The sequence below is a fragment of the Tauraco erythrolophus genome, chromosome 15 (assembly GCF_009769465.1).
Source record: "Tauraco erythrolophus isolate bTauEry1 chromosome 15, bTauEry1.pri, whole genome shotgun sequence".
Classification (NCBI taxonomy): Eukaryota; Metazoa; Chordata; class Aves; order Musophagiformes; family Musophagidae; genus Tauraco; species Tauraco erythrolophus.
In genome coordinates this window covers 8,715,976-8,787,209 of record NC_141479.1, presented here as the reverse complement: position 1 = coordinate 8,787,209, position 71,234 = coordinate 8,715,976, and the positions used below count along the sequence as shown (strand labels likewise).

Sequence of the window (71,234 nt, the reverse complement as noted above, 5' to 3'; positions counted from 1 at the left end):
AGGTCTTTACAAGTTTGCCAATGTCCACTGAAACAAACACGAGTACAGAACCACAATTGCCTGCTCAATTTTACCGGACACACAGAAGAACCAAGTTCCAGCGTCCTACTGGCTAGGAAAAAAATGCCAAATTAGTACATGAAACTGTAAAGGAGAACTTACCTGCTACTCAGAATAAACAAATTATTTTCCTTTCTGTAGCACATCTTAACTCCCGTATTTCATCCTATAAAGAGCTTACAGATAGACTTTTGATACAGGTTTTACGTAACTAGAGACTTTTTAATTCCCTTTATGGAGACACTGACATAATAAAAACAATTCTAATCAAGTTTTACTGAACCTTAAAGCTCAGAACTTAGCAGACTTGTGTGTACACTTATCTTCTTGCTCGTAAGTCATCAGAATACTAGAAACCACTATCTAGCAGACAGTTTGTATTGTTAAGGTGATAAAGGAGTTCCCTTTAAGCACATTTTTGAACACCTGGGTCTCTCCAATAACTATGTTTCCAGGCTCAGCCTAAAAAAAAACATGGGGAAAACCACCCAAGGGGATTGGAGCAGACCCAATGTTTTAAAATGAACTTAACTGTGTTTAACAGAACAATATTGTTCTGGTGTTACAGGTTTGGCATGTAGGTGTGTGTCATTTGCAGGAGGTGAGGTGAGGTAGGGATTAGGTGGGAAGGGGCTTATTTGCTGAAAGGTATCAGTTATCCTTCAAAGACCTACACTGATAACATCCTGTAACACAATTATTAGTGCAACATAGCCCTACAAACACTATTTTACTCTATTTAACATTTTCCTAAACAAAAAGAAGCAGAATTTCTTACAGAACAAAGTTTACCTGAGGCTCAATTAAGAAGTGGTAATTATTTATTCTGATTGACTGCAAGTATTTCAGGCTCCCTAGTTTAATGGGGCCATACTCTGGTTGTGAAAATATCGTCAAAATTCCTTTTTTTTTTATATTTTAAAAAAGTCTAAATCGCAATGACATATCATTTAAATTACAACAAAAAAAAAGTTTAAAAGCTTAAGAAATGTTACTCAATATTGGCTCCAATATTTGTGGCTGGCTGAATGTTTCCATGCATGCCACTTGTAGTGAAGAAACTACAAACAAATGCAAAGCCCTTGTTTATAGAAGAATTTAAGAAATGCTAGTACAGGACACAACCACTTAAGAGTCACACAAAAGCTTCCCCACACTCTGCAAAGGGCTGACTTTTTAGTTTCTTGTCCTCTCAAACATTTGGCACTGGAAAACCAGGTCCTGTGAGCAATGATTATGCTGGGGCAGGACACATACGCACGTTAATTCCATGTTAGCCACAGAAGAGTTGCTAACAGAAAAGCTACATTGACATGCATACCGTGTTTTAGTTTTCAAGCACAGAACAAAGCAAGAGTTTCAGCATCAGCTTAAAAAACCTATAATGTTGGCTCACTTGCTCTTCCTATTGTTGGTGGTTTGACATTCACTACATTTATTAAAAAAAAAACAACACATCAACCCAAAAAAAAAAACCAAGAAAAAACCCCCAACACCCACCACCACTCTCATACTCATCTTCTCACTCAGTTTAATTTCTTCTTTCACCAACTGAATAACCAGAACTTGGCACGCAATTTTTTCTCAGAAATAGTACTTCAGTGACGTGCTTAACGTGTGAGTATTTGCAGTGGTTCATCTATTGCTTAAAACATGAAAGGATGCCTCACACACAGCTTAACATTCCAAACTGTTCCTGGGTAAGTAGAAACACCATAAAAACTATGCAAGTCAGAACAAACAAGATTACTTATAAAGATTAAAAAAAAAAAAGAAAGAAAGAAAAATTGTATGAGATTATTTTTTGAAGTATAGCTAAAATAGCGTATACCAGTCAAGTTTCAGGATCAAATAACAAACACATTTCCCATGATGACACGTAAAAGCCTCTCCCCCTGCCCTGAGCCCCACAGCAGCCTTCTGCAGCGCTGTGCTATTGTTCCAGCAGAGGAGCGCTGCTGTAACAAACCGGCCTATTTTTAATAGTAACATCAACACCAGTCAAAAGCATAAATGAAGACAAGCTCGTAACATAGTAACAGTTCAAATCCGCTGCTGTTAATGTTTAAGTGCAAATAACTCCAAATGGTATATATAACAAATCTGCAGTGAGACGTAAACAACAGTTGACACATACATTTGGACTACATGATAGAAATCGCAGTGAAGGTCTCGATTTTGCTGTATCTAAATTATTCCATGAGAAAACAACACAACTGAACGCTCTCCCGACTGGCCTCGGGCACATTAGTCATCCAAAGGTCAAACTGCATTGTGTGAATTGCAAAGTTCATTATATTTTTAATAAATTACATAGTTACCAAACAACGCTAGCACATAAACAATTCTGCACATCGCTTCAGCGTAACTCTCACACCGCCCTGCAAGGGGAGCACCGTATTTCATCCCCGTTCCAAGCGGAGGCTGCAAAGGCAACAATCAGTTCCCACAAACGCTGCTTCACAGCGGCACCGACCGAGTTCAAGGTTTTCCCCCCTCCAAACCAAACACACCGGCCGACAGCTTCTGGCGTTGCTACTGCAAAGGCACCGTCCGCAGCGGCGGGTGCCGAGCGGCGGCCACAGCCGGCACACGGCGGAGCGCAAACAGGAAGCGGGGCTGTGCGTGCGAGCGCGGGGCACGGCACACGGCCGGGGCACGGCGGGCGGCCCGGCGCCCCGCGAGGGGGAGGGCGGCTGCCGGCGGCCTCTCCGCTCCGCCCGGCTCGGCGGAAGGTCAGGGCGGGACTGCGCGCACCGCCCGTGCCGTAGAAGGACAAGCCGAAGCGGGGCCGGCAGCGGCGCTCGCCCCGGAGGTGCTGCCGGGGAGGGACGGCGGCGAACACCGGGGCTGCGCCGAGGCAACGGGTCCCGCAGCCCCGCCACCGACCGCAGCCGAGGGGCTCGGACCCCACCGACAGCCACGAGCCGCCGGCGGGGGCTGAAGCCCACCATCCCCCAGTTCCGCCCACGGTTCCCGCCCCGCCTTTAAGCCAGAGCCCCCGCTGCAGGAGCACCTGTCCTCGCCGAGGTGGCCGGCGAGCCCCACCGCCCCGGGGCACCTCGCCGGCCTGTGCGGGCCAACCAGCCCCAGCCCCGGGCCGCCGGCCGGCGGGGCGGGCGCTGCGCCCTGCCCCGGGATGGGCAGAGGCGGCGGGGCCGGCGCCTCTGCCACTCATGGGGACGCCGTTTTAGCCCCCCGGGCCACTCATCTCTCAAGGGGAGCGGGCCCGGCAAACGCCTCACCTGCTGGTCGCACTCCGGGCAGGACTTGGTGGCCATCTTCACTTTCTTGGCCCTGCTCGAGGACATGCTCGCCGCCGCCGCTGCTGCTGCTGCTGCTGCTACCACCACCGGAGCGCCGGCCGCCCCGCTCCGCCCCGGGGAGGGCAGAGGCAGGAGCCTGCACAGCCTCCACGGGCCCCGCCCGCCCCCGGCGCAGCCCTCCGACAAAGGAGCCGCTCCCCCGCGCCGCCGCCGCCGCCGCCGGAGAAGCCCCGCCCACCCGGCAACGGCAGAGCCAGGGCGGGGCGCGTGCGCCAGGAGCTGGCTCCGCCGCCGGATTGGCTGCGCGCCTCGCGCCGCCGGGGCTGCGCGCGGCGGGGGCTCGGGGCTGCGCAACGGGCGCCGCCAGTAACGGGGCTGTCGCGCGCCAGTAACGGCTCCTCGCGGCCCGGCCCCGGGGCTGAGGTGCCCGGCTGAGGAGAAACCGGGGAGAGCCGGCGGCAGCCGGCGGCGGGGGCACCGCGGGGCGTGGTGCCCGCCCCGAGCCTGACCTCTCGCTGTCAACTCCCGGTCCGTTCGGCGCGGCGGAAGGCCGGGCGGTGTTCCACCGGAGCCGGGTGCTTCGTGGTTTTCATGTTTCCGCGGTCTTCTGTCTAATTGGAGGTAGCGAGTGACCGGGCAGCTGCCTTACCGCCTGCCCGGCTACCGGTGCCCCGTCAGCGGCACCGGCCGGCTGGAGTTGCGCTGCAGCGCGCAAGCAGGCAGGAGGTGTCAGATGCTCTTTCTCTGGTCTTCAGCTCAGTGCAGGGGAAGACGGAGGGGAGGGGGAGGGTTATCTGCTGCTGTCCCTTTATCTTTGGGATCCTGGTGGTTCAACAGTCAGGGGATTCAGTTGTGCCTCCAAAAGTTGTACGCGTGCAAATCGGATGTTCTTTCACTCGAATGTTAATTTTCCTGTCACTCACACCTACAAATGTTACTAGCATAATGTAAAGTAACTGCACTTTTATGTTTTTTGTAAAATACATTTTTAAAAGAAATATAGCAGCTGGGAATACTTCAAAATTCATTCAAGATACAGCTCTTAAACTGAAACTTCTCATCAGCAAGTAAAAGCTGCATAGTCCTACAAAATGTTTATATCTAAATCATTTACCTCCGGAGTTAAAGAGAAAAGTGATAATGGCAATACTGTTATTAACATAAGTTTGGATTACTTTTCCTTGTACTACAAATTTCTACGGGAGAAAAGTGCAGCAAAGTCTCAACAGAAGACTCTTTTTGAAGAGCACTGTTTAAAATAGCCTGAAGTACAGCTGCCAACGAGAATTAAAGAACTGTACTGGAACTGTAGTGCTTTCACATGGTAGCAATGAGCGCATCTGTGAGGCTGGCTCTGGGCCCAACATAACAATTTTTATTTTATGTTTGCAGTTTAGTCTTAAACTCAGTTTGCTGCATCTTGTTATTGAGAGAAAACTCTGGAGGAGAGGCAGTTTTCATAAGACCTTTGTCTATAATTTTCTTTCAGGGAAATTAACCTAAAAGCAGTTTGGAGGGAACTTTTTAAAAATGAACTTTTACAGCTATTTAAATGTTGATACCATCATACTAGCTCATTACTGAGTCACTCTGATGCATTTGGTCGGTTCTTGGTGGACAGGAATCTAGAGAGAGTATTTATTCATCTGCCAGAACAGCCCAAATAATTTTCCCCTTCCAAGCAAATTAAAAAGACACTTCTTCCTTCAGGCACAAAAAGACGAGCACTTGTCATAGTTTCTTACAGAGTAAAATTCTCCCTACAGCTGGATGTCCAGTGGTCTTATCTTCCTGCAGCTTGTTGACCTTCCCTGCAGATCAGATCGCTCACAGCATGGTGCTTGCTGAGTAATCTTTGTCTAGAGTCTCACTAGTGTTTGATTTATTCAGCTAATTGTTCAGGCTAATTTATTACAGGTTCGGTGAACCTTGAAAATGGAGTTCCAGATTCATAAAAGACAACACATACTCTAGATAAGCAATATGTTTTTATTACTAATTTCTACGTGACACGATTGCTGTGCATAGCTTAAATGTAGACTAAAAATGGAAACATCTTCCGAAGGGCCACATAGAATAACAAATTACATATATCTACTCTGAGGAAAATATGAACATTTAAGTGATAACAGAGGGAAGTCATGTGATATAAAAAACAACTGTAAAGAGATACATCCTCATCTTAATAATTTGAAATGTGGTTCCTCTTAGTACTCAATGGTTAATCTTCTCATATGGAAAAGTCCACAGGTGTCAATCTTAGGATAAGATTTTCCTTTTCTAAATTTTAAAAACAAATCTCTTTCACTTCATAATAACCATGATCTCCCCAGAGTAGATTTCTTATATTTACCATTTGAAGCAGGAGGCTGCAGTTCTGGCTCCAAGTATGATCATTCCAACTCATTTACTGTCTTCTCTTGTTGATGACTTATCTCTATAACTATCATGGGCAGATGTCCAATGAGAGCTCCTGGATAAAATATAGTAACAGAACTCTGGACTATGCTATTTTTTACATGCAAACTGAGGAAATGCAAGAGTTTCAATCACTTCTAATCTGTTCAAGCTTCACTTTTCCCACCTGGCCCAGGAGAACATTTTCCCACCCTTCCTTTAGCAGTCACTCTGAAGAGGGAGAAGCCATCTCAAAGCATCCTAGCAGAGAGGGGCGTACCTTGTAATGGACAGAGACTCCATGAATGAGCCCCTAAATGAAGAAGATTATTATCTATATTTGTACAAAATACTTTACTTCTCACTGTACTTGATTTCACAAGTCTTTCATATAAATATTTATATCTTTATGTATTCACTAATGTACACGAGTTAATTAAAGACACTGAAAAATCTGTTCTGGTAATGGACCACCTGTACTGTTTCTTTGTTGTTGTTTTGCACTCTTTTTGAATGAATTGATTTAATGTAAAACTGTTGTGAGATTTAAATGACCAGAAGGATCTTTTTGGTAAACGGGTTTTCTACCTGTTTTCCACTGGAAGCCCTACATGTCACAACTGGCTGCAGTGGAAGCTTTGCCATTATTGCAACACAAAATATTTTTATTTCAGATGATAAAACAAATGCTGATAGAGATAATTGCTCCAGATGTCTTTATATTTCTGCTGGGGGAAAAAATAAAGACAATGAAATTACTTCAATATTTTGATTCTAAAATACTCACACAAAGCAAAAGAGGATGGACACTTATTAAACTATTTTACAACTAGGACTTCCATTCTACAACTAGGATTTCCACCACTGGAACACATAGTAATTAGACTTTCAGTACAATGCTTGTTTCACACACACTATCATGACACAAAAGCAATGCTGGAATGGATATATGAATTGTAGACAAACAAAAATAAGTTCATACATAAAGTACATATGGTCAAAATATAATTAGAAGTGTCTTAAATCCTAAATATTGATAGTGGGGGAACATCACTGAACTCTGGTTATCATCCCTCTGCACAAATATACTCTGAAAGGTTTTCTAGATGCTGTGGGTATGCAGATGCTGTAAGTTACAATGAGCATATCTAAGTAATAACTTTGTATCCTGTGGGTAAATGTACGATATACAGGTCTACAGTTTTGTTTGACTTAGTTTTACTGATTCTATGCCCAATGCCTCAACTATAAAACCATCCTTACTGCAATCTCACACAGATTTCTCTTCCTGAAGACCACGGTCAGAGTTTTCAGACAGCAGTGTGCTACCACCGTACCACCACCAGGCCCAAAGCAACAGCAACAGCACTACCACTGCTGTCTCAGCCGGGCAGGTAAATCACATTTATGCCCTACTAAGTATCCTCCAGATTCTCAGTTTGTCATGCCAGCCCTCTCCATCCTTACTACCAAAACCGTATGATGAATAAAGAATCAAACATCTTATCATTTGCAGTATCCTTTCCTCTGACAGTACAACCTTTTTTTTTTTTTTTTTTCTATCCTTCCTTCTCTTTGAGTATCTTATGGCCAGTTCCCACGCAGGGCATGAGAACATACATTTCCGTACTTGTGAGCATCTTGGGCTCCCCCAAGTGTGTGTTGTGGTTTCTGCACGAGTACCGAGCTATGGAATTGGCTGATGTGCCCTTTTCCCGTTCTTCTTAGTATTTAAGTCATGTCTCAGAGGGTGGGGTTTCTTTCCCTCCTCTCTCTGCGTATTGTTTTCAGCCTACAGCAATCCATGACCAGCAGGGGTCTTTCTCTAGAGACACACAAAGACAAGACAGGTTTATTTTTTATAAAAACTGTGACTGTTGCCAAAAGCACAAATGTGTTCCGTGTAGGCAGGACATTCAGATTTAATTCCTGAATCAAGACCAAATCCACACAACCAGGACCTTGAGACTACTTTTGCTTTTTTTTTTTTTTCTTAGCTGAGAAGGTCCAGACATAGCAAAACAGAAGATTTCTTTGGTATTTCAGAGGGTCTTCACAACAGCAGGGGCTCTGCTGTGTACAGTTAACAGTATTAAGAGGAAATTAATGAATACGCAAGAGAAATTAAAATCTATTACAATACTCTGCCTGTCTTTACAGAGAGAATAAACTAGTCAGTGACAGCTGTTCAACTATTCTAACACAAACATAAATATTTTCCTTACTGAATGCAAACAAGATGGTATTCGTAGCTAAACAACTGATTAAGATTTACCACACAGACGTATTTTTTAATTATAATTTATTAACACATTAGTTTTGAGTTCTGAAAGTCCAAGACTGTTTCTTTTGCATGATTTCAGAAGTTCAATCCAGCACTGAGAAAAAATAACAACAAATACCTTTCTAAGAATAAAAGTACTTCCTGTTTCAGAGAGTCAATGAGTGGCACTTAGCAAGACCAAGCCTCGTTTAAAATGTGCTTTACATTAATTTAAAATAGAAAATAAGAAAGCTATGCCATCTCTCTATTTTATGAGAAGCTACACCCGACTTTTTAAGTGTCTGTTCCTGATTGCTTCTTTTCTTTGCTGTTGTCACAACACAGTCCAGCTGATCGGAAGGGTCTGAGATCTCAGGGTTCTTTCCCCCTTCGCTGGAATGCAACGTGGACACCTGCCACACCGACTTCTTGCACACTACAGTGTTTTGGCATGCAACTATGATTGTACAAGAAAAAAATCCCAAAGCAGGTACTATTCACATATCTAATCCACATTAGATTTGGAAAAGAAGGACTTCCTAAGTTTCATTTCTGCTTATCAGTACAGACAATTTGGAAGCATTCTGCTCTCCTGCAGCAGGGTTTCCTACGAGCAATCCTGTGAGGGCTGACAGGATTTGCCTAAGAGCCAACAACATGCAGCAAATTGAACAACTCCTTAAATGCCCTGCAACTTTGTTTCAGAAAATGCATATAAAATGCATCCTGATTAAGTAACAACCTCCTAATTAGTCAGGTATTAGTGGAGGTTTTTTTCTTTCCACAGGTAAAGTACTATCTAGGGAATTATTATGTTATATCTAAAATACATGGGTATTCACATCAAGAACAGAATGTACCAGAGAAAAATTACAAATAACAAGTACAACTACACAACAATATTTGCAGTGTTACCATGAATTAATTGAAATTGTAATGGTACAGTATACAACTGGTTATGAGGAAAGTACTACAGATAAGCTTTAATCCTATTTTCTATGATTCTGGTTTTGGCAATTTCAGTAACCACAACAGTTTGCAATACTTAAAAATATTACTATGCTTCTCATCAGTAGATTTCAGGGTAGCTGTAATCTGAGTACCCTCCAAAGTCCTTTCCTAAGAAGTCAAAGTTGTGCCTAACAAGTCCTTTGAGATGGCATTACTCTGAACTTGGGCAAGAACAACATTTAAGCAGTACAAATGTTGGCTTTGTTCTCCAAGTACAGCTAAATATTGAGGGCTTCCCAATTACAAACCGTTTTATTCTTCAAAATGTTGTTACACATTAATGTCTTTTGGTTTCAGGAAGCTCGTATTCAGGTTGACTCCCTGTCTCAAGTTTAGGTTTTGCACACTAGAGCTTGCCTGAAAAAAAAGACCATGCCACCAGTGTAAGTTAAAGTGTGCCAGCCTCTACTAACGCAACGTAATCGCCATCTATTTCAGACAACTATGACATAGTTATGAGCCAGCTCAAAGTGTTACCGCATCACCAAGCTTCCCAGGTAATCAAGGCCCACGCTTGTTTAGACACTGAAGCACTTCCCCACATCTGCAACTGCAAGTCAGCATCACCTGTCCACCACAATCCGGGGCAGTAAGAGTCTAATCAAAGTGAAGCCTGCTTCAGTAAACAACATTTTACATTTTTTTAAGAAGTCATGCCTTTTCTATACCTTTACTGTGCTTCTTTTCATAATCAGAAAGAAACATTTTAATTTCTAGCTCCTGTATTTTAGTAAGTTTCTGTATTAGTAATGGAAAAAAAAAAATCTTTGAACTTTTCCAATCAACTGCTTGATTCTACTTGATTCTTAAAGCAAATGTGTCCAATACAGTGACCTTGTCCATGTAATTTACGAAAATGAGTTAGTTATGTGTTGCTGAAACCCTCTAGGGGGAAAAACTTGGTGGGAAGAACCCTCTAATCAAGCTGAAGTATAACCTACAAAATGAGTCTCATGGCCCATGTCGACAGTGTTTTTTAAAAAAGATTTATTTGCTTTGTGAAGCGAGTCAGCTTCAGATGCGATTTTGAAAAGAAGCTTTTATTAAAATATTAATAAATTATTAAATGCCAGTAGCAGCTACCATTCCATAAAAAATGCTTCCAACATTTTATTCTCACGTATCAGTCTTTTTTCATGGGAAACTTTATTAAAATCTACTTTGTTGAGAACATATTGATTTCAACAAAATAATCATTTTTCACCAAAATCTTCTGAGCAGTTTTATTTTAAATGTAGTGTGTATAAAAAATGCTTCCCAAAATAAAATTCTTTTCATAATTAATTCTTATGAAAAGAATTCAATAGACTATTTCACACGTTTCATTTTGAGTTGGGTTTTTGGGTAGGGGGTTGGGCTTTTTTTTTTTTTTTTGCTTCTCTTGAGAGAATGACAGCTGATAAACATTAAGATGTGAAGTCACTGAACTGGCACATTTTCCACTGACTGCACTGAGCTTTGGACCAGATCTTAAAGATTTATGTTCAGTTTGAAGAACAGTAGGAACAGTAATTTCCCTGAAGGTGCTTCTTATATTCTGAACTGCTACCACCAGCAGTATTCCACAGGAAACAACCATCCTCCATACTTGTGCAACACAGAATACAGAAAGGGTTTGCTCTTTTTGCCTAAAAACCCCCATAGTTTCTGTAATGTGGTTTCCATTTACTTACTGTCCTCAGAGATTCCTAAATATCATTAACAACACTTTGACATTTCAAGCTGTTAAGAGTAGCTTTATGTCCAGTGCCTTTATTGAAATGAAACAGCAGGAAAAAAAATGAATGCTTAGTCACCATGTGTCATTACTGTAATTATGGGGTTTAAACCATGCAACTATTCCTGACAAAGACGCTTGCTGAAGATCTGTCAAAATGGAAATGGGATGTTACTCTTGTTTATCAAGGGTTTTATTCCAACTCTCTATCTACCTTTCAATGTATATATGCATTTTCTGTTCTTTGTTCTCTCCAACTCGTCACCATCAACATGAAATTCGTTATTCTAGCCTCTTATGCCTGCAAGAAAACCATCCTGTCTTTATGGCTAAAGATGGAATACAACACGGGATCAAGGAACTGCCCTCGGTAAGCAGTACTTGTCTGGCCTGTCTGAAACTTGTGTTCATATGATTTGTATAGCATACATATACTGTTGATCAGGCCAGTAGAGCACCACATGCCAACTAGAAAAAGTTTGTCTTCTCTGAAGGGTATAGCATGAGCCTCTAATTAGGCGCGCTATCTGCAGTTCAACTCAGGGGGCAGGGAGGAGAGAGAAAGGAAGATTTCCGTAAGTAAATACAAAAAGATACTTCATCCTTAATAGGTCATTGCACAAGATTTTTACAAACATTCCTTAACTAATTTCACAGCTCATGAGGTAAGTTTTCTTTTCTTCATACTATACACAGATACACCAAGCCACAATAAGTCTAAGTGGCCTGCAGAAAAACACAGTCACACTGACACTGGAGTGGAATGCTGACTCTCCTGAAGTCATCAGGAGCTCTGCTGCTAACTTCGAAAAGCAAGAAGATAGGCACAACTTTGCCTCAACACTGCAAGTTCATCATACGCTATTTGCTTTCCTGAAAGTATTTGTATTAAAATAAACCCAAAAAACGTTTGGAGAGACATTGATCATAATGAAAGCAACAGATACTTTTTCTATAACACAAACACTTCATATTACATTGAACATGGAAAGGCTTTTCTTCATCCTATTTATTTCCTGTGTGCACATCTAAATTTAGGAAATTAATCAGACTATTGAATTTCAAATTTGCATGTATTCATTCAAACGTTTTACTAAAAATGTATGCTTTGGCTTGTCCAACATGTATTTTATGATCATGAGCCTTATTCCAGTGCTGCCATGCTACATTATGTGCTAACAAGCAGCATTACAGAATTTTCAAACAAGGTCTGAGGTCTTGCTTGGATTGCCAGCTGAGGCAGAAATGGAGATGTCAGGCAAGCTGTACCTCCTTCCTGGGGGACCAATCGGAGATACCACGGCGGTGCTGGCTGGAAACGTTCTGCTACACCAGCTGTTTCTGGGAGGTGCACTGGGGGTGGAATAGTAGTGAGCGGACCAAGAGCAAAGGTTAATTTGTCTTCCTCCCCTAGCAAAATTAGTGGTTCCTAATCCGTTGGACTACAATTTTTAATAGACTGGGTAGCATTTCAACCTTGATTTCTAATGAACCCTGAAACACACTCAAATCAAGATGTCAGGAAAGTCTACTTGTACACACTGAATGTAAATATTAGAATTTAATTTCATTTCAGGTGATCTGATTAAAGCTTACTGCACAATCAGTTCTGGTTTTGTTTTTCTGGTAAATTTGACCTTGACAAGTCTTACCACCCCTTGAAATCTTTACTTCTGAACTACATTTTATCAAACCTGGAAAAAAAGCACCATGACACTGTTTGTTAATTATCAGTCAAAAAGCCAGATTCAGGTAACAGCTTTCCACTGATAACAACTTTAAAGGAAAAGTGTCGAAATATACAGGCTCCAAAACTTGACATTTCATAAGTTAAAAAGGTTTAGAATTTGGAAAAAAAAATCAGTCTGAAGGAGATACAGACGGCAATGTCCTGAAACAGTTATTGAAGCTGCAGATAAACAAAAATGTCCTTCTTGGAACTTGGGATTTCTAATTGAACAGTGCTCTACTGGGTCATTTTGTGAGCAGAAGTTTGGAGGGAGAATAAGCAGGGCCAGACACGCTCCACTCAACCTTCACAAGCTGAGCAGTAAACAAGAAAAAGCTTTTAGAACAAACAGTACAATGACTGGAAATACATAAAACTTAATTCCCGAGTAAAACAAATGAGTTTTCTGCACCACCTCAAGATGGTCCTTCAGCACAAAAAAAATCCTATTTCTGTTATTTTGTTAACTATGAATTGACTAAAACTCTCAAGTAGCAATTATTTTTAAATTAGCACAGAGCAAGAGCAAAAATATGGCACTTAAATAGAAAAAGGACTGGAACTAATTACTTATGAAACCAAACGCTATGGCAAGCAGAAGCTTGTTAGAAAGAAGAAATAGTAAAGACAGAAAAAAGACTCAAGATATAATTTTATGGGACAAAATAAAATCAAACGCAGCAAAGGCAGCTTACGTGCTCTTCATCAACCAAGGAAAGACACCAAAACACACAGAACAGAACCCAAGTCTCAAACCATCTAATTTAGGCATCTAAAATAGGAAGCTGGTTTTCTATATTCTCTCTAAGTCAGCGAAGGAAGAGAAAGTAAAAAGAAGGTTCTACAAAAACAATTCACAAAGAAGCCTGATTTACAGCCTAGGCTCTTACTCAGGGAGGTAACATTAGGTCATAGGAATATTCCTGAGTGAATGATCTCTTATTCCACTCTCTGAGGACAAACAAGGAGACTCTTCTGGGCACCCAGGACGGGTAGAACGGGCCTTCTCCTTCCCAGGAGCAGCAAGGACGAGAGCTCATTTACCTCTCTCTCCCCCCGAATTCTGCTGCTCTTGTATTTCAAGGCAGATCTCCAGCCATTTACTACGAAAGCTGAACTGAACCCGAGAGATAAACACATTTTCATCATCTGGAAACAATGAGGAAACTGTGCAAGAGGATCGTCTTGTTCCTGCGGGAGGGAAAGATCAGGAAAAAACGCGCCTCTGGCAGAGTGACAGCGGGAGCGATGGGGCTGCTGGCGCCCAGCCCCGCTGCCCGAGCTCTCCCCTTGACTCGCTCTCCAGCAGCCCGGCAACAGGTGACCCACCGCAGCCCCACCGCTGCACACTAAACCTCCCGCTGCATTTCCATCGCAACCGCCAAGCTGGGAAACGAGAGCGGGAGCCTTGGCTGCGCACGGACAGAGGAGAATCAGCGGGGGCAATACTGCACTCTCAAGCCGCAGAGCAGGAAAACAACTCCAGACAAAGGGAGCGCTCTGTGCGCGGGCAGGCAGCGGCGTGCGGCGGCACGGCGGAACCCGCCGCCGCCCGCGCAGCGGGAGCGGCAGCGGCGCGGTCCCCGCCCGCCGCGGCTGCGGCCCCGGCCCCCACCGCCCCCAGCCCCGCTTTGGGGCTTGCACCGACACCACTGGGCTTCGCCATTCCCTCAGGAAACGCCCCTGGCTTTGCCCCCTCCCCGGTTCCGCCGGCACCTCCCGCAGCGGGGGCGCGCCCCGCCCGCAGGCGGCGGCAGACAATGCGGGACCCCGGCCGGGCCGGGCCGGGAGGCCTGTGGGTGCGGTAGTTCCCTGCCCACCACCTGATGCTGTGGGCAGGCGCAGCCCAGGGCTGCACGAACTACAAAACCCGCCAGGCAGCGCGCCTGGCAGTGTCGCTGGTGCAATCCACACCTTAGCACGCCTCGGGGCCGCGGTGGGCGCTGGCAGGGGCGGCCGCTGGCGCCGGCTGAAGGGAAGGATGGTTTTACCCGGGACTCTTCCGGAGCACTAGCGCGGGCGCTTCTGCTGGGGAGAGCGCTCCGCTCCGCTGTTCTGATGCAATGGTGGGATCTATTGCTCCTCTGGTGGCATCGCAACACTGCAAGATCAGTTGTGTCCATTGCAGTTAAGTTTGCGGGATCTGGACATGGGAGGATCGAGCACGTACGCGTAACTGTGCCAGCTCTTTTTCATTTCTTCTGACTGCATCTCGCTCGTGTGAATCTTACCAGCTCCCGGATCGGATTACAAAATACCCCGATCCTCACCACTAGTATCCTTAATCTTGCTTTGGGAACTACCTGAAAGACCATGCATCGATTTGCCTTGGTTGCCAAGCAGACCGCAGCAAGCCTGGGCTGCCAAGGGCCGGGGCGCTGCCGAAGCGGACAGAAAGACATGGCTTTGCGCTGCGCCGCTTCGCTGGCGGCGGGGCGGCAGCCGCGGCGTCCCCGGCTCCCGCGGCCGGCGCGGGAGGGGACGGTGCGCTGGAGCAGCGCTGCCAAGGCCTCCGCGGTGAAGATCAACGAGAAGGCGAGCAGGGAGAAGATCCTGACCCTGGAGTCCATGAACCCGCAAGTGAAGGCGGTGGAATATGCAGTGCGGGGCCCCATCGTCCTTAAAGCCGGCGAGATCGAGAAGGAGCTGCGGAAGGTGAGGCAGGGGAGGGCAGGGCAGGGTGGTCACCCCGCCGCTCCGCTCCGCGCCGCCCGGTCCCGCGGCGTGCCCGCCGCCGCCGCCCGCACTGGCCCTGCCCCCGGGGCACTCCTCCGCCGCTGCCGCTCCTGATTGGGGCGTCGAGGGGCTCGGCACGGCCGCGACCGGCAGTGGGACCGACGTGGCAGGCGGTGGGGGCGGCGGGGCCGCTGACACCCGGCGGGGCTGAGGCGCGACCCTGTAGAAGCCTCGGGAAAGCGGGCGGCGGGGGAAGGCACGGGGGCGGCGGCACGGCGAGTGCCAGCGCACTGCCTCGTACCAACTTAAAACTCGCAGACCACGAACTGCTTTTCCTTCCATCCCGGCTGCTGCCCGAAGCCGTGGCCGGACGCGCTCTCCCCGCGGCGGGATGCGGGAGCGGCCGGGGCCAGGCCGGAGCGCGCAGCCGCCTCCCCGCCCTGCCGTGCCCGCCGCGGCCCCGCTCCGCTCCGCTCCGCCGCGGGGCACCTCCTCACTCGCGCCCCTTCACCGGGCAGGCGGGAGAGGCACAAAACAAAGAAACCCGCCCTCCGGCTACTGTTTATCTCGTGTCACTGATTGCCCAAGGCAAATACAGTATACCCCCATAAAGCAGCGTTTACATTTCCTCAGCCGCTTTGACCCTTTGCTGCAATCCCATGCCCTTTGCGTTATACAAGAGGGTGACTGACCAGCTTTCGTCATACTGATAGAGCGTTTAAAACGTTCACGAGGGTTTAGGAGATACTGCCTTCTCCGGGGCAGGGAGGTGCCTTTGAAACCGGCGGTCTCCTGGCGCGTGAGGGGGACCCACCTCTGCCCACCACCGCTCCGCAGGCTCGTCCAGCGCTCCCCTGCCTCTGGGTTTCCCTAAGCCGGGGACAGGAATGCCTTCTGAGGAGACCACTGATACTGTGCGTCTCTTTTTTCAGTTGCACAAGTCGAGGTCCTTAAGGACAACAAGCCTCCAGAGCACAAACGCTCGGTAACGCTGCCCAAAGTTTTCGGTGATTATCGCTTTTAGGGGCATCGGGCAATAAAGCTTGACACAAGATACTCCTGAGCGTCTGGGCCAAAATGTACTAAATACAGCATCCACACCAGTCAGTGCTTACATTTTGTTCATATTTTTCTCTCATTCCTTATCTTAATATTAAAACTAAGCATTGAAAAAAAACCCAACACCCTTAGCAATTCAGGCACAGCTTTTTGCTTGTACTGTTCACATCACACCTCCCCTGCCAGCACGAGGATTCACTTATTTTTATTTTGAATAAAGCATCTGACATAGTTACTTTTCTGTTACTTCGAATATTACTCCTTGCCTTCACTGCTTTAGAAAGTCTTGCTAATATGTTATTACAGGGACTGCAAGACCAATTTGATTAGCAAAGTGCTTTGAACAAAACCAGTGCCATAGCAATGCTAACAAGAAGAGATTATTTTAATTCTTTCATCTCTTTGTTACTTGCTTCCCCTTGTTTTAGAAGGCGAAGCATGTTTTCAGCTCACACTGTATTATATACATCAGTTATTCATGTCTAACTCTGTTAAAAACAGCTTCTGTTTTAGAATTCTGCTTAAAAACTTCAGAGTGGTGATGGAGATTTCATTTCAGAATATCTGCTTTGATTTTTGCCTTAAAACCTGTTTATAAAGGTGTCATTGATGTTATGCAACTAGGGTCTCTAATGAGTACATTTTTCAGATTATGAAATCTTCCAGTGTTCTCATTGTATATTTATTTTCAAGTTAACATCACAAGGCAGGAGACACTACTTGACAAAACAAATGTAAGACGATCTTCACTAACTCCTCCCAACTCCCTTGCTTAGTTCAATTACCAGCTGAGTCACTGGCAGAGAGAATAATCTTCTATGCACTTTTAAAAAAATGCAAGTGCAAGTCATTGCCAATTGCTTTATTAAAAGATTGTTATGGCAGTTGTGTGCTCGCTTACGTGGCATTTTCCATGTAAAAGTTTTTTTTCTTGAACCAGTCTCATGGAACATTATCAATGGCTACCAGCATTCAGAGACATGTGACTGTGCTCTAAGATGACTAAAGCAAACAAAACCTCCCTGTTGGCAGCCAAGAAGGACAGTATTACTGCAAAAGTTGAGACAGTGTATCTGCAGAGAACACTAATCAACTTAAGGAAGCAGCTGAAAGACTTTATTTTCTTCCACACTGCTGAAGTTACTCACTCCTCTTTGCCTTTCTGATAAAACTGTTATTCCTTCTATTGTTTAATCAAACTATCTGGTAAAGTATACAGCCTTGAGTAGTACCTAGGCTCCTTATAACTGAAATAATATAGGTTATCTAAATGTCTATTTTTTTGTCTAAAATTGACTTCTGTGTGATCACAGGCCAATGGCACTTTTTTGTTTACTTTTAATTAAAACAGGACAACTGCTTTTTTCATGCCTTAGCTGACAGAGTCAGGTCAATTGCTGTTGGCAGAATTAACACTGCCTGATAAAGAGAAGAGGCTGAAGCGGTTGTCAGAGAAAGGTGATGCCCCACAGCATCTCTAGATCCATGACTACTCTTCATTGACTGCGAAAGGGTTGCCCCATAGCAACTATGTCTGATGAGGAAGAAGCTTTGCAGAGGTATGAAGGCATGGACTCCGTAGTATGACATGGAAGCGCTGCACAGGCTGGTGGTAGCACGAGCAGGCAGAGGTGAAGCGATGATAGACCCACTACTAGATTTGCACTTGTCCTGGTCTATTGAGATACCTTTGGTCATTTGTTTCTAAACTAAAAGCATCTTAAATGCAGACGTTGTCTGATCGGATACAATAGAGGCTCTCCCTGTTTAAACTTGGTTCAATTCAGTTAGACTTCATGCTTGTGTAACTTATACAGCTTGTTATGTAAACTATAAAATAGCTACTTGAAGCTGTTTGCACAGTGTAAGCTTTCCTCTTCCTTGAGTTTTGTTCTGCTGTCTTGGATTCTGAATAGCAATTCCTCTGTTATCCTATCTGGCAGTTGCTTCTTTTGTGTATTAACTGCAAATGATTACAACTGGAGCTGTAACTCCACAGTGCACGCAGACATAAAGACTAAAATGTTACTTGAGAAGTCTCCAACTCGGCAACTGAAAGGAAAGTTCTTAAAAAAAAGTAAACAAAAATGAGGCATTAATTTCGGCGAATGTGCTCAGGATTAAGCCAATGTGAGTGACAAATTAGAATACTCTATTAAAGCAGAGTAAGATTGATTGCTCACGAGTACAGATGGGACATGCTGTGCTTGGACTTGGTAAGTTTTCTTGGTCTGTGACCTGTATTCACCTAGGTGGAAAATCAAGGTTTTGATCTACATTAAGCCTTTTCACCTAGAAATCTTTATGCAAAATCACTTACTTGAATCACTTCTCTGAATATTTTTTTTATAATTTTGAAATTGCGTCATGCTTCAAAAGTGAAAACCTGATTTCTCTTCTCCTTTGCTAATGGTAATAATGAGCTGATTCAGGCTTACTTAGGTCATATGGGGAGGAAGCACTGACTTCAGCCATTTTCCTTGGTGTTTCTGGAAACTTTTTAAAGCAAGCTAGAGCACAGGCATATTTTAATAAACGATTATACTCTCAATAGAACTCAAACAAGTAAGATCTTTTTTCTATCCCCCTTTTTTTAGACTTGCTAACAGATGGCCACTGTATCAAGTATTGAATTTAATTACATTTCAGACTAGAAATTTTAGCCTGAACATGAGTTCAATGCAAGAATAATGTAATCTCTGGACACAGCCCTTCTCTATACTTAATCAGTAATAACTAGCTAGCTTTATCTTTGCACAGGCAGCACACATACCTGATTTGTTACTTTGCATTCATGCTAATTTTAACTGACCTTGTTACGGAAAGTCCCTTCATATCTGTTACTCTGACATCTCTCTCCACTTACACTCTCCTTTTTTCCCCCTGTCCTGCTTAGGTTTTACATAATGTCAAGTTCTTTGTCAGGTTAAGTTGGCTTACACATACTTGCAAAACATATTAAACAGCATTTTAGGATCGACCAGTCAACTCGTGTAATATTGGAATCTGTGCCTGGCTTAGTGTAAGTCACACAACATTAGGGCCCTGTTCAAAACTTCCAAGTTACTGAAACAGAATTGTAGGGCAGAAAGGGGTGGAGGGATGGTATGCAGAGATACACTGGTAGCATGTAGAAAGTTCCTTCAGACCAGCACGGGTGGTTAACATATTCCACCACAGAGTCTGGAACTACGTGCCTTTAATGGCAATAAACAGACTCTACATATTGAGGCTCATTTTTTTCTGAATAGCCACTGTAGTCTGACTTTTACAGTAAAATAGTTGTACACTCATCTCCAGTGTGCAAGTTTTTCATTTGCGTAGCTATTGCAAATAGGTTCCTGTTGCTTGTTTATTCTTCAAGTCACTGGTTCACTCCTTACATTTCTGTTTCGGTAAGAAAACTACCAAAATCCCTTTTGCTTATGTAGCTATAATCTCATGTGGCTTCTGCTAAAGTATTTTGGTTAAAAGACTGTAGAGATTTTCTTTTTTTCACTAATTCTCCAGGCTTTTAAATTGAACAGAAAAAAATCTGACTTAGAAACCAGACTTAATTGTAAATGTGAGTTGACTGTGTCCCTGGGAGTTGTGGAAAGATAAAACACAGTTTAGACAATGACATGCAGAAATATAATTTGACATGCCAAGAAAAAGATACAAGATTGACTGGTACACCCAGTAATGAAAGATGTTAAGCCTAAATTACCATCCTATAATTTTCTGCTTTGAATACGTGACTGTGTGCACACTAAGAAAGTCTCTTCCAGGCAAGAGCATTTGACCTCATTAAGACAGAACTGTTGTTCCTCAGTTGCCTGTACACGTTGCATATGGAAGCCGATCTGTAGTAAAACCCATGTTTTTTTAACAGAGTGAAAACTACTGCAGATGAAAATGAAAGAAAATCAGTTTTAAGAGTACAATTATCAAAATCATATGTTCAGAAGCACACAGTCCACAAGATCCAGTTATTTGATGTCTTCTTGTTGAATACAGTAGCAAAACCTATTCCAAAATAGCCCTTTTCCAATAGGTCTTCAAGTTAAGAGGGTCTTAATGTGGAATCTCCTACTAGTGAGCATTATTTTAATTCTGTCATTTATAGCCACATTAAAATCTAGGGCTTTATTCATATAGGCAAAATTTCTGAATGCAAATGCACTTCGAACCATGTATAAGGCAGAAGTAACTTCAGGACAACTCTCATTCTGTAATCCCTGAATCAGATGTGCCAATTAATGGTCAGCCCCACTGATTTTCTCATCAGATATTAGGGAGCATGCAAGTCATCGCTGCCATTTCAAGTCAAAATTCAGAATTCAACTTCTCCTTCCTTCCTTCCAACAACAGTTCATGTCAGCCTGAATTACATATGCATAACACGAACTCAAAGCCTTACTCTGTGGTAAGCAGGTCAGGTTTATTTTTCTGCTATGAACTGTTTTAATAAAAAGATTGGAATGCTAATTCAGGCCTTCAGGTCCCTATTAGTTAAGGGCCTCTGGGTAGTGCTTTCTTGGCCCTTTAAGAGAGGGGGGTGAGGGGGAGCAAGTAAGAAACTTGGCTACTACAGCGTAGATCTCAGCTACGCTGAAATGTCTGGGTTTGCCAGCTCTTATTATACAGCTTGTTTGTGCAAGTCACAGCAGAACAGACTTGGTTTGTGCTAAGGAAATAGCACAGTGTTTCATGGTGTGATGTTATTGCCTGATAACCATCAAGAGGAGGCACAAAGCAATGGCAATGAAAATGAAACAATGAGGAGCAGCCAAGAGTGGACAACTTTTTAAATTCAGAAATAGTAGAAATACCATGTTGCTCTTCTGGGATTAAAAGTACCTCATGTTTTCATGGCCTTGTCAAGGGAATTCTTTTCAATTCTTTCCTATCACAATTACCAAATCCAAATCACACAAACCTCTCTATGGACTGAGGGTTTTCCTTTGAAATTTGCTGAAGGCATTAGCAAAGACGGCTTTAGGTCAGTTTGCACCCTTCTTTATTCTTTCTGAGCACAGTGTTATTTTGCAATTTGCCAGCATTCTTAGATGGCACCGTCGTAAAGGGAACCTCCAGGCATACTAAAACTCTTAAAAGACAAACCAGCTCCTGGCCGTGCATTGCCTTCATGTTAGTTCTTCGGGATAGTGTATGTTCAAGCATCATATCATTTCTTTGATCAGATAGTTCTCCCAACACATCTTGCATGGTGACTCTCTCCTTGAGAGACAGCTCATCATTTCATACTGTACTCCCTACCCGCTGGGTTTCTCGAGGCCTGGGGATGTGTATGGTTCACATATGAAAATCACTTTTCCCAAATTTTTGTGATACTTAGAACACTGATGTTGTTATTAGAATAACCCTGTCTGACCTGCTTCAGATTTCAGAGGCTTTTCATCTGGTCTCTTAAAAGACTGCATTTCCCCTGGGACAAGAAGAGTGATAGAAGTAACTGCTGAAGGAACTCATTTCCAAAGAGCTTATTCCAAATCTGGGAAGATTCCTTTATTCCATTAAAATCCTTTCATTATCAAGAAGACAGCAACTGAAAAAAAAGGCCACATTTTTATATTTTCTGCTTTACATCTGAATTTGAAAGTGCAAGGTGGCTTCTTCGGCTTTAAAAATGGCTACTACAATTAGTCCCTTTGCTAACAATGTCAGAAGAATGGCAGAAGATTGGCTTTGTTCCCAAAATGAAGATGAATCATGTTGTTAGGACAGTATGAGGTGCCACCAAAGGCAGAAAGCTGTAGCAGTGGCTGTTTTGTAGGGCTAGGGATTGGTTTTCCTCTTTGATATGGTTCATACCCTCCTCAGTAGACATGAGGATCAATCTGGTACTTGCTGCTCCTGAGTTTGTTATTAAAGCTCCTATTCTGCAAGCTTCACTTTTCCAAAGTGAAAACTGGCAGAGGCCAGTTACAACCCAGTCAGACTGCGTCTAGAACACTCCATGAAAGCTGGCTCAGTCTGAGAGAGAGAGAGGGAATATGAGAGTGAATGTGAGAGTGAATATGAGAGCGAGAATATGAGAGGGAGGGAGAAAGAATATCAGAGAGAAAGAGTATGAGAGAGAGAGAATATTGTCGGGGAGGGCAGCTCTCTATCACTAGAAGAAAGCAAAACAATTCCAATGGCCTAGTTTCTACTCTCACTGGATGTTCCTTGGCTTGCCAGAGACTTAAATTGTCTCAGCACAGGCATGTTGCTGACATGGTCAAAGACTGCTTAGCTTTCTGCACTGACATAAATCTTGCCCTAACAAGCTATGTCCTGTTGCAGCACTTTTCCTGCTGTTCTACAACCTGATGTTATCCACATCACATTCATGCTTCCTCCTTTCATACAGATGTTTTCATAGACCTTCCAAAAAGTATTTGATGTTAATTTTCCCTTGGATACCCATGCACAGCAGTGCCATCACCATAGGAGAAACCTTGCTTGACACAAGTAAGCAGTGACTAACACTGCTCTGTCTTAGAGGATTTAAGTAGAATTCCATCTAGAACTCATCTGCAGAGTCATTGCCACTGTCTAGACTTGCCTTGATGCCAGCTTCTGATATTCTTATTTTGAAAGTTTGACTCATTAGTATTTGACACTTGTTCTTGCTCGTTACTGTTTCCTGTTCCTTCTTTCTGAAGTGGTAAGATGGGACTTTTTGTTCTGGAGGAATCAAAACTAAATCTGAACAACTTCTGATATTCCTTCTTTCCATAGAAAGACTCAAAATCAAGTAACAGAGAAAGATGAGAAAAAAAAAAAATTAGTCATCACTTTTTTTTTTCTAGATTTCACTAGGAGGGGATATAGTGAATCTCATTAAGACAGTCCTAAACAATTGCTGACATTAACTCAGTGCCAGGGAAGGTAAAGGCCCCAGTTATTTAAAATCATCTCTCTTTGAAAAGACAAAAAAGGGCAACAGCTCTTGTAGCTGAGACCCAGAAATACAAGTTAGTCAAGAGGTATGTGAGAACAGTGTGTACAACACACAAAGCCTAATTGTTCCTTCTCTTCCATGATTTTACAGTAAGATAACTGTTATGTATGTTTTGCTATTTTCTCCAGATGAACCATTTTAGTAGCAAAGGTAGTGTGGAGTTTATGGAGTAAGTGATGATTATGTACTTGCAGTTGATGCCCAAAGGCAGTGATGGCATAAACACTGAGTTTGGCGCTGGCAGAAATCTGCATGGTATCAATGCTAATAAGCTACTACATTATTTACAATAAACCTGACACAGACACCAAAAAGGTCTGTTACTTTTGTTGTAAAGGTTCTACCACTATAAAAACTCCAAAGGTACATTATGAAATGCAGGGTATCTTTCAGCATTTCCGTAATCAAAGAAGCAACTATTTTTTATTGCATCTCTCAATAGTATTTGTGTGCAAAAAACCCATCTCATTTGTCTCACATAATATATTTATGTTGTTAGGGGTTTTGTTCATTCTGGTTTTAATCTGGTAAGACAAGGTATTTCTGTTCCATTTTATTGCTGAGAACTGCTATGTTTTCTTAGACTGCCTAACTTAAGGCACCCCTTATTCTTTAACAAATTCGTATTACTGTGTGAATCTAGTGAGATTGATTCAGTTTGCTGTAAGAAGGACCAAATGCAACCAAAATCTGTGGGAATGTTTCTTAATTTCACGAAAACTGAACTTGTTTTCCTCCTACATATTATCTTTCTTTTCCCGTGTATTTATAAATTAGAATGAAACAATGTTGTGCAATTAGTGAACCCCAGATAGTTTGAAGAGAACCTATTTCTAGCTGTTTGCATTTCTCATAAATTTCTAAACTTAAGTCTCAGATACCTGTAATCCTTATCTGGCATCCCCATTTCTAATTCTTTATTTAAGGTTGAAATACAGCTCTTATTTAGGCACTCACTTAGATCAGCAAACATAAAAGCAAATGACTTGATGGAGCCAGTGTGTCACTTTCAATTATTTTAAGTGAACATTTTTTTAAATTCCTGCTAAATTTAAGGCCATATAAAATTGACCCTTTTGAGTCAGGATCACGTAAGTCCAATTGTCTTGTTTTATTCCCGTTTCTAACTACCTATTTAATTTCAAAAGAAAAACCTAGATGCTATCAGTTATATGATGGACTGGATCTGCAGTGGGGATTTGAATCACATTTTCACATAACCTCTCAGCCACATTACACAGCTGTAAACCTCCAAATCTTGGCATACCTGGGAATTTGTATTCCTACTAATACTTTGGTCATTGTTATCTTTGCACATTTGTGTTCCGGTCTGTCACTGAAGTCCAGTGCATACTCCGTAGTAGAAAAGCAAAAATTAGTCAAGGCTTGCCAGCCACATATTCTGTATCTAGAGCCAATAACTTGCTCTAAATACATGGGGCAAGAAGAGGCTTTGTGAGTTCAGTCCGCAGCCAGAGCAGGTTGTTATATGTAATTTTGTCCAGAAGATTAATAGGTCTAAGTTTGCAGTTTATTAGTCCACATGAAACTTCTGTCTCTGTTAGAATGTCTCCCTACTATCTCTCATACTTAAATATACATTAGAAAAGCTATAATTTTGTTCTTGCTTACCTCATTTATTCTTCTTGTAATGTTGGCCTTTACTTTCAGTTAATCTTTTTTATTTAAATCAATGGTGTTTTTTCCTACCAGTCAGTTCCTTGCCTTTTTTCACATTTTATTATTCTTTTTAAAGAGCTGTGATTGCTAATCAACATTCATCAACTGTGTTCCCTCTGCTTTCATGATGTATTCAGTTCCTGACAGGAAAAATGGCTGTCTGTTCAGATTTTAGAGATTAGGAAGCTTTTAAATATTCATGGTGATTATTTAGCACTTCTGCTGTTTATCATATAGAGCCTTACTATGATATACTTTGTAAAACATCTGTATATGGAAAAGTGTGGTCATCGCATACTGAATATTTAGTCTAAATAGAAAACATATAAGCAAGCAGTATCTTTACTCTTTTTACTCTAAAAAGTACTAAAGGTCTTGAGGTTTCTTTTATTGGTGGATTTCTCAAATGTCCTCAAATCTTTTTAGCTTCTTGACTGATCCATCCCTCCCTTAGGTATATCAAACAAGTTGCTCTGATACTGACAATTCAAAATGCCTCTTTTTCATTTTTCTACTTCAATGTGTTGTTTCCAGGCAAGTCAATCTCTTACTTGTAGCTAGCAGAAAAAAAAAGCCAGCATATAATTTAAAAATGTGTCACAGTCAGCATAATTTCTGTAAAGCGTTTAAGATTTACTGGCAGTATTGTATCAGAAATGCATTAAGCTTTACATTAAACACTCAATCTGTTCTGAGATTAGGCACTGTTTAGTTACAGCCATATGACAGATACCAAAAAAGAGAAATTCTTTATTATCTACTTCAGCCTTAACAATACATTGTGAATTATCTCTTTTTAGGGAATCAAAAAACCTTTTACTGAAGTAATTAAAGCCAACATTGGAGATGCACATGCAATGGGACAGAGGCCAATCACCTTCCTCCGTCAGGTAAGAATATTTAAAAATATTATTCTTGATTTTTTATTGGATTACCAAGAGTGCCTTAAAATCTGATACGTGTATTAGTATAAATGATTCCCTAGATACACTTAGACTTAAAATAGTTCTTTCAGAAAGAATTACAAATTTTGATTTCTGAGACGAAGTCCAATACCTTGCTTGCTGAGTGTCCTCTTTCAAGACAGTACCTTTCCTTACTTTTCAGATCATTCCCCATCCATACTTTCTCCTGCCACTTCTCCTATTTATCCGTCAGCACATTCATTATCAATAATGCACTTCAAAGAAGAAAGCGGTTGTCTTCAAAGAAAAAAGCAAATGCCTTTCTTCATCTGACAGTATACTTCAAGATCTGCACACAGTTGGGTGCAACTAGTTGTACTGTTGCTGATTTTGCACATTTTACCTCTGGGTAAACTAATCGGTGGGTTAACTTTTAGGAAAGACTACAACAGAATCCATGTTTTTATATTATTCCTAAAACACAAGCAAGGTTAAAACTAGTATTATGCTATTTACTAAGCATCCCTTACACACACATGTAAAATCCTCAGTCTATAATAACGTAAATTCAGAGAGTTCCAGGACAAACTGAAGCTGTATCAAACTAGAGGTCCAGGTGATGAGATTATAAAACTGAGCTATACAGGAAACTGTCAGCAAACTAGGAAGACCAGAACTTCTTACAAATTATTCAGATCCAATGTTACTAAAGAAAACACTGGGTAAATGGGAAATCCTTTCTTATCATGACCGTGTGTGCACATGTTAATTCTTTAGTCATTGTCCCACAAGATGAGAACAGCCTATCCACGTTACACCATATAAGCATGAAAATGAGAGAGAGACTGCAACAAATTAAGCTGATCTCAACCAAGACCTCTAGATTCTTTATGTTTTACATTCCTTCATAAACTTAATTCTGCTAGGTCATGTTTCTACTTCTACTATGTTCTATATCACCACTTCTCTTTTAATTAAATATGTTGCACAAATTCAAATTAGTAATAACTATAAGTTATTTTTGGGAAGGATTATTAGAACATGCAACTGGGACTTCAAAATTTGATCATATTTCTTTGTTCTGCTCCATATTTAAATTCTTGATTTCTTGTCAATAAAGTGGTCTAGTAATACACAAAGAGTGGAGGATAGAGCTGTTTAGAGATAACATAGGAATAATTAACTGTGTTTTACTGTGTTTGCACAATGCATACCTCACTTGGACTCCAATCTTCACTGTCAGTAATACAAATAGTTAATAATTCTATAACTGTTTTTATCAGGAGAACTTGGAACCCGATGAGATTTCTTCACTTCTGTAAGCACTACCCTTAAAAAAACATCTGTAAACTTTTCGTTTTACATTAGCTAGTATTTGTCATCTTCATTTCCAAGGAAAGTTAACAGTAATATTACCAACTTAAAATAACTATTGAGAAGTGGCCAATTTACATTTTCTTGGCACTCTAGGTAGTGGCACTGTGTACATACCCAAACCTGCTGGACAGCCCAAGTTTTCCAGAAGATGCTAAAGAGCGAGCCAGACGGATCTTGCAGGGTTGTGGAGGAAACAGCTTAGGTAAGCGTCCCTTTCAGTTGCTCCTGTTGGTATGAGAATCAACAATGAGTTTCAGTATCTGCAGTGATGAAATTTCTTAATCGTGTTTTCTATGATTACAAGTCAAACGGGAGATGGCTTAGGGCAAAATGATATGGGGAGAGTTCATGGGGTGGCCTGCTGATAAGCAGTGCAAATTTTTGGTGACACTTGCCACAGAAGAGGACAAGGTGAGGATTATACAGTTATGGAGCCCTCAGCACAGTAACGTCTAACTATAACCCTAAGCAGAAAGCGGAGCTTTTTTTTGTATTAGGAAAGTAAGTGGCAGAGAGTACTAGTGAAGCTTTGTTACTGTTCTTATGACTTTTGTTAATCCTGGGATCTGACAGCTATGTCTCCTGCTAAGTTTACGTGGAGCTGGTTACAATTTTATCATCTCTAGATGTTTCTCTGCCTAGGATTCTACTGTTGCTGTAATGATGGTATCAACAAACAATAGATGTCCATCTCAACTGATCCAGTCCTGTATCTTTATTTTGTACCACCAGTCCAAGCATGTTTGTCAGGATATGAACTGGGGTGTCAGAAACTCAGGTACCAATGAGATAATGGTCTGCAAAGGGAAAGCTACACAGCTGAAAGGTGGTAGTTTTTTACTTAGCTGAGATCTAGCTGAAGATGTCAAAGCCCTATTTCTCCAAGGTAAAATAACCCTTGAAAGAACAAAAGAACTCTGTCCTCCAACCACTGTTCCTGCAAGAGTATACGTATAATATACACATAAATAAGTACAAACTTTGGATATTCAGTAGAGAGGAAATGGAAGAGATAAATTCTTTATCATGTAGCACCTGTACTGCCTACTTGTACCTGGGAAACGCCACTAGAATTTCTGTTCTGTGGATAGTTTTACAGCTGCTGGGTACAGCAAAGAATCTGGCACACTTAATTACCTTCTTTCATTTTGGTGAAATTTCATATTAGAGTAATTGGCATATTTCTTAATCTCTGTGATTGCAGTGCCTATTTGCACTGTCATCTTTTGAGAGTAGGTGCTGTGAAACCTAATAAAATAAACAAAAACTAAATACTGGTTAGCTTATAAGTATTTCAGCCTTGGACTATGCCTAACAATACAGCCTAATACAGAATGTGTTTTATCTTCACCTTTTTTGCATTGGTTTTGTTTCTATATGTAGAACATTAAAAATACATTTATCAAAACTGAGAAGTTTCTCTAGCTCCATGAATTCTTTTCCTGGCTTACTTTGGAACAATTAATCCACATAGTAATAGTTGTCATGTAAGAGTTACTAGGGATACATTTGAATTTTGCCTCAATCTTTCTTTATAGTGATTTTCAAATTCAGGGACATGGTTAAGAGTTCTCAAAATGCTGAGTCTTGGCCCCACGCTGGAGTGAAAAGAAAGGAATTCATCTTTGCATGATATTTCAGCAATACGTTGACTCTGTACAAAATCTGCTGCTGAAACGCAGATCTCATATTTCAAGTAATTTGTGTTAGCTCAGTAGATGCTGAGGAAGTAGGCCTGAAACAGTTGCAATGTTCAAATAAGATAATCATTCTGAATACACCCTTTTAATTTCAGTGGATAAATTGAAGTTCTGTAAGTAACTGGAGTCTAAACGACTTTTTTCCTGATATGATATGTACCAAGAACAACTGTCCCTCGAAATTCCCGAAACCTAAAACCACTGTAGACGTTACTGATCTGCTGTGCTGGTTTATCCTTCTCTCCACCCTCCCTGTCTCCAGTATCATATATCAGCCCCTTCTCTTGGCCTCAGTTGCTCATCAGCCTCTGTACAGCGCTCCATAAACACGCAGTCTGAGGCAAGTGGTATGAATGTGTTGACCTCTGGATATGAACTAGAATAACCTCATTTCCAATGAACGTTCATCTGGCAAAACCCTTCTCGTAGTATTGAGCCTTGCTACTCCCAGACCATGTATGAAGGCTCAGATATGTCCTCAACTTCTGTTGTGTTCAAATACTCCAGGATTCCTTTGACATCCTTTACTTCGCATGTGGGATAACTGTCATCTCTTTCCATGCGGTTGAGAAATTTACCCCTCTCCTATATATATAATATATGCACATGCAGCTTTTTGGGTGGGATTTAATTATTTGCATCCCACAGTGCAAACAGATAGGTTCTAGTCAAAGCTATCAATTGAGTACCATTAAGTGTAGAAGACCTGAAAATTGAATTCAGGTCTTCTTTATATCCCCACTGAGTCATGGGACTCAGCCCTCAAGGGAGCACAAGACACAACGACAGCTTAGGTTTGTTCTCCTACTTTAACAGCAGCTCCCTAGGTGTGGTCAAAGACCCATATATAGACCCAATAAAGCTTTTAGTCCTGTAAAAGTAAATTTTTAAGACATCAGGGAACTTCATACCCTGAATTACCATTTTGTCCCATGCAATTGTGCAGTACTTGCAAAGGTTCTTTCTCTTTATAAATCATGCTTTCACAGAATTATTATCAGGCAGACTCCTAGCATATAACTGAGCGATGAGAGTTAAGTCAGGCACAATTATTCCACTCCACCCAACAAGCAAAGAAGATTCTGCAGCTTCATGACAGTGTTCTGAATTAGATGTACACTTGTCACTTCATTGTCCATCAGTCCGGCTTCATAGCTTGAATCCATTCCTCACTTTGGCTTAGGTTATTTTTACTCTTTATTTGTTGCACATGCTCAGCAGTGATGCACACAGGCATCTAATACCTTACTTTATTTAAGATTATTAGTTGTGCTCTGTAAACTGCACAAGGGTTATAGGTTTGGGTTATCCTAGATGTTTCTGCTACAAGTAACTGAAAAGTGGTTGTGGGAGATGCTGTGGGGGGAAAGAGAAGCCGTTTAGGATTTTTTGGGTTTCAGACTGTGGGAGAAAATGGTATTATATTATTTTCATATTGCAAATAGAAATCTTATTTTTGTCATGGATTTGAAGAAGTTATTTTCCTTTCTATGGCACATGCTACCTCTCTTCCTTGTTCCTATTACTTAAATAGGTGTTGATTGACATTCTGAAGTGATTTTCAACATAAAGCAAGCAACTGGGAGTAAAAATGCAATTGCTGTCCCAGTTTGCAAAGTAGTCTTTAAATCCTACTTTTTACCAATCCAGTATATTATTTTTGTATTTTAGTGGTACTTATTGTATTTGTCTAATTCCAAATGAATTCTTTTGCTCTATGAACAAACCAGCTCCCTTTCTTACTCCTTGGAAAAAATAACCCAACGCAATCCTGGAGATCCACAGCCCTCATATATACATATTCATACATTATTAGCTCAGGAGTTTTGCTAGCAAACAGAAAATCTGATGTTCATTGTACTCAATTCTCTTCTCATTCTCTATTTTTCTCAGGATCTTATAGTGCCAGTCAAGGTATAAATTGCATCCGTGAAGATGTTGCTTCATATATTGAAAGAAGAGACGGAGGGGTTCCTGCAGATCCAGATAATATATATCTTACTACTGGGGCAAGTGATGGTATTGCTGTAAGTGTTAAAATTCAACCTGTCTCTTCTTGGTATAATTTATCAGTTACCTTTGGAAACACAGATCTCTGTTTAACATCTGGTCTTACAAACTCCTGTGAGTTTGATCTAATAGAAAACAAAGTCACGTAAGTGGATATCCAATACACCCAATTATGTGGATGTAAGATGCCAGCTAAGAAACAGGTACATGGAGCCAAAGTTGGTCCGCAGTTAAGACAGGAATAACTGTCTCTATTAGATTTTTCCTTTACACAGGCACATTTACTCACATTACAAAACCAGCAGTTCTTTGCTTTTATTAAGGCAGCCTTATAGCTTGTTTGTAAAAGGGTTTTTTTAAATGACATCTAGTGGCAGAGTTCAGAAGACAATGTTCTGACATGAACAGTTCTCCAGATGTCTTTAGTGAATTGGCTTTCCAGAGTTTATGATGCCGAGTATTATACTGGCAGCTTATCAGGAATGGCAGCGTAGCATATCAAATCTGTACCATGCTTATTTGATTTCACCAGTGATGAAAAGTCAGCAGTACAATGAGTCTCATTATTTGGCACTTCCAAGAATAAAACAACTATTGTTTCATAACTTGGGGGACAGAGGGTGTTAAAGAGTTTTTAAATTTACATTTGGTCCTGATTATGCATTTTGGATGCTTGGTATTTTTGAACTAGTGGTGGGTACAAAATTATGCTGATTATAAATTATCTTAGCAGCTGAGTTAATATGTGATGAGAGGCACAGAAAGGCAGATTTTGTTCTAGAACCAATGAGAAGCTTAAAGGATACTGCTGTTACATCTGAAGAGATATTTTTGTTTTCACACTATCAATTACACGTTGGTAAGAATGCCTGCATTGATTGCACCTGTACTTCAGAGTTCTCCCTTGATTATGAAGGCAAGAAATCTCTCCACTTCCTGCACCCAATGCATGCTTTTATTTAATTCACATGTAAGAAGTGTACACATAGACACACACACACACACACAGCCGTTGTGCACAGGCAAATCCCCTGACCTGAGCACAAGCATTACATTTCTCTCTGTATCTTCTGGGCCTAAAATACATACGATACATTAAATTTCCATCTCAAGACTAGCAGACTTTTGTTCTCTTCTATTACTTGAAAATGAAACCATAATGCAAGTCTCTAGCTTTGTTCCCACCTGGCCACAGTTGCTTCTGATCTAAACCAGGTCTCCCTGTTCCGAAGGAGAACCTCCACAGGCCTCAGTTCTCATTCCTGGTTTTATTTATTTGCCTCTTGTGTTCAGTGAGATAAAATGAGTGGAAGGCAACAGGAAACAACTAGCTGAGGCTTCTTTGCTTACAACAGGGCACAGTAGAAAAATCCTGATCTTGATATTCCTGTTTCCAGCTTTCCCTCTAGCCTTGTGCTCCGAATGTATTTCCTAAATTTTGCAGTTGATCAGACATGATCTTTAGAAGCCGTGACATGCAGAGGAATTCCATTAAGCTGAGTTAGGCCACCCTCACTCAGCCAGTAACTTAACTTGAAATAAATAAATGCCCTTTGGTAAGAGAAAATGACAGGATGCTTCCAGAATAGAAATCTACCTTAATGCTAGATTTTTTAAGAAGGAAGATCAGTAACTTATTCTAGAGTATACTATTCTGATGTGTGACCTTTTTTTTTTTAACTCTCACTTTTTCCCCAGACAATTTTAAAGATCCTGGTCTCAGGAGGTGGAAAATCCCGAACAGGAGTGATGATCCCTATACCACAATATCCCTTATATTCTGCAGCCATATCTGAACTAGATGCTATCCAGGTGAACTACTATTTGGATGAAGAAAATTGCTGGGCTCTAGATGTGAATGAACTTCGCCGTTCCTTGAATGAAGCTAAGGCATATTGCAATCCAAAAGTCCTCTGCATCATCAACCCTGGAAATCCCACAGGTCTATAGCGCTTTTGTTTAATAGATGGGGTTTAAGACCAATTTTTTTTCCCTCTTTCATTCATTTGACATTGCAGGCAAATCCTGAATCCATATCAAATATGTAAAGCTGAATTCTAGAGATCAGTGCTCTAAGTAGGAAAGTATGTCATGCTTTTAGAAACAATTTTCAGTATCGTGGAACTCCAGGGATTTGGGAAGAGAGGAGAAAGCAGGTTCATTCACTGGATCTCACTTGAAGCCACTGCTTCCAGTGAACTTTTGCAGGCTTGTGGAATGACTTTCAGTTACTTTTGGTCTTTCTCAAAGATCTTGTCTCTGACATGGCCTATAGCCTCTTGCCTCTGAGAGGCAATGACTACAGATACACTCTGAATTCAGTGGCAACCATTGCTTCCCTCAGAAGAATTTAGTTCTTTGAGTAGTTGAGGTTGATTAGTGAGAAATGAGCTCCCACTTAACCATCATGCGTGTGAGTATTTCCAATGATCAGTTATACACAGAGTACTCTCAATAAGTTATTGTTTGATTACTATATCTCACGTTTCCTTTTCTTGAGTCGGACCAAGTTACCGTGAACCGTAATTCCTACAAAAATGTTCCTTAATTTCACACTTAGTGAATTGAATTCTGAAGTTCAATAGCACTTTTCCAAGAAAGAGGGTTATCTTTTCTAACTAGGTCTGGGCGAAAAGATTTGTATATATATGCTCCACTAACTTTCTTCTTGCTTTACAAATCAAACTATAGGACAGGTGCAAAACAGAAAGTGCATTGAAGATGTGATACACTTTGCTTGGGAAGAGAAACTTTTTCTTCTGGCTGATGAGGTAACGGAATATTCTGTTCTCTCAAAAGCAGAGCTAAGAGTACGCATATGAGGTGTAATTTTGTTCCATGTGTGGTATTAGTATTTTTTAAGTACAGGGAACAGATTCCCTGTTATCATATTAAGACATGAAGAAACATGATAGATTCTTATTTTCAGAGGATTAATATGAGAGGTGGCTTGATCTGGATTTGAACTAGAGAGAAAGCGTAGGGGACACAAGCAAGGAGACACAAGGAGGAACTTGGTTGGAGCTGACCTAAAAACCTATGTGATACTCAGACCACTTCAAATGAAAGAAACAGAAGGAAAATCAATGTAAACATACAAGTAAAGGTTAAATTATACAAAGAAGCTCACTGTTCTTCCAAAGGCTAAACGATTAAGTATGGCCACAGGAGATAAAATGTATCATTACAGTAACTACTACTTAAAAGAGAGCCTTGTGTCTTCTAAGGGCTTTAAGTTTTGAGTGTTACCACTGTTTCTTCAGTTCAGATCTGGCTCTCTAGAAGGCCATCTTTTATTCTTAGTTGGGGGAACAGAGCACATTAATGTCTTCTGACTGTTCAGGTTTACCAGGACAATGTGTACTCTGAAGGATGCCAGTTTCATTCTTTCAAAAAGATTCTGTATGAGATGGGACCCGAGTACTATAACAATGTTGAGCTGGCCTCTTTTCACTCCACCTCTAAGGGATACATGGGCGAGTAAGTCTGCTTGAGTCTTTTTTTATTTCGTTTTCCTCATTAATCTGGTGGGACAGCCGTTTCATGTCAGTGACCTGAAGGTAATCCACTGTCTTCTATTAATTTTAACTAAAAACTATTAAGAAAAGGAAAACAAGCATTTAAAGCACAGAGTAACAGATTAGCTCATTGGTTTTCAAAGTACCGAATAATAAGTGTATTTATTTCAGACACCTAATGCCTCAGTTCCACAAAGGTGAAATCCTGCAGTCCTAGACTGGATCTGTGATAAAGGAAAATACGGTCTCCAACATTCAAGGGAACAGCTCAAGAATCACTGAGATGTTTGATATTACAAATGTTTGGGTTTGGTTGTTTTGGGACGGAAGAGATGGAAGAAAAAGAATTTTCTGCTTAAATGAACACTGCTACAGCTATATGCTTTTGTTCTGAAGAGCAAACAATCCAAGTTAATCATTAACTTGCCTAACAGGGAAGCTGCATGTACACAATTTTCTCTGTATGGGATGCTAGGGTTTAATGACATAGCATTTTAGTTCCATCTTAAAACGTTATCAATATAGCAGCTCTTTCAACAATCTGTATGTTGCATATTTTAAGATCTTCATTAATTGTCTTTCCACTTCTGCAGTTATTTTCATTGCTTTTCCAGTATTTATACACTGGAGGTTAACCAATCTTTTCTGTTCACTTTAATCACAGATGTGGCTACAGAGGAGGTTACATGGAGGTCATTAACTTGCACCCAGAAATTAAAGGACAGCTTGTTAAGCTGCTTTCTGTTCGCCTTTGTCCTCCAGTCTCAGGACAAGCAGCAATGGATATTGTAGTGAATCCTCCAATACCTGGAGAAGAATCTTATTCACAGTTCATAAAGGTCAGCAATAACATGCTTGATCTTCTGTGCATTTCCTAAACCTATCCTAGGTATTGTGAACTGAAAATACGCACAGAGACCAGACTTCTTTCTTCTCAGACAATCCTGTAATAACACCCAGTTTCAGACCTATGCAGGGTATTTTAAATGAACTCAATATGAGTACCTTTAAAATATTTTTTATTCTTTTTATGTTTCTTTCGTTTAGGAGCCAAAAAAAGCTAAGAAGGCATTATCAAATGCTTTCTTAAACTTTTCTCCTGGGTTTAGCCTGACAAAAGAATTACTATATAAGATTTGCTTTTAGTAAAATCTAAACAGGAAAGTGAGTTCAAATACAGTTATAAAATCAGCCTGTTCTTAGGTATCCAGTGCCTCTATATACTAAACATGGTATTCTGTATTAAAATATACATATAGTTTCTCACTTGTAAAAATGAAACTGAATCTGGCTTAAGAAATTACAGTATTGAGTCAGATCAAAGGTTCAGCCAACAAGGTCTCTAGAAGTAACCAAGAGTGGATGCTTAGAAGGAAGAATGTAAGAAGAGGGCACGCAGCTAGAGACTTGTGCAGGTTACTGTCTTATCTGTAACATTTTGCAGTTGCATCCTGCTAATGCCTTTTGCATTGCTGTCTTTAAGAGTATGACTGGAATTTGGAACATCATTTGCTCCAATAGCTCAGCAAAGCCCTACAAGTGCTTAATTCAGGGAAGGCTTCTTGAAGCATCATAGTTTTCTCTGGCATTTTTATTGCCAGTTCAAATATGTCAAACTGAACACCTTCATTTTAAACAGGAGAAGGAGTCCGTTTTGAACAATCTTGCCAAAAAAGCCAAACTAACAGAAGACATGTTTAACAAAGTACCAGGAATTCACTGCAATCCACTTCAAGGAGCTATGTATGCTTTCCCACGGATCTTTATTCCTTCCAAAGCCATTGAGGAAGCAAAGGTCAGTCAGTCACTTTTACCCCAATTCATTTTAACCTTCACACGCTTGTGCCTGCCTCTTCTAATGATGAATTTTTATTCCAGAAATAGAGTAAGCTCATGTAGTAAAAAGGCAGTACTTCACTGACTACATGATCTTAAATATAACATAACTTTTATTTTAAGAGAGGAAAACAAAACAAAGCATTTCATCACAGTGGTAAGGCTTCCAGGTTGAGAACGCTGCCCAAGGACGTCAGTGTTAAATAAAGTCATAGGGTGGGCCGGTAGCTGGACCTGTGCACATGCCAAATTGCTGCCCGTGCCTGGGTTAGGTAGGCCAGCAGGTGGGACGGGGATCGTGAACGGCACTGTGCTACTGACCCTGCAAAAGCAGCCCCGTTCAGCAAGCGCAGGAAAAAGCGAGGGAGGTTTCTTTACAAATTCTACTTCTGTATAATACCGTTGTGTGTTTGGGTCAGTAAGACAGATTGCTAAATGACAAGTCGTTTTGTTCCTAACTAGAGCTCTGTTACCTAATGTGTAATATTCATTTATTTAAAGGGAATTTTATCAGTATAGCTGAGGACAAAAATAGGGCTGTTTTCAGCTAATTATTTGATTAGGTGTACGACCTGCATGTATTTAAGAACTTCCATAGTTATTAATCAGGGGACTTTCCAGTCAGCAGATAATTCAGAGGAAAAAAATAGTAACTGCTAACAGAACTGGAACACCCAGCTGTCAAATTAATTTCATCTTGTCAAATGTCAGTGGCTTAGATTTTTGTAAGTACAATTTTGAGATTTTTGACAAAAAGTTACAGAAAGTCAAGGAGAAAAAACAAAATATATAAATCCTTTCTTTTGAAGTGAGTGTTTTGTGTAGGTTCTTCAGACTTGTTCCTTCTTGAAAAACTGTTATTTAATTCACAGTGTGAACTGTCCCATTAGCAATTGTTCTTCATCTTCTTTATTAAATAGAAACTAATAGTGTAAGGTAAGGTTTCAGGAAGAAAAGCAGTCATGAAATTCTACATATTTGGAATCTTTTTACTGCAATAATTCCAAAGCATCCATTCCCTTAGGCTCATAAAATGGCACCTGATATGTTCTATTGCATGAAACTTCTGGAAGAGACCGGAATATGTGTTGTACCTGGAAGTGGATTCGGCCAAAGAGAAGGAACCTACCACTTCAGGTACAGTTTCTGTTTCTTTAAAATCAAATGAACTACAGTAACCTATAATAAGTACCATCTCAGTACTTGATCTTCTGATTAAATGTAAGGATTTTTATTTCAGTTTATGTTGTCCCAATTTCTACTGGACATTTTCTGTGGACTGAAAGCTAGGTGGAAGACCTGAGTCTGCTAGATAAGCTATTCAGATTTTTACGGTGTTTTCACTGCTTGCTGACATAGTTTGATTCTATTTTTATACACTGACATTTGAAATGCCTTCTCCACGAATACAAACAATAATAATAGCTTATACTCTAATCTTAAAGTTGGCTAAGGCATTATAAAAATTGCCCTGCTTTCTTCTAGGGAGAGGGGGGATTAAACAGTGTTTCTATATGGAGAAACTGCAAGAAAGATACAGTATCTTCCCTATAAATCTGCTCCTTAACACGCTGAATAACTCTTCACTTTACCAAAACAAGATGTTGGACTAAATCTTCTAATACCTAAACTGTAAACATAAACTCTATTGATTTTGCTTCTGCTTCCAGTAAACAGCACTTTACTGCAGCCAAGCCACTGATCACTCGAATTTATCAAGAAATTTAGTCTTGATTGGTCTGAAGCAACATAACAGAGGGTACCTTTAGCCATGATAGTTCTGCAGCACAGATATCTGTGTTAGATATCCTGGTACATGCAGCTCCAGGAAAAATCTAGTGCGAGTTCATTCCTGTACCAGTGTGGGAAAAACACTTTGTTCTGTAGGTCTTGCATACAGTCTTGCATACATACTCAACGTGATTTTCAGATTATGCAGAAGAAGGAAAAAAGGGACTAAAAATTGCAGTGTGGTATGTTGCATTGTTTTAATGCTTCTGAATTAAGTTTTCAATTCAAAAAGAAATGTACATTTACTCATAACTGCCCACCCTCAAACTCAAAAAACTGGGTGTAATTTGGCATAACTGCCCCAAAACCAGAAACTGAGTTGCGTTTTTTTTCTTACTGATAACCTTCTTCATCACTCAACAGAAAATAAAAATTCCTATACATTAAGCAATTGAAACAAATTGCTGTAGTTCAATAGTACAGTTCAATTAAAGCATTAATGCAGAAAATAAGAGAATCACATCAAAAAAGATAATAAACAACACATTACTAGCTGTGCTCTGAGATAAATCAAGATCTGTGCAAAGATCACAGTTTAGTTTGTTTTGAAGATAATGTGGGTTGTTGTTTTTCTTCCCTTAAATACTATTTTTCAGAATGACCATTCTTCCTCCAGTAGAGAAGCTGAAGATCCTACTGGAGAAAGTGAAAGACTTCCACATAAAGTTTCTTGAAAAATATGCATGAAACTACTGTGGCTTTTTCCCCTCATCCCCTCCTCTTCAAGGCGAATGCAGAAAATGAACAAAGATGTGCTGAGAATGTGCTGTTCATCTAATTTAACTAAATTCAAAATATATAACCAATATCAGATACTGCTACAACTTACTGGACTATTAAGTTTAATGTCTGGTATAGAAGACATTGGTACACCAACTCTTTTTTTAAGGGGAAGGAGAGAATGTGAAGAAAGCAGTGAGAAGAGTCAGTAAATGATTTTGTGCCTTGACTGGAAGTTACATTTGTGAATTTTTGACTCAATAGGTTGGGGAAGGGATTTGCTCATTAAAATTACTATTGTTGTGTGGTTTTTTTTTTACAAAACAGAAAAGCCAAGAGCGATTGTTTAGCTAGAAACATGCTTCCCATCTTAAAATTCCACTAAACAAAAATTCAAAAGCCTACATTATACATATGGTTCAGTTTAATTTTTTTTTTGTTGTTATTCTGTATGAAGTGTTCTCCAAATCTGATTAAGCATCTAGGTACAACATGCTTATTTAAAAAAAAATAATCTTTGGCAGATGTGTGCAGATACCTTTGAACTTCTGTTAAAAAGAAATCCTGCCATCACAGCATGATCTGAGTGGAATATACAGTTTTGGTCAGAGAAGCAAACATTATGTCTGCTTGAACCCTATTTTTATGAAGCTGAAACATAATGAGGAATATTAGCTTCTTATTCATACGTTATCCAGCGTAAGATAAGAGTACTGAACATTTCCTCTCGTAACAACTCCATGAGTCTCCTGTTAACTCACATCTTGTATATACATGGAACATAGTAAGTTACTGTTTCAAAGCAGATGTGAGTACCATCAATGCTTTCAAGTAGGGTAAAAATACAACACTATTTCAGAATCGCTTTACTATGGAGAACATGTGTTTGGAACCACATGACTGAGAGATCCATTAACTGGCCAAAACACAGCTTGAACTGGCAAGGACCAACCAATGTTGTTACCAGGAGAAATGCCGGGGTGGTTTCTAATGAAGGAGTAGGTATTTAAAGGAAAATGTCTTGCACCATGCATAAAGATAACGATAGTACAGCTCACTCTTACATCTTCCATGGTCATACTGGCTGAATGATCCTGAGTGCTTATTAAAACCCAGATAAACCAGGTCACTATCTAGGAGTACAGCTGTATTACTCTACTAATCTCTGCCAATTTCACTGCACAATGAAAGAAGGCTTCTGTTTCTCCAGAGTTGGAAGCTGAACACCTTCTGCTAGCACTGATAAAGGACTGAAGAAACATAGCTTCCAGTATTCAGCCAGGGAAGCATTAGCATTTCTCAGGCTTAGGCTCAGCATTTACAAAGTTTATTCATTAATAACATCTTGTTTAATCTAGTCATTAATTTTAAGTTATTAGGAGTAAACTCATTTTAATGTGTACTAGCACTTTGTGAGGCTGCCTTTGTAGATGGTTCAACATCCTATGCTGATCCAGGTTACTATGGATAAAGCATGTGCCAATCTATTATGTGTGGAAGACAAGAAATGTTGCCAGTAATTGTCCTTGGAACAGCAGCTACTAGTGTATGACACAGCATTAGCAGTTGGTGTCCTTCTCACAGTTCCTTACTGAAGTCTGTGAGAAGAATTTAGTACCTCTCAGTCACCTGCCAGTGGTCACAAGTTCATAAATGAAAACGGCATGCTGCTATACAAAGTTAGTATGGAGGCTTGGAAAAAAAATCACACTTTTTCCTTGGAGAAATGGACATCTTGGAGGACAGCAGACTGAGAACACTTACATTGCTACCATCCATTGATAAATACAACCTTTTATCTGTTAGCACTCTCCACTGGGCATCCTTCATATGCACTAATAAATCCAGAAAGCAAAACCAGAGTAAGAGATCAGAATAACGATGTAAAAATAAAACAAACAGCACTTTCCTATTCTAGGAATGTGTCCAAATCAGATCTGGCTTTGGACTCGTAATGCAGTGTAGATTGAAGCTAAGATCTAACAATGGGAGTTAGAATATTTTTTTATATTTTTGTAACTACAGCTTTTTCATGGGGTAGTATTTGTAATCTAATAAGTCAATAGATTTTATATTTGCCTTGCATTTGCACCTGATACTTCTGGAAAAAAATGTAAAGGTTTACAAGTTTCTATTGATAATTTACAGGTGTGAAAGGCTTTTTGTTTTAAGTCAGGACAGCAATTCTTACACTTTTAAATCAAAATATAATGGCATAAACTGAGTTTTTTCTAAACATTCTATTATGGTGCCTTTTATGTTTCTGACATTATAAGGGATAAAAATTTGTTCTTGATGCATCTCATATGGAAGGGTGGTGATTTCTATTGTCCATCCACAATATTTGTATGTCCTGTGATAAGGTTAATGTGCATTTTTGTGGAACAATCCTGTAAAGCTAAGACGAGAGGCTTATTTTCAACGTTTTTGAAATATTTCATTAATAACAGACAATCCTTACTTTCAAATGCATGCTTCTAGGTTTGATTTTCCTACAGGTGCTCCTTATAATGGTACTTCAGATGTATAAGACTTCCAAATAATAAAGCACATGTTAAAAAAAAAAAGTAGTTCTCCATTTCATATGTCACTGAAGCAACACAGTGCTGGATTGCACTATGAGGCATTTAACTTCATGTTCAAACTAGTATTTACTTTAATCCATGTACCAGATCATGAATTTCTGCATCACTCCAATTTATGGACTTGAAATTTGTCAAACTTGTTACTACAAAACTATTCCCTACCAACGCAGAACCGTACATAGAGATGGTCTTAGGCATGTTTTATGCTCATAATTAATCATATTTTTTAAGGTAAGGAGTTGTAACCAGGAGTAAAGCAAGCCAGACTTCTTTCTTCATAGAGAGGATCAATTAGTCAGTGAAGGCTCATCAACTGTGGCCTGAAAGCTTTGGTGAGGGGTTCGTTTGGTGTTGTCAGTTGCTTCCTTTTTTTTTACATAGCTTGTATGAGATTAAATTTATAAAGCAACACAGTCTTGTCTTTTTTGCAGTAACACTTCAGAATGACTGTGTACATGTATGTGTATGCCAGCACCTCTGAAAAAAGAAAAAAAAAGCAGGCTATTCTCTTCTTTCTGTCAGGCATTTGAGTGCTTCCTGGAGCAGAAATATTTACCTGGGTTTTTTTGGGAGAAGGTTGTTTGTTTTCTAAACAAGAATATGGTCGGGTATAAAATGGTTATATTATGAATTGTCAGATTTTTTACTGATTTTTGTGAGTGACACAGGCTGATCCATCTGGATGAGTGGATAAGGATACTGTGCAGAGATGATACAGAAAAAGCTACTGACTTCAGGGAGCTTGCAACATAAACTACATACACTGTGTGAAAACCACTAGCGTTTTAGCACATTATCTAAATTCCTTTTTCCACAGTTCCTTGGTCAATAAAGAATATAGGTTTGATCATTTGTACAAAACCTAAGATACTCATACTTCTGGAGTGATTTTTTATTTGGATGCATGTAAGGTAAGTTTCTGAAAAGAATTCTCCTTTGAAGGATATGGCTTTGAATGTTCTTACACATTCAATACTATAGTCATGCCTTTCTAATGTTATACATGATTACATTTTTATTAAATACTCTCTTCACCTGATTGGAATTTACACACCTGTAACCGTTTGTATCAGGCAGAACAGATGATCCACGCTCTGCACGTTCTGCCACCGATGAGCAGTAGAACAGCTAATCCCAAACCTTGGCTCTGAAACGGGGCCCTTCCCACACCGCACGTTTCCCAGTGTGCCCGAGGCCCGGCAGCACAACCGCTGCCCGCGTCCGACCCCCTCCGGCGCCGGGTGCTGCTCGCCCCGGGATCACGGAATCACCGAATGGTTTGGGTTGGAAGGGACCTCAAAGATCACCCAGTTCCACCCCCTTTGCCACGGGCAGGGACACCCTCCGCTACCCCAGGAGGATGACAGCGGGCACGTGCAGCCGCTGGGAAGGGACGGACACACCAGCCCAGTGCATTGCGGCCCACCGGGACACAGCGCGCGGGTGGCTGCGCGGGACGCGCAGGCCTTGGCTTCGTGCCCGAGCCCACCCCTGGGGCACCGCCAAGCCGAGTGACCCCGGGAGCCCCCTTCCCCCCGCTCCTCCGTCCCGCACCACCTTCCGAGAGGAGAGGCCAGGGACCCCGGGGTGCCCCCCCTTCCCCCGCGCCCCGGCAGCTCCCGCCTCACTGACCGGGGACGCCGCAGCCCCTCACACGGGGCCGGGGCCGCCCGCTCCCGCCGCCCCGGAGGGTGTGTCCGCCCGGGCCCGGGGGAGGAAGAGGAGGGGAGGGAGAAGCCGCTGCTCTTACAAAAGCTTCCCGGGCGAGGCGGGGCGCGGTGGGCCCGCGCGGTAGCAGCCATGCCCCTGAAGAAGCCCGCGGGCAAGCGGCGCAGCACCGACTCGGGCGTGGAGTCCGAACGCGGGGCCGTCTCTCAGGAGAAGAAGGATCAGCGCATCGCGCTCTTTCTCAGCGACTTCGACCAGCAGGGTAGGGGTGGGCGGTAGGGGCGAGAGCTTCGCGGCTGCCCCGCGCCCTCGGCGGCCGCCGGTGCTCGCGGGTGCCGAGGCGGCTCCCGGCGCGGGTGGGCGCCCTGGAGCTGCCTGGCACGGCGCCGAGCCCGAGCACCGTGGCGGTAACGGTGTTGCCTGCCCGCCCGCCTGTGCCTCCCTGCCCGGCGGGCGGGGGAGCAGCGGCTCCGGGGCGAGGAGAGAGGAACCGCTCGCCCTGACCCGTGGCGGCCGCCGGGAGGCACCCGACCCCGGTGGCCGCAGCCCCGGCGCCGCCCGCCCCCCGCCGCGGCCTTCTCCGCGCCGCGGGGCTGAGGCGCAGCCCCTGGTACCCGTCAGCCCGAGGAGCGGCGGGTGGCGACTTGCAGGCGCTCCGACTCCCCAGTTAGATCACCCCGGATAAAACGTTATTTTAACTTTTTTTTTTTGATGCTGTCTGCCGGTGCTTGTTTTTAGGAATATGTAACGCATATGGCAATGAAAGCGTGTTTTGTTTTAAAGCCAAGGAAAATATCCAGGAGATGAAGAAGGAGCTCGATTCGCTGTTGCTGACAGCTGAGAAGGCGTTCACGGTGGAGCTGCTGAAGATGCCGGTTGCCATCAGGAAGATGAAAAGAAAAGACTTGCTCAGTAAGTGTGCGTAGCCTCGTGTTTGCGAGGGATGCGGACGTCATTATGGTGTGATGTACCCTTGACTAATGTGAGAAAACCTGTAGGCTTGGCGACTCTTACAAAAAATTTTGCTTTGTCTGCTGTGTGTTTTAAGCTAATCAGCAGTGGTGTGGCACTGCCCCCGCTCAGTGAGCGCTCTTGTTCGAGTAGACTGACCTGTGTAACACAGGGCATAGAATCAGTAGGTAACAATGCATAGAGTCTGGAGCCTTATCGTAATAATTAATAAGTCATCTTATTTAAGGCCTGAAGGGACAAGGAATAATTACAAGTCTGTAGTATTTTCTGTGTGTAAAAGCTTAAGCACTTTTTTCCATCTGAATCTGCTCATCCTAGCCACAGAGGTTATTCTGTCTTTCTATTAATTTGAAGTCTTTTACCACTGAGCCTTTCTCATCTAGTTGTTTACCGGTGATGATGAGCAAACAAGTTTAATTTTAACCTCACATTTTGCAGCAGTTTAAGCTGTGGTGTACAGTCAGCATCGATACATACTCTGGTGAGAACTGATGTTTTTGGAATCTGCTTTGCAGCTGGAAATTGCATGGGCACACAAAGATCAAACATAAGACTCTTGATGAGTTTACTGTAAGCTTTTGCTGAGTACGTATTTCAATGTCTTTTCAAGAAAGCTTTGACCTAAAAGCATTAGCTTTCAGCAGCGCAATGTTTGGGGTTTTTCTTCTTTGAATTCAGGTTCTATTCTACGTGACTACGCTTAGTGTCTTTTCAAAGATCAGCCATACTGAAATGGCCTAAGAGTTTCATTATTGTTTTGTAGGAGTGGCTAGCTGAAAGACTTGAATCTTGTTCAAATGCAACATATACGCTAGCTAAGATTAACTATTTAAGCAACTGTAATCCTGAATTATTCATTCAGATTCATAGTCTGTAAGATAAGAACGTGCAAATAATAATTATGCAAGTAATAGTATATAAACAAGTTATGCTTTCTTGGGTTACAGATTTACAAGGAGGGGAGGAAGTGGCTCTTGCTGCTGCAGTGGTAAGTGTGTGTTTTGAAATTTTATCACAGCTTACAGAACTAGAAGTCTTCTCTCCCTGCTGTAAGCATTTCAGAAAAATTATTTTGTTTGGTGTCTGTTTAAACAAAAGGTGATGTGAAAAGGCTAGAGAGCCAGCCATGGTGCAGTTGTGAACATTACCTAAAGCATCTGCAGGCAGAAATCCAGATGTTTCTGAAAAAATAAACTGGTGTTTAGCCACTCCCACTCTGTCACTTAGTCTGCTGCCTTTTGTATGCTGCCTTTTGTAGGATAATATGCATGTACTGGGCAAAACCTGTTGACTTCCCTTGTTGGATAAACATTTTTTTTAGACTGACTGCTCTCTAGAAGACATACCAAACCCAAAATTAGTGAGGACTAACAGCAAAAAAGGCAAGTCAATCCGCTAATATATAGCTTGGTTCTTAAATTCTCTATTTTTTTAATGGTTTGAACTGAGCATTTGTAAAGTGAATATTAGCCTGAAGAATATAAGAGGGAAAAGTGCGTTAACTAGAAGTATAACATACAGGTTCTCCCAGCTTTCAGTGTGGAGGATCATGAGCTATACTACTGTTGAGATATATTAAAACATGAGATAGGAGTTCCTGCCCTTTGGATTTATCACTGAAAATGGTGAGAAGAGTCAGATTTAAGTGACTTTTCAGTGTTTTACGGTATAACAGAGGAGCTGGAAAAGCCAGCCCTGTTTTCTCATAGGTTCCTCTTTGACCTCCTGCCCATTGTGGTTTGTTAGGAGAATACCATTTCTCTTCATACTCCAAAACATGCAATAAGATTGACACTACCACTGAAATGTAGTTCTATTTTGTCGGGGGTTTGAAGGGTTATCTAGTGGCTTTTAACTGTCCCGTGTGTCATAGTGTCTGTGACGAACTCACAGAGTTTGCTTTAAACTCTCCCAGGCAAACAACCATCGGATAGCAGAGCTGATACATAGCTGTCAGTGGGTAAACAGCCTTCAAACAACGACTTTGAAGTGGTGTTTTGTGCTCTTAATGAGATTTTCATTTTCCTTGTCTTTCTAATATATTTCTAGTTAAGGTAACGACAATTGTTGAATATGAAGATGCCAAGCATATTTCTGCAAAGAAAATATCTAAAAAAGTAAGTTTATTCTGAACAAACAACATAAGGGTTTAATCAGTTCTGACCTGCTATGAACTCTGCTAGATCCATGACCAAGCAAGCCAATGGCCTGCTGTTTGTTTAAAAAGATCAATTGTTTTAAATTCAAAGTATTTTAAGTTAAGCAAGGCTAAACTGTATAATAAATTAATTTCATAATAAAATATGAGATCTGCACTTCTGGTAACTCATTCATGCAGACTTGCAAATACTGGCATAGTCATTCTCTCTTGACTTGCCAGTAAGTTTTGATGGATTGAGGAACCATTTTTAATTGAAACTTTTCTTTTTGTTAAAACATGAAGTTGAGTGTTTTAACACATATTTTTCTGTATTTCAATGACTTGTGCATTCTTGTCCACCTTGATCTCAAACCCAAATAGCACAGGTGTGTTAATTTTACCACCTCAGTTCATCTGTGCAATGCAGTGTCTCAGCCAGACACTGAAGTATGTAGCAAGATGATAACAAAGACAAAAATGTTACAGGCATTAATTACAAGAGAGCTTACAAGTTGGAAGAGTGTATGTTAGAAAGGTGGTTGATTGTACAGAACTTCAGCATGAACAAATATGTTTTGGCATTATGAAATTCTTGTTTTAGAATGCATATTTGCCATTTTATGTGTATGTGGAACTGTATAAAAGGCAGCACTATGGGGCTTAACTGTTCTGTTTCAACAGAGAATTCTTAGAGTATTTTTCCCTGGAAATACCTAAAATTTTGCCTTAAAATCCCAATTTTTTTTTTAACTGCAGTCTTACAAATACATTTTCAGGTTTCCAAAACAAAGTCATTGGTTTCACTGGCCTCTGGTTTAAACAGCAAACTGAACCCTCTTTCTAGGTAAGACTAACCTTATTTAATTTACCTGAACTTGTGAATGCTGAATAAAACTCTTTTCAAATAAAGTAGCAGAGATTTGAGCCCAATAGGAATACATCTGATTAAAGATTTTTTCCATAACCTGAATCAGATGCATTGTAGTGTTGTGAACCCTGAACCAAAAAAGCACCTCTAGCTGATGAAGGGATGTAGCTGTATCTCACTCACGGAATGGAGCACAGTTCTGAATCTATGTAAACAGTATAGATTTCCAAACAGTACTTAATGGAAGCAGATGTGTAAGGGAGACATCTTTGCTGTTAGGACTAATTAATTGTTCTGTAATAATTTTGCCCTCCAACATAGCTGAAAGGTGTCATTAGCAGGAATATACACCTGTGCACAAATAACTTAGGGCTACCTACAGTCATGATGGACCAAATCCAAGTCTCGCTGTAAGATCTAATGAATTAAAAAATAGTTTTTTGGGGTTTTTTTTTAGGTCTATTCACTCTTCTGCAAGTGTGACTGAGGCCAGTAAGTCTCTTGCTTCTGATTGCAGCACCACAAATCTCAAAGCCACACCAAAGTTATCTAAAAGGTAAGGATTTTTTGGCTTGTTCTTAATAGATGATTTTGTATATCTACACTAATACCAATCTAGCTATTAATCATCATTAATCTAGATTTAATAGATCTTCATGACCTGGAAGGTACAATGGAGGTACAGGATTTGACGTCATAACTAAGTCAGTTTGAAAAAATAGAGATGTAAAGTATAAATTCTGCTCTCACCCACAGTTGTTTAACGGTATAGTTTACAGCTTAAACTAATTCTCAGAGCCCAAGCTTTATTAAAATTTCACCAGTACTGCTGTGTTTTTTTTTAAAAAAACCAAACAAACAAACCCCCAGAACAACCCAACCAGATAAATTGACAATCAGTTCTTTGCATATTGAACAGTTGAGGCTTTCAGTCATCTATAGAGTTTGCTTTTGGCAGAAGTCATCAGCTGAAATGAGGGGGTGAAAAATGTAATCACTTAAACTGGTCATGAAACCAGCAAGTGCCTTAGTTTCACCTTGGCCTGCAGTAAAATTCAGAGGCTTGTTTCTGTGCAGAAGATACTCAAATCTTACATTATTTTTGAAAGGGAATAAGAACAATTGTATCATGAAAGAAGCTTAGGAATTTTGTATGGCGTAAGGCATGCCCTGTACCTCTGAGAGCTAGCAGCTTTGCTATTTCTTGATACCTCCTTCTGTAGTAGACAGCTACAGCACATATCTTATCTTAAGCCCCGAGGCATGAAGTTTCCTCTTTCAGAAACTATAAGCATTCACTGATGATATTGGAGAGTGGATATTCTTGTTACTGAGTGGTCCAAATGTCAGCTTGCTCACTGGCCTGTAACACAGGCTTAGAAGGTTACTGCAGTGTTTCAGGATCATAAAACGTGTGCTAGTAAATGCTGCTGCTGATTGGATTTCCTGTAGTCTTTTGGTAGAACTGGAAAAATTCAAACATGATTGCCTGTCTATTAAGTGTGTTTGCTACTACTTGCATTTGCTTCATGCTTGAAAATTTCCTGCAGAGCCCAGGAAGTTAAGCTCAGAATAACATTTTTGTTGTATTCTAGTGCTGGACTACAACAGATTGTCTCAAGAACTGTACCTACCAGGGGAAGAGTTCAAGGCATTTTACAAAGAAGTAAATCAGTACCCCAAGACAAAAGTGTTCCATTTGTAAACATTCCCCTGGCTGATGGACAGGTATCAAACTTTTTTCTAAAAAAAAAAAAACCAAACCCAAAATATTTTCAACTTACAATAGTTGATAAACTGTGAATAGTCTGATAGTGATAGCTCTTGCTATGTCTAAATGAGTTGCTGCTAAGCAAAAGAGAAAATGATTACTAAAGTTTTGCAGTGTAGCTGGGAAGCACATGATTTTCAGAAAAGCTGGCCATGCCAGTAAAAACTTTCAGAATAGTTTTTATCTTAAAACTGTTTCTTTTTGTGTTTAGACACTCTGTACGGCTGGTGGAGACCTCCATAATATTGATGTGCAACTGCTAAATCAAGATACAGTACAGCATATTCATAACTTAGTGGTAAGCTTAAACTAGTAGGCTTACATATAAAAACATATGTACTTACATATAAATATATACATATAAACCCAGTCTCAGGTTTTCATGTGAAATACTGTTGTGAATGCAAATTCTAAGTGCCTTAACTCTTCTGAGGTTAAGCCTAAATTGGTTGGCATAAGTTGGAGGGAGGAAGAGGACAAGGGAGCAACAGGGAGTGGGGACAACTGCTGCACTCAGATAATGTGTAAAAGTAAATGCACTTAAAGCGGATACAGTTCAGAAATTGCTTGGGGGACAACAGAAGCATAAACTCTTCCTCCTAGGTTGCTCTGGTGTCTCTCTTACCATGTGAGCAAATTGCCATTCTCTGTCTCATATTCACAAAGGCTCATAAAGCTACAGCTAAGTTTTTGTTCTTGCTGTAATCTCTCTATTATTGTGTCCCTTGCTGAGTAAAAACTATACTCTGGTTAATTCTCTGCTGCAACTGAATATTAACGGCCTCGCCTTTGGTTCAGGAAGTAAATTGTTTTGAAGCAGAATGAAGTTGAATGGAACCTAGTAGCACATAGTGGCTGGCTGTCCTGAAGATAGGGGTGCTTGGGCTTTTGGGTGAAGTAATGTGCAGCACTAGAAATCTACCTAGGCATCAGAAATACTGATCAGTTCAGAGACTTGCAGGTATTTAGAATTAAATGCAGCTATGTGAGTTAAGCTAAAGGTCTGGAAGCTGTTTTGTATTTTATAATGTGGACCCGCCTCTAGGTGGAGAATGGGGAGTGTTTGCTCTAGCAACAGTGACTTTTCTCCTTCCAAGTTCTGTTGGGTAGCTTGAACTAAAATGAGTTTTTCTTCCCCCTTAGAGTGAGCTGACTGTACTATGTGGAAAGGCAACAGCTAAACCAAGTTAATGGACTGTCTTGTGACTACAGAATATTCATGACAGCACTTCCTTGCTGCCTCTGAAGTGTTCAGAGAATGTCTATAGTGTCTTAATAAAGCTGTATACTGCCCAGTAAATGTTTTCATATAAAAGCTTACAGTGTGATCTGTGTATTATTAAATTCCTGTTATCTCTGTGAAGCATATAAAAGCAGAATAATTCTACTTTTCAAACTTATTTATAAAAGGCTTAGTTAACTACCTCAGTTCACAGTAAAATGAACAGTAATAGGTTGTATGTAGGAAGTAAGTTTTAGTATTATAAATAGGACCCTGTTTTTTACGTAACTGTAAGTATAGAGCTCTTTAATGTCATTCTTCCATGCATGCCACAAGCAGAATGTCGTGTTGGTTTACTACTCATGTTTAGTCTTCCTAGTATCCATCTCCTTGAGTCTAACTCCTGTTAAGCTGAAGTGCAAGTTGCTAAATTCCCAAATAGCATTTCAAGACATGTAACTTTAGTTCTGTGGTGGCATATACGAATCTGACACAGGAATAAAACTTTTGTCTTGTGCTGTAAGGTGACAGTAATGTGCAAGATGACAAGTAGCAACCCCAACTTAGTATAATTTGTGGTGTCAACCCAGTTTTTCTAGTACTTATGTACTTTTGCATAACTTTGTAGGAAGGGCTTTTAACATCTCTCCAGGTCAAGGTGCCAGTCCAGCAGTCACTCTGCTGTGGGTGCTTTAGTATTTTTAGAACTTGAAGATGCACTTGGCTTTTATTCCGAAACCAGGAGAGGTGAGTTCAATTGAAGTCTTTTCACTGTGGTAAAGGATGGTATGAAAGACTCCCACACCCCTTAAACTGAAACATTAGTTTAAGAATGAAATCCAGATTAGTTTTTCTTCTATTGTTTCCACCCTCATTTCACTTAAAGAAACAAATGTCTGTCACAAGTTTCAAATAAGGAAAAAAAAGTTTCCCAAGGCATGGGAGACAAAACCAGTGAAGAAGTTAAAACACTTACCAAACCTAGTTTAAAGCTATGCTCTTACTTTGTAACCAGAAAATACAGGACTAAACCTCTCATTCAAGTTATGTGTCATTTATAGAACACTCATGAACAGTTAATTCTGCAATTCAGTAGTTTAACCTGTTAATATTCTTTTTACCTTAAATTGGTGAGAGCATCATCTGAGTGTGGCATCACCTATTGGTTATTGCAAACAAAAGGACATTTCAGCATGAATGATTTAACTATTCACTGTCATACTACACTAAGGTAACCAAGATTGCAATGCAGTATGGAAACCTGAAAATGTGTTTGCCGTTTTTCAAGTTTTTGGAAAAGGTAGCCTTAGGTATGCTTTAAAAGACAGGCCAACACACCTTTGTTGTAGATGTCACAGAGTTTAGGTATGGTGGAAGTCATATTACAAGATAGCTGCTGGTGTTTAATCCCACCTGCTCTTTTTAAGGTATTTTCTGAGTTGCAATTTAGAGATTAGCTTTTTTGTGACTAACAAGCTACTAAAAGCTGGCTAAGTTTTCCTGGGCCCTGACACAAACGGTGAATTCAGAGGACGTACACTGTAACAAAGCACAAGACTCTTCAATCAACTGAAGTAATCCTCATGAATTGTCACCAAGTAACAGCAGTAATCTTTCTTCTACTGATTACTTCCAAATCCTTTGCAAACCGATTTTTCAAAAGAAGATAGCCTCATCTTTTACATGAATAAGAACCACACCACTGTCACTATCTTATGGATAAATATTCACTGTGAATACTTTGGCAAATCAAACATACTCAAGAGGACAGACAAGACTTTCTTTTGAGAGTCAACTTTAGGTCAATTTTAGTCACTGCATATGCAGAAATAGACATGTCATAAAATAAGCTCAACAAGACTTCCTGGGTTTTTTTCCTTTCAGCTTCTTGAGGCCACTACTAAAGATAAAAAAAAGTGTCAACTAGAAAATAGTTCTAATACAGTTCTCATGATCACTTTTCTTCCTCCCCCAACATGAATACTCATTTGTTTCTAGTGCCACCTCTAACATAAACAGCTGCAACTTAAGTACTTATCACTGAAAACACTAATGTCTCATTATTCATATGACTATATTACTTTCAACTTATTTATTGAAGCCAAGACAGTTTAGATTATGAATTTCTGAAGTTGTTCTACACTTGGCAAAGGGATAACCTCTTAGTAGAGCAGGAGAGATGTATAAGGGCCTAGTTCTGAAACAGAACTAGACTAAACTCCCATTACATACAGTGATCAACTTCCCCTCCACCCCTTCACTTCAGCATGCTATCCAAGAAGTTACCATGAATCCCTTCCTCTATCCAGCCCAAAAAAACAAATTGCAAGTAAGAAGGTAAAAGTTTAGAGTTCATACTCATTTTTCCAAGTATGTCTTCCTAAAGCTACTACTAAAAAGTGAAAAAAGATGGGCATTTTGTTTAATCATTACTTCTTGGAGAAATCAGTCAGGAGAAGGGATCAGTATGTAACCATGGTTTCACAAAAAGCAACCTGAAGATTTAATAAATGAAAGTAAAGATTCATTAGATGAGAATGCCACAGCATAAGAAGTCAATACTGAAACACAGGTCAAACAGTATTTATTCTTGCTTCAGTTTGAGAATCTGTAACAAGGATGTTCAGCAACACTCAAATGCCAATGTCTACCCAAACACATGGAAACCCTTGGAGTTTTGTCCCTCCAACCTCATTGGTAAAATGTCAACAACTATCTGAGCAATAATTAAACAAGTCACACTTCAGATCTGTAAAGAAAAGTAGAGGCATCTTTCAACTTCCTTGCTTCAACAGGGAGAGAAACCTCACTATAGAGAAGCAGCTTACCAACAGAAGTTCATGCACAGTTCCTTAACATTGCAACAAAATGCTTTGATCACTAACTGTACCTGATAATTATTTAAGGTCATTTTTGCTTCACTGTAGTATTTTTACCAATGAAAAGCATATAAAAAGGAACAGAACTGAAGCTGGAGAACTTAATGTCTGAATAGTTAAAACAGAAAGTGCAAACTACTGAAAAAGTAACAAAACCATCTACGTTTACTGTTTCCAGGCCAAAAATTTTTGTCAAGTACAATACTAATCCCAGTCTGTTCACGAACCATGTTAACGCAACCACAAGTTGCCAGACATCATGATCATTTTTCCAAAGATTTTTTAAAACTGGAAGCATTTATCTAGGAAGTCAGGCTGAATCAGGCTTTGAATTGGATTCAAAGGCTAAGGAGAGAGACACCATTATTTTAGGATTTATTCATCTTCATTTAAAAGGTTTTGTTATCTTCTGACTGAACTCTGATATCCCTGTGTTTTCTTCATACAAAGGGGACATGGCTGCAGCCTCCCTTGTGCCCATTCAGGCATCTCTCATTTCAAGAAAAGACTTTTGTATGTGGCACATAGCTGTTAGCTGACTGCAACCTAGTCTTAAAGCAGCTCCAGCCTCCTTGTCTCTACAAAATGTCTACCATCTACATAGTCTCTTCATACATCGAATAGTTAAAGCCACTGGAAAAGTAAAAGTTACAAGGCAAAAGAAATATATTATACACCAACTGCTTTTATTTAATTTCAGAAACCGTTCACAAGATGGTAGAAAAAACTTACAACCACTTCTAATTTAGTCTTCCATTGTTCCCAGTCAGCTCTAAACCCATTATGTGCAAAGCCCATTTACCATGCATCTAGATGATAGATACAGGCTATGAAATTCTTTATTCTACTTGTAGCAGCTTATGCAGGTGCAGCCAAATACCAAGCCTCAGGACAAGTTGTACACAAACTTTACAATGTAGAATTTGAATTTAAAATATGAAACTTAAAATCTACACAAAACTGGTAAAAATCAAGCACAGATACGAGGACAAACTTAAAACCCATGTGAAAAGGAGTCTCGTCTTCCTTTCAAGTGCTTTATTCTGCTACACAGTCAAAATGAAGATGTAAGCTTGTGGTTAGTTTAAATTACACTCTGTAGATACTATAGACCAATTTAAAAGTTACACATACAGCAATAGATGTCCATTGGTTCATCTGGATTACTTATACAATCCAGCTAGATTGTTGAAAACAAGTCAGGCAAAATTTGAAAGAAAATCCTTGTGCAACTTTTTAGACAAACGTTTTACTGATGGGCACACTGTACCCCAGGTCCATGATGGCTGCTTTCTTCATCAGAACTATCATTATAAGCTTCACGTCTCTGGCCACCACCTGAACCACGAGTGGTATCAAATTCTTGAAGATCTACCTCTTCTGCATCACCAATTACATTGGGAAATTCTGGTCTAGCTGGCAGAAGATCTTCAAGTTCCTGCCCCAAAAAAAGAAGTGTATTCAGTACTGCATCTACAACTGCTAAATGAAGCGACTAGTTTCCCGTAACTTCAAGACTCTCTCAGAACAGCTTTAGTTTAGAAGTCTAAGCAGTTGTAAACCCTAAAGTGCATACTCATTCAAAAGGATCCAAAGTATTTCTATCAACTGCAAGGCGCCACTTAAAGAAAACCAACAACTCAACGTATCATCAACCAAAAGTGCAATCAGTAAGTACAGTTGCACTCAGAATCTTCCTGCTGCCATGTGATAAGTTTTCATTCTCCTGCCCTCATATGCCCAACATCTGCACAGCTCTTCAATACGGGTTCCATAATTTAATATTCCAATAGATATTTTGAAGTTACATGTTGCCCATAAACAACATTAAAAGAAAAACTGTACTTGCATTTAGATTTAAGTACTGAAGGCAAGCACGCGAGGTAAAACACACGCACTTTGCATATGCTGTCAAATAAGACCACCATATTTATTTATGCTTGAAAAAATACTTACTGAAAGCTTTTCTGGGCTAATCCAGTTATTTTCAGGAAACTGAACATCAAATTTAATGTAAAGATCCCCCTTCTCAAAAGGATTGCGATACTGTGGCATTCCTTCACCTCTGACTACACGAACACAACCTGTAATTCAAAGAGAAGTAAGCTGGTGAGTACTACTTCAGAACAAATCTTTCTCTACGCGTTTCTCTTCGTTTCTCTATCCTAGGTTCAGTTAACAGAACAAGAATGGGATTAAGTGTTAAAGAATCACAAAAGCATAGTCAAAGTCATCCTTATCAGGTCAAGCTTACCTGGTTCAATTACTTTTCCAGGAGGATATTTAACCACAATTTGACGTCCATCAAGGTGCTTAAATGTGAACTGAAATCCACACAGTGCTTCAACAAGTCCAATCTTGTGCGTCATATGCAAGTCATTCCCATCCCGCTGGAACACCTGAAAAACAAAAACAGGAGATATCTTTTCTAGTACTATAATCATACCTCCACAAGACTCATTATTTAGAATTCATTTTTATTTATTCTTAACATTCAGTGTCAGAGCAACAGCCTTTGCACAAAGTTAAGCTATTTAAATTAACAGAATCACATGAACATGCTTGGAAAGTTTGTGCTTGATGAAAGTGTCATCTAAGATAAGGCTAACCACACAATATACTATGATGTAAGGTCCAAATTAAACAAGAAGGCCTGTGTAGCAGCAGTGCTCTCTTACCCCTAAGATCTTCCACTGAAGCAACCTGTAAACAAAACTTGTGACAGCTTGACACTACTTTGTCTGCACCAAAGTACAAACCCCACATTTTTGTCTTTCTACACTTAAATAGTCATCATGCATATCTGCTTCAGCCAACTATCTACAGCAGGGCTTTGGTGAATTAGACCATAGCTGCCTTAAGTGATCTTTAAGCCGTATCACTTCGGATTCTTCATCAGAGTAAATATAAGCTTCATCCACTGGCAGAACCATGACTCGCACCTCAAGGGAGACGGTAAGAACACTGAAAATCATCTAGTTTCACTTACTAGGACACAAGCTACAGTATTTTATGTTAATACTGTAAAACTAGATGTAGCTCATTAGAGGACTAAGAGAGAAGTGGCATCCACCATCTGGAATTTGATTGTCATGCCTATCTGACTGTTCTGTACACTTACACACTAGTCGAAACCAACTGCAATTCCACATTTCAACCAGTATTACAGAAGAAAGAAGAGAGGAACGTCTAAGAGCTATGTAAAACAGAGACAAATTAGCAGTCCTTGACACAGCATTGAAAAGCTTACAAAGTACCTAATTTTCAGATAGCCAACACTATATCCTTAATACGTGACTAGAATTTAAATTTGTACCCAATGCTATTCTTTCTGTCACCACAGAATTTCCACCACCACTCCATTCAATATTTTTTCCAGACTATAACACAAACTATTTATTTAATCATAGTAATACCTGGCCTTCCTGAACAAAAGCATTCGAAAAAAGAAATAGTCACCTCAACTCTGCTCAAGGGAGTTTTAACGCAGAAAGAGATAAAATTGCAGTATTTAATTCAGAAGTGCAATGTATATACTCCTGAATACAGTAAGCATAAGCCTTAACAAACTAGCATGAAATAATTACATTTCTTTAAGTGAATTAGTATCATCATCATTTCGTGTTTTATTTCCAGAACCACAATAGCAGACATAGAAAGCACCATCTGGGGATTTTAATAGGACTTCCCTGCCATGTCACAGGACATTGGAAAAAAGTAACACTTAGCATTTTGTTAGTGTCACAAGCAAAGCAGATGAAAGTTAACCTCCTGAATAGCTCCTCACTGCATCCACTGTATACAAGTCAGCCTGAGCTCACCCAAGAAAGCTACCCTTTATTGGCATTAGGAAGCACCAGAATCTGCATGTTCTCTGGCTCAGACTTGCAAGCATTTTCCTGGCTCACCATGAAAGCCATGTTACTTGCTATAAATCTATTAAAAGCTATTCACCATCTCTCCCAGAGCTGCAACTATATGAATTGCTTTAAAATGAACAGCTATCTATATCACTTAAATATTAAAGACTAGGATACAAGGCATTTAAAATATAAACTCGAAAGCATTACCTCATTCTCCTTTTCTTGGAGTAAGAGGACAATATCGCCTGGTTCCACACCTGGAGCCTGATCTGCTTCTCCACTGAATGTAATTCTTTGCCCATGTTTCATGCCTTTGTCTACATGGACTTCAAGTATTTTTACCTCTTTGATTACCTTCTTCCCTTCACATTTTTTACAGCGGTCTTTTTCATTAATTACTTCACCTGAAGAAAGACAAATTTTGAATTCAGAGTTTTCCACATAATTGCATCTGACTCTGAAGAAAAACTATTTTAAAGTAGGCTGAAGAATTCATGCAACACAATGTCCTGGTTTCAGCTGGGACAGAGTTAGGTTTTCTTTTCAGCAGCTAGAATAGCTGTGTTTTTTATTTAGTATGGTATTTGTTCTAAGAAGAATACTGATAGTGCACTGATGTTTATAGTTGGTGCTGAGACATCAAGGACTTCTCAGCTTCCCATGGTTTGCCAGTGTGCAGGAGCACAACAGCCTGGGGGGGAGCATAGCCAGGACAAAGGGCCCACAACTCCTAGCTTGTGATTTGAATTTAGACTCAGGATTGAAGGCCAAATTGGCCAACAGACTATTCCATATCATGCAATGTCAGGCACTGTATATAGATGAGGGTTGGCCGGGAAGTTGGGTTGGTCCTCTCTCTCTTCTAGGAGGACTCTCTAGGAGTTCTCTCTCTCTCTCCCCGCCTCCTTTCAGGCCTCTCACTCATCTGGAATTGCTGTGTCAGGACTTATCTGTTTCAGGATCGCTTCCTGGGACAGGACAGGCATGGGTCACCAGGTGGTGAGCAATTATACTGTGCGTGACTTGTTTGTATATATTATTATTATTATTCATTTATTATTATTATATATTCATTTATTATTATTATCACTATTACTTTAAATCTTATATTATTAAATTGTTCTTATCTCAACTCATGAGTCTCCTTCCCTTTTCCCCTTTAATTCTCTTCCCCATTCCCCAGGGGGTGGGGAAGGGTGAGTGAGTGGCTGCATGGTGTTTAGTTGCTGGCTGGGTTAAACCACACCACAAATTGTCATTTAGATGTTGCTTTACGAATTTCTCACAAGAGGAGAGCCAGGCTCAATTAACCCTGACTGAAAGAGGAGGAAGGAAAGAAAAAAAAAAAAGGGGGAGGGTGGGGAGGAAGAGGAGATACAAAGATACTCACTACCTTCCACGCTGTCTTATCAAGGATTTTAAAAAGTGAGAGTGCTTTAGAGAAAGGCAAAACAAGACTTTGTCTATAGCTTCTAGTGTTCCTTAAGCTTTAATCTGACTCCAGTATCCTTACCACTCAAAAAAAAAAAAAAGTCTACTTTTCCATTCCTCGTTATGCTGGAGGATGACGAGCTATAAGAGAAAGGATGAAGCTAAAACCAAAGTGAAGCATCTCCCCTCTGTTAAAAGTCAGAATACAAATTTCAATGAATTTAGGAAGCTTAGTTCCACTTCTGCTAACAACAGTGAAAAAAGGATTACTGAGTTCTGTTCATTGACAGCCACATTTTGCAGTATACCACCACAACAAAGTACTACGCAAATGTAAACGCAGCCAGTAAATTTTCTCCCAGCAAAGTGAAGGATGGCTGTCCTAAATGGCTTAAATTCTCTGTTCTACCTCATCTTTATTTTTCAAATAAGCTTTGTCTTTGTACAGAGTAAGCAAAATATTAGGCCCCATGAACTGTACAATTCCAGTACTTATTTCCAATACTGCTCCAAGTGCCACAAGGATATGTACTTGGCTTAATACATTAAACTTGCCAGCTTAAGCCACTTTTCTGTGAAACAAAGCATAACATTAAGATGCAGCTGGAAACTACTAAATATGTAGGTTAGGTACATAAACTGTGAAAACAAGATGTTCAAAGACAACATCATTTATGAAATATCTTGACTAGTCACAAAATACAACTTTGTGATTTCCACGTATCCTGAAGAATGAAATCATCCACAAGGTGATGTTACTACTCTACAAACTGCAGAAGATCTAAAAACATGAAGCGCAGATCATGTGCCGAATTTGTTCTCCCAGCACAATCAAATCAACAAAAGGTATCATCTTAATCTGAAGACGTTAAAATCCAACTTTACATCTCCATTTTTAAACAAAACCTGTCCTTGGATATTGGGAGACTGTAAAGTCAAAAAGCTCATATATTGTTTTTTGTTTTAACACAAGAGTAATAGCAATAAGTAATACTCAAATCTAAGTGTTTTTAAAAACAATCAATCTCTACCGTTCAAGCTCCCAGGCTGCCTTCAGTACATTAAACACTGGAAATCTTGTTCCAAGTAAAATGATTTCTACCATGTTGAGATCAAATTGAGATCTAACTGACTAGATGAGAGCAAAATTGTCCTGGATAAGTTCCTCCTGAGATTTAACAAGGAGGCTGAATCCAACTAAATGCATTTAGTAACAGCATAGCTTGGCCTACCTTCTCCGTTGCAGTCAGAGCATACAGATTGCATCTGCTGAACCATTCCAGGAGCCAGCTGTCTGATCATGATACGTACACCTCTACCCCGGCAAGCATTACATTTCTGAACAGCTCCAGCCTTTCCTCCCTGCCTGGAATAGAAAGCACCAGTTGTACGAAAAGTAAATTTTTCAGAAACGTATGACAAAAAAACCCACAACCCTATGTCAGTAGGTTAACATCCCTAATTGCATTGCCAATCATAATTAGGTTCTTTCCTCCCCACTTCCCTCCAAACAAAGCCCTTGAATAGTTCTAGTTCCATCAACAGTATCATTCGAGTTCAACAATTTGCCTCTCTAGTTTGAAAGCAGGCTCCAGTAAGTCAAATACTGATAAAGATCTGACACAGGAGATGCTTCATTATGCTACACCAACAAAGCAACCAGACAACTCAAAAATATAAGCAAACTTACCCATTACATGCACTACAAAGGACATTCTTGCTAAGTTGTAGTTTAGTTGTCTTTCCATTATACAGATCTTCTAAAGAGACTCTACAAAATAAAATATTTCTCCTGGGTTATCATTTATCAACTTACTTTCCCATGTAATTAAAATACTTGTCCAAGACAAATTTAAAACAAACAAAACCTCAAAAAACTGTATCTTCATAAAAAGACTAAATCTGCTACTAAAATAAGACTTTAAAGCACTGTTTTAGTTTTGACAAGGAATCCTTAAAAACTATTCCATACATTTGAACATATTTAACAGTTTCTGAGAAAAGCTGTAATTTAATCAGAAAAAAAGCAAATAGGATTACCTGTGTTTCTCAATAGGAAACAAGCTGGTGGAGCACTTTATGTTTTATTATATAGTCATAGCTGATTTTTTTAGTTCTACCAGGCAGGTGAGAAACAAACCTTTCTAGACAATCCTGACAATATTTATAGCATGCATACATAAGAATACATACACAATGCCTACTACTGTATTGGGCTTCCCAAATGAGATAGTTTAGTGGGCAGGGGTTAGCATGTCCTTCCAAGGCCACTTAATTCTTTACATTTGTTCATTTTTTTTAGAAGCTCTTGAATACAAACTCCAATAACCTTCATATATTGTTAGAAGTTTATGAAGATATTTAGTGTTTCTCCTAAAAGGGTTTATTAGTGGATAGAAATTTCAACTCAATGTATTGAGCAAAGGTTGCCTGGCATCAGTGTTTACAAATAACAGCCAAAGATAATTAATAATCTAGCGTGCAGTACTAGCTACTAAACTAAGCAAGCATGTAAAAGTAAACAGCCTTTACTAAGAATGGTTTGCCAACTACAGGAAAGATGCAACTTAACTTAAAAAGTTAGAAAGGACCTGCTCAGCAGGCAAAAAGGCAGTCATGGCTGCAAGCAGCGATCTACAAAACACAATTAGATGTGATATTCGAGCATGTCTTTAAAAACAAAAATCAAAACCAGACCTGCCACACACATTTTTCCATTAATCATGCAGTTCAACTTTAGTTCCACCTGCTATTATGCTATGAATGCAAATCAACTTAAGTCTTTCCAGAGCCTTAGTACCTCTGCTTCCCTTCCTCACCCAGCTAATGAGTAATACTTCGTTGTTGAATACTTTTTCAGATTACAACTTCCAAACATAATTAAGGAGCCAAACCAAAGAAAATAATGCTAACAAAATATATATAGGCTAATAACCAAGCAAAGCCAAGTATTAGGTAGTCTGTAAGATTAACCAACCATAAAAAGTATCTCAAAATGACTACCTTCTAGGCTACGCAGGACACGCAGGTCTGAAAAGCAGATGCAGATTGCAGAGTATCTCAACTGAGAAGTGTATCAAGAACATGAACCAGCACAGTCAAGTACTCATCAGGAAAGCTTGAAAGTACAAACTGCAGTATCAAGATACTCACTTGAGTGGATGCATCATATCTTCTCCTCTTCTTCTACCATTACGACTTCTACTCTGGCCACCCATGAAATTGAACAATCCACCACCAAAGATATGGGAGAAAATGTCGTCCATTCCACTGCTTCCACCGCTACCTTCTCGAAGACCCTGTTCTCCATATCTATCATATAACTCACGTTTCTCTGGATTTGACAACACTTCATAGGCAAAACTTATTTCTTTGAACTAGAAGAGGAACAGAGTCAAAACAATGCATAATTTAGAACTCCAAGGCAGCATTCTACTACTGTTTCTTGCCCAGCATGAACACTCAATTAAAAAGGTATCAACAGAACAATTTTCTAGTATGCAGGACTTAAGTCAGACGTGGGCTTAGTTTATTATGAAATGTTATTTTAGTGCAAAACTTTGATGATTTTGTCCTTTACTGTGCCTAGCGTAAGACACACACACACAAAAATATCCAACCAAAGAAGAAAACCCCCAAGTACACAATACTGCTGTAGCCAACAGGCAAAAAACCAGTTACGTATTAATGGCAAAGCCCTCAAGACATGTTAGGCACTCAAAATAAGCTATCAATTCAGCAATTTACTAAAAATGCATAGTAATGTGTTTGTCCTCAAAACAAATTAGTGTCTTTTCAGTCATCTCTGCTCACCTCCAAGCAACCATTAGAACTTCAATTCTGTTAATCAGCTGAGTCAACGTCACTGACATTTTTTAATTGCTATTAGCATAACAAATCTAATTCAACCTTCCCACAGATGTAATTTGTTTTGTGCTGCAGCAGTTTCAACAACTTCCACGCATACGTTTTTCCACGTTGGAAAAACTTGTAAAACTGACTCTCTATCTTTTTCAAATAACCATGCAGATGCCAATACCAGCTGACATCATCTTGGCAGATGAAGAGAGGCAGTTTTTCCCTCAGCATTACCTTCTCAACCAACTTGACTCAGCCAACTGCTGCATTTTGTCACAAGGTACACTGGTAGATTTTGAGATTGGGAAGAAGTAGACAACAAACGGCTCCCTCTCACAGGTAGTGTTTTTGAACAACTTGTAACAGTAAGCCTCCTTAGATGCTACTGTAATTGCAAACTTCAGGAGTTTAAAAATAAATAAAAATAAAAATAAAAAAACCCACAAAAACACAAAAAAAAACAAGAGTCTTACTTTGTCCCCTGCATTTGGATTCTTATCAGGATGGTACTCCTTGGCCAGCTTTCTGTATGCCTATTTGAAAGAGGTATGAAATTAGTTTCAATTTTGATTCATCTGTTATTTTCTGAGGAACTCAAGTATTGTCTTCAGGAATAAAGAAAATCCTAATAAAGCAAGTGAGAAAATGACTGGTTTGAAATCACTCATACATTAAAATAACACATTAAAAATTCTGACATTGCTATATGCGTAAAGTAACTATCCCTGAATTGAAACACAACTACAGCACACAACAGCTGGAACTAGTTTTCCTGCTTATCTTAATTAATTTACAGGAAGAATTACATTGAACTTATACTAAAATTACTTACTCTAAAGAACCACCCCCAAACCTACAATATGACAATTTAAATTTCAACCTATTTGTCTTTCACCTCAATCACAGCAATACATTAAAAACAAAATGGCTGCCTCAGCTTCTCGTTCAACCCTATCAGTCAATCCTCACAACAATAATTTTATTCTTCCTTACCTATCAATAATGGATGATTTAATCTCACTTTGAACTAAGTATACGAATTACATGTGCAAAAATATAAGCTCTTTGCTTTTATTTAACTTCATTGTTCTAAAACAGTAGGAGGAATAAGTACAGCCAAATGTCCGGAAGAGGTTTTTCACAATGCTTTTTTTTGACCAGCACTTTGACTCTCGGGACCATCACTTTTTCTGCAGCAGTACTTCATCTGTTTTACTTACGCCTCAGAGGATCAAAGCAAACAACAGGACAGACAGAGACTTTTCCTACAATTTGAGTTTTTGACAGTAGAGACCTCAACTCTTCCCCCACTCCACCTCAACATCCCCCAGTAACAATCAAGGGACAGGTATTAATAAACTACACGGTATCCATTTCTTTTTTATTATTATACATATTTCAAAAAGCTAGTGATGCAACGACAAGCAAGTGAAACACTGGTTCTTACAAATCGGTTTTTCAAAAGCTCTACTTCTCTAGAACTGAGCATCTAATCTAGCTCTTTAGAACTACAATGTTAAGAGAGCTTTACAGAGGTGACAACTTTCCATTTTGTACTGGAACAAGTAAGATTCCTTTTTTGTATCTGCATAGTTACTTCTCTTTACTGATTATCTTGAAATACTCTGTACTTCTTCATGCAATCAAGAAATAAAGTTTGATAAGGAAATAATGAAACAAAAACAGAACATTGACATTACGAGCCAAATCTAAACCACAGTAAGCATAAAGAACAAAGATCACAGGTCTTACAGGAAAAATTACCCATCAGTAACAAGGCAAGCATAATCTTTCACAAACTTACATATTCTGTAATAAAAATGGATTTTCCCCACATATTTTAAGAAGTCTAACCAAGGAAAAGAAAACCAGAACACTAAACTGAAAACCTACATAACACTATCTAATCAAGAAAAAAAGGAGCTGGCATGGTGATCTTTAAAAAGACAGAGCACTCATGTCTTTGCTGATAACAGCATTCAAGTTTAGAGCAATTCTTAAGCCTACCCATGGCCACTAAGCAAGCTACCCTTATTTATTTAACCATAAGGAGATCCAGAATCAAGGCCTACACTGGCATCGTGTTAGAACTTCAATAAAAGTTAATTTAACTAATCAGTGTTAAAGCCTGTTCTCTCAGACCCTTTTGACTAAGCTGTGACCTTTTCACTTTCCTACACGGTTATATAGGTTAAAATATCAGATTAATAAAGCGTCTATGTGACCTCTCAGTGACAATAAGATACAGATGAACTTCTTGCTGTTGCAGGCAGTTGGAAACTTTGCATCCCATGATAAACCTAACCTATAGCAATCAATATTGAGGAGCACAGACTATCTGGGTTGAAAACTGCCGTCATTTCTTCATTCTTACAGGACACAGATACCTTTAAGGGAATTCAATAAGGAAAAAAACCCGTCCTTCTTGATAGCGTTCGGTACACAGCACTATCTTCTCACCGCATGCCTTCCACCTCTAACACTACTTCCACACTGCAACCGCCTGTCCCTGCACAGCCCAGGCTGCCGCACGCATGCCGGGTGGCGCACCGCGGTTAGTGCCAGCACCACCCAGCAGCGGAAGCAGGTCACTGCGAGTGAACTGCCCACCTCATTATCCTCCCTCACGTGTAAACGGTCATTAAGCCCTTTTAGAAAAAAGTGGTTTACACACGACAGAACGAAACGGACGTAGTCAATTGTTACAGCGATGACCTGGCTTCGAGTTTTCCCCTCGCTGCTTTGTTTACCGGTTACTCCGTCGCCTTCGGCCTGAGGGGGATCAAACACACGAGCAAAACGAAACCTCGCTCCGGCCTGCACGTGGGGCAGACAATGGCACCGGCCAGACCCCACCGGTCCTTCGCGAGCGTTTTTACACCCAAAAAGCTTTTCGCCGGCTGCGAATATCGCTCTGCCGCGCGGGCGGAACGCGGAGCTGCGGGGGCGAGACCAGCCGAGCCCCGGCAGCTCCTGGAGCCGACGAGGGGCCGGGCCCGGGCCCGGGAAACAGAGCGCACGGCCGGGCCCGCGGCTCCCTCCTCCCGCCGGCCGGCCGCTCTCCCCTCCTCTCCCCCAGGGCCTACCCGCGGCCTACCCCGCTCCGCCGGCGCCCGCCCGCAAGCCAGGCCCCAGGGCTCCGCGGCGCTGCCTCGGCGGGCTGAGGCGGCACCGGGCGCCCGCACCCGGCGCCGCGCCCTCTCCCGCCCGCAGGCCTCAGCCGCGCGGCCGGGCAGGCCGCCGCCGCCGCCTTCGAGCCACGCTCCCCGCGCCCGGAGCCCTCCCTCGCCTCCCGCCGGCCCGGGGCCGCCCGCCGCCCGCTCGGCCACCCCGCGGGGCCCTGCCCGGCGGCCCTGCCCCCTCCCCCACCGCGCTGCCGCCCGGTCCCTCCGCGCGCCGCCGCCCCTCCCCCGCACCTTCTTGAGCTCGTTGTCGGAAGCCCCGGGCGGCACCCCCAGAATATCGTAGAGCTTCGTGTCGGCCACGTTCGCCATGGCGGCAGCGAGCGGCGGGCGCAGGCCGGAACGGGCCGAGGGGCGGCGAGGGCGAGACCGGGAGCAGGACGAAAGGCGCCGCGACGTCACGCGCAGACGCCTGGCGTCACCACGCCGCGACGCGGGACGAGCCCGCCCCCTCGGCCCCGCCCCCTCGGCCCACTTCGAGCGCCTGACCCAGTTCCGGCGCCGCGCGCCAGGGGGCGCTCGTGTCACGGGGGGGCCGGGGCGGGGCCGGGGTCTCGCGCCGCCGCCGCGCACGGGAGGCGGGAAGAGGCTGTGAGGGGAGAAGGGGCCCGTGCGGGAGCTGAGGCGGGAGTGCTGCCAGCCGGGAGACAAAACAGCATCCCCAGCTTTTCCCTCCGAAATTCTGGTGCCGGCGTGCGTGCTTCCCCGCAGCCCTCTGCCTGGCGCAATTTTTCCTTGCGTATGTCACTGAAGCTTATGGGGCGAGGGACACCCATGTCCCAGCCTCCTGCCTAACCTCAAGCACCAACATGTTTTTCTTCAGGGACATGTTGCTAAGGCTCTGGTAGTTATAAATAGCATTGGTACCCATCTGCTCCATTTTCATGTTTTCCCCCACTTCTGGGATCTCAAAAAAAGCACTAGTTGCTATGCTAGGCTTAAAGTGACTCAGAGGAGCAAAGCGCGGTGCGGGGGCCCCGAGGGCCTAGCTAGACACTGCTCTCAACAGGTAAATAAAAAAGCCCAGTTGTGTTTAATTAGTCTCAAAGTCTGGCCAGGAGACCCGCTACTGAGCCTTTCCTCGGGTGCAATCTCTTGGTGTTAGCCCCTGGTTAGACAGGGGCTGCCGGAAGGCTCTGGAAAGCTGTGGCAAGTGCCTGGCTGAGGAGGATGTGACTGGGTCTCTGTTGGGGCAGGAAACCAAAATATAGTTTCTTGGCCTGTCTGTGGGCAAGCCCAGGGCATGCCTGAAAGAGTGTTGCTCCCTGAGGAGGAGGTGAGCACGGCTGAGCTCTGAGGAGACTCTGCTGGGAAGAGAGGAGTGACCCGACGTGAAAGAAAGCAGAAAAGGCCCTTCCAAGAGATTAATGGATTTCTGGGGTAGAATCTGCCCCTTGCCTGAGGGGAACAGATCTGAGTGTTCAAAGGCTCCTTCCCTTGTTGTCTCCAGGGGGATCCTTCATCTTTAGTTCCTTGGCACAGCTTGTGGTTGTAATGGCTGTATTGGGAAATGCCATCTGCTGGTGGTTTCTCTGGCTCCTTAGACTGGTGTTTATAGGGCCCTAAATTCCATCATTGTGTTTATTCAGTCTGGCATAATCTGATTCTGTAGGTGATGGTAGTATCTGCCTCTGGTGTTGCAGGTGTGGCAGCACTCAAGAGCTTTGAAGCGAAATGGAAACTAGTTTTTAGAAGAAGAAAAACAGTGTCAGGACAGAGAACAGCTACTCAAAAGACAGTCCCATGGACTGTAATTATTAGTCTGGTTCAGAGATGCACAAGAAAAAAGGAAAAAAAAAAAACAGAAAACTCATAAGGAGAGGTATGTTTCTCTGGTATTTTTACAGGCTGTGTGTACAGCCTTTGGTAATTGTATGGTTTAACATACGTGACTGAACCTAATAAGGTTTCGCAATGTGTTTTACCTGTGTTTTGCACCACTTGGCTTCATCTTTTATTTTGGCAAGGCTGAATTCAGCTACTCTAAGAACTGTCTAGTGTGCGTACCTGGCTGGACTGTTTTGGATTGTGCTTGCTTACAAATTTATATGTTTCTAGAGATTATTTTTATGGTTTTGATCATACAGGATTTTCTTTTTAGTGGGCACCAGGTAGGAAGAAAAGTTAAAAGCATGTGTGGGAGCACTTCTTTGCCCTACAAGTCAGACTTTTAATGTTAGGAGATAAGCAGAGTCAGCAGGACTGATGTAAGCAGTATTTAAAATACCATAGGATAGCATTTATATGTGTCTTTGCATTTAAAAAAGAATAAATCTAAAGATCTGAGAAGATGAACTAGCTCAAACCAATGAGGTGCTGTTAATATCTATGCCTGTAAGGATGAAGTTCCCCCAAAGTATGATTCATCCCAGACTTACCTGTCCTGTGAGCTGAGTGGCTTGTTCGCAACTCGAGCCAGAATGTCAGCCAGCAGATGGATGGATAGTAGGAATGATAGGTGAACTTGGTGTATCAGCTCGAGCCTGAGCTAAGGAGGCCATTTAGAGCAGTGTTTGTATACTTTCTTCTCCCTTGCCAAAACATCCTTGTTACTACAGACCTCTTTTATGTCTTACACAACCAAACCATGCAATAAAGAATAAAAAAACTCCTCTGGGATGAAATTTTACATTTTATTTTCAAGTGGAGCTAAACAATCACAAGCTTGGATGATTACCTTTATATTAAATTAAAATGCAGATGAATAGCAAAGTAGAGTTCCCTCTTCCTGCATGTTGCTTTTAGCATTGACTTGTGAGTTGTGCTGACAGAATATGTTAGGCATGCAGCTGAAATGTTGTGTCCTCCCCTGCTTTTCTTTTTTGTTAACATTGCCTTTGTTCTCTTTGTATGTCTTTTTCCATTTTAAAAATTACTTTCCTCCTCCTCCAGATAAGAGCTTTTTTTTATTTGTTTTCTAATGTTGTTATTATCACACAATGTGATGAAAAACAGTTGCTATATGAAGTTTTGTTTGGTTGGTTTTTAAATAGACTGCACAATTCTCAGGCTATCAAGGTATTGGTTTTGGCCCTACACAGGCATTAAAAGGGGTCGTTCAAATTCAATTCTTGTTTCAGACTTTTATTGCATTCTTCACATGAAACAAATTAAATTTATTTTTTTTAAGATGAAGCATTTTACAAGGCTTCCTTGGAAATCAAATAAACATTTATTATGTTTATCACTGAAGAATCAGAAGGAGATCAGTTTCATTTTTCCAAAAAAGAAAAATAAACCCCCTTCCTTCAAGTTTATTTATTGAATTAGGTGTTTAACATGGTTTTAACACGAAAATACAAGCAGACATTGCTGGTACCTGCTTAAATCTAATACTATACAATCAAACTTAAATTTTAAAAGTGGCTGTTTAAATACTCCTGAAGAGGAATGCAGTTACACTATAAAAAAATTGCAGAGCCTACATGGCCATTGCTTTGAACCTTTTTGGTATCAACTCCCATCATGTAAGGCGGTGAGTGCATTGTGCATGCTGCCTCGTCTGATTTATAGAACTTTTTGGCTATGGAAAGAAGGCTAGTGAAGAACAGGGAAAGAACCTGAAACTTGTAGAAAATTTTGAGACTCACTAGCTGAAGAGCCTGTTAGAAAGTGAGCAGCTGCTTGTGCTGGCAAGTGTAAGAGGCACAACAAGCAGGACTTTTGTGCCTGCCAGCTGTTCCCTTGCTGGTCCAGAAGAGCACGCTGCCTGCCCCTACCCCAATTCTCCTGATCAGGGAAGCAGGCTTGAGTTTTGCAATATGCTCAGAACAACAGGTTTGGCTTATTGTCCTGCCCCAGCTGTGGTGACGAAAGCCGGGGCTGCCTGGCAGGTACCTCTGTGTGGTACCAATAGTACGAGTTGCATACCATGTTCCTTTTGCCCTTTCCTGTTTCCTCATTTTTGCTGTCCTTACCCCTCTGTTTTTCCATCCCAGTCTCCTCCCAAATAAACAACCCACCTCTAATTACTTATTCCTCATTGGTCCCAGTTTTGCTACATCCGTACTCAGATTTGGGTTACTTAGACACTGTTGCTTAGCTAATCTCAGCCTTGTGTGGTGTTACTGACAGGGTTACCTGGGTGCTGTTGGCCTTGCATGGCTTTACTCCTTAAAAGGTCCCTAGTAGTCCCTTCCAATTATCTCTGATAGCTGGCAGTTTCACCTGTGTCTCCCTTTAAGCACCTGTGGGATCCAGTCACCCTCACAGCACTACCTGTAACGTTTGTCACTCTCTCATAGTGTTATCTGTAATTCCTAGTGAGTTTTTTTATATGCCATGTCCAAGAGCTTTTCCCCATCTTGTTCAGTTAACTGAATCCCATGTGAAAAATTAGTTGCTAGTCATTTGCCTGCAACCCTAACTGAGCACAGCTGAATAACTGATAGAAAATCAGAATATTAAATACTTGATTTTAACTGAGTATTTGTTCCTTTTTGTTAACATTTAAGCGCTGTGCATTTTTAATTACAAAATGAAGTTACGAAGTGTTAAGTTAGATTATTAGGCTGAATTTATAATGTTCTTTAGCAAGGGGGAAAGTCTTTTTTTCTAAGCTCAGGAGAAAGCTCAAAAGGATTATTTTATCTTACAGTAACAGCTGGATGAGTAAACAAAAAAAAAGCACATGTGTATATAAAAAGAAAAAAAGTGTGTGTGTGCATGTATGTATTGAAAAATTGACGTTGCAAGAAATTTCCTTCTCCACTTGAGTTGCAGCTACCTGGAACCCACATCATTGATTTCTTTGTGAGCATTGTGCTAAACAATGTCTTAGAACAAACTGCATCCTTGCATCTGTGCCTGTCTTAACATTGGATAAGAGTTTAACACTAAGATTCCAGCTCATTAGTCTAAATATCATTTTTATTATTATTTGACAGTTTCATTATCTTGTGTATTTACTTGGCTTTTCTTGTCTGTCGTTTCTTATGTACTAAAACTGTTTTGTGGGATTTTATGGACTACAGAGCTTATTGCAATAGGAGTCTGATACAGGTGTGTTAGTGAATACCAAAATAAGCAAAGGTGTTGTGAAAATTAGTTTAGATAAGGAATCAAAGCTTTAGCTTTGAAACAAAAAGTAATTGTTTAGAAATTTTTCTTAATACCTTTTAAAGAGATTAATTTAAGACTTGACAATGTTCATGGGAAGTTTACAGTTGGAAAAATGAACCTTTTCCAAGTTTGGGTAATCCAGTGAGAGAGAAATGCCACACGGTTAACTGGCAAAGAGAACAAGGAGTGAATAGTACAAAAATTTATTCAATGTTCAAATATACACTCGATTCTTGGCAGAAGAATTTCTAAATTTCAGAACCATAATTTGTAGTTTAAAAAAAGCCCAACACCTAAACCAAAACACTTTGCTCAAATACAATTTTGAATGAAAAGGAAAGTCATCAAAATAAATGCTGAAAAAAAGAAGCCTGCCCTTTTGTGGTCTCTCTATTATTTAAGTTCCTGATTAAGATCCAGCTTCTGTCTTTTTCTAATGTAAAGATCTCAGTGTTACTGGGAATCATACTAGACAAAATATTTTTAATAAGGTTTGTTTTCGGAAAACGTGTTTCAGTTTATTAGGATGTATAGTGCATGTAACAGCTGAGATGTAAGACCCCTGACGTGGTGCGAAGTGGCCTTGCCAACTGTTACTCTTTTTAGTTATGTTTCCCAGCATAACTGGGTTATGCTTGCATTCACTATTTTTATATAAGAATTTTCTTTTTTCCAGCATGCAGCAAGCCCAGCAGTATTGTATACAAAATGAGTGCCTGAGCTGTAAGTATCCAATCTTTTAATTTTACTAACAATTTAAGTTTACTTGTGCTCTGAGAGCTCTGGGTGTGCATTACTCGGAAGTCCGGCTGATTGTGCAGACTTTTGCCCTTAACTCTGTGTGGAGCGGGAATCAAAGGCCTTCCTAAGATAAAGGCTACATTTCGTAAAACACATGCAAAACCACAATCTCTGTATACAAAGGCAGATGTACACAGGTGTTATATTTTTATATTTAAAATCTGGATGCAACCGAAGTTTACATATTCTTGAACTCTGCGCTTTTAGCAATTTGTCCTATTAGGTCCTATTTTCTGTAGGAAGTGTAAACATTCTCTGTGAAGAAA

General features: G+C 40.8%; 4 protein-coding genes across 6 annotated transcripts in view; 2 read left to right on the top strand and 2 right to left on the bottom strand.

Annotated features, from left to right (window-relative positions):
• Positions 1–3,383, bottom strand: part of HDIP1 (HDAC and MIER1 interacting protein 1) — an 18,626-nt gene extending 15,243 nt beyond the window's left edge. For both annotated transcript variants that reach the window (XM_086621152.1, XM_086621153.1), the window contains exon 1: positions 3,306–3,383. In XM_086621152.1, coding sequence (XP_086477278.1) covers positions 3,306–3,371 — 66 coding nt within the window. In that variant the 5' untranslated portion in view covers positions 3,372–3,383. The remainder of the gene's footprint in view (positions 1–3,305) is intronic.
• An 11,373-nt stretch (positions 3,384–14,756) lies between these two features.
• GPT2 (glutamic--pyruvic transaminase 2) lies at positions 14,757–38,634 on the top strand. Its single transcript, XM_086621025.1, has 11 exons — positions 14,757–15,098; positions 25,611–25,700; positions 27,186–27,294; positions 30,686–30,819; positions 32,501–32,744; positions 33,494–33,573; positions 34,146–34,282; positions 34,985–35,159; positions 35,960–36,115; positions 37,181–37,293; positions 38,544–38,634. Exons 1-11 carry the CDS (start codon positions 14,757–14,759, stop codon positions 38,632–38,634), a joined length of 1,671 nt encoding a protein of 556 aa, XP_086477151.1.
• A 4,418-nt stretch (positions 38,635–43,052) lies between these two features.
• Positions 43,053–49,909, top strand: LOC104380890 (borealin-2). Of its 2 annotated transcripts, none has more exons than XM_086621113.1 (10): positions 43,053–43,182; positions 43,704–43,832; positions 44,840–44,880; positions 45,214–45,274; positions 45,942–46,009; positions 46,809–46,876; positions 47,358–47,456; positions 48,496–48,628; positions 48,883–48,969; positions 49,815–49,909. In XM_086621113.1, exons 1-10 carry the CDS (start codon positions 43,053–43,055, stop codon positions 49,860–49,862), a joined length of 864 nt encoding a protein of 287 aa, XP_086477239.1. In that variant the 3' UTR covers positions 49,863–49,909. The 2 variants fall into 2 exon arrangements, with proteins under 2 accessions (XP_086477239.1, XP_086477240.1); XM_086621114.1 differs by having other exon boundaries at positions 44,840–44,886.
• Positions 49,910–52,471: 2,562 nt separating this feature from the next.
• DNAJA2 (DnaJ heat shock protein family (Hsp40) member A2) lies at positions 52,472–65,462 on the bottom strand. The gene is made up of 9 exons (XM_086620728.1): positions 65,341–65,462; positions 62,398–62,457; positions 61,220–61,443; positions 59,757–59,837; positions 59,299–59,432; positions 56,843–57,039; positions 55,027–55,171; positions 54,729–54,856; positions 52,472–54,210 (listed from the first exon to the last, which is right to left on the bottom strand). The coding sequence occupies exons 1-9, from the start codon at positions 65,416–65,418 to the stop codon at positions 54,022–54,024; spliced, it is 1,236 nt and encodes a 411-aa protein (XP_086476854.1). The 5' UTR covers positions 65,419–65,462; the 3' UTR covers positions 52,472–54,021.
• Between the last annotated feature and the right edge of the window lie 5,772 nt (positions 65,463–71,234).

Excerpts from the sequence above, each read along its gene's own strand:
- GPT2 (XM_086621025.1), top strand. The coding sequence starts at position 14,757 with ATGCATCGATTTGCCTTGGTTGCCAAGCAGACCGCAGCAAGCCTGGGC. Across the intron at positions 15,099-25,610 it reads TCGAGAAGGAGCTGCGGAAG|GGAATCAAAAAACCTTTTAC; the intron begins GTGAGGCAGGGG and ends ATCTCTTTTTAG. Across the intron at positions 34,283-34,984 it reads TCTAAGGGATACATGGGCGA|ATGTGGCTACAGAGGAGGTT; the intron begins GTAAGTCTGCTT and ends CTTTAATCACAG.
- LOC104380890 (XM_086621114.1), top strand. The coding sequence starts at position 43,053 with ATGCCCCTGAAGAAGCCCGCGGGCAAGCGGCGCAGCACCGACTCGGGC. Across the intron at positions 44,887-45,213 it reads TTGCTGCTGCAGTGGTAAGT|ACTGACTGCTCTCTAGAAGA; the intron begins GTGTGTTTTGAA and ends CATTTTTTTTAG. Across the intron at positions 47,457-48,495 it reads ACACCAAAGTTATCTAAAAG|TGCTGGACTACAACAGATTG; the intron begins GTAAGGATTTTT and ends GTTGTATTCTAG.
- DNAJA2 (XM_086620728.1), bottom strand. The coding sequence starts at position 65,418 with ATGGCGAACGTGGCCGACACGAAGCTCTACGATATTCTGGGGGTGCCG. Across the intron at positions 62,458-65,340 it reads CCGACAACGAGCTCAAGAAG|GCATACAGAAAGCTGGCCAA; the intron begins GTGCGGGGGAGG and ends TCTTTCAAATAG. Across the intron at positions 54,211-54,728 it reads TTAGCCCAGAAAAGCTTTCA|GAACTTGAAGATCTTCTGCC; the intron begins GTAAGTATTTTT and ends TTTTTGGGGCAG.